Here is a 69,258-nt window from a genome sequence, read left to right on the forward strand (position 1 = left end):
ACAGTGTCCAGGGACAGGGGCGAGTATGCGAATCACTCACTAAAAATCAGAAATATGACTTAAAAAAAAAACCACTTTCTTTTGAAAGAGTGGTATAAGGTGCTTTTTAGCAGTACAATCTTGGCCAAGCAGGATTTGAAGTGCAGAATAAAAAAAATAATCACACATGCAAAGGCCCCTAGAAAGTTCCCCATTTCTTAGGTGACTGATGGGCACTGATGGGTTCAGAAGTGCCCAGAATAAGAGTCCTTTCTGTGTGTCTGTATTGGGGTGGGTGGGGGCTTGGATACTCCCAGGAAGCTTAGTCTGGGCGTGTCTCTCTCAAGGCAGAAGACATAAATAGGTACAACAAGCTTTGGGGTTTGGTTCCCAGGAGGCTATTTGAATCATCCTTATTTCAACTCCAACAAGAAGCTGCATCTCTGTTCATCTTAAAGTGATCAGGATATACAATGTAGGAAGTTGGAATACGTTTAGTAGCTTCCTATCGGATCTTGACTTCAACTGACACAATTCTCAAAAAATATTGTTCAGATTATATTGTATTTTTTATAAAAAGTGTTATTTTTCACACTATTTTTATAACACAATAATATGAACAGTATTTTTAAAGCAACCTTAAATGAGACACAGCCAAAAACATATTGCCCTTTGTGTTCTAACAAAAATAGACCACACTACTGTACTGATTTAGTAACCTTCCTTGTCCATGTAACTAAACTATGGGTGATCTTTTCAGGATATTGAACACCCTTTTTGTTTCATGTTGCTAAAGAATAAATTTTGCACAAATGTGTAACCACTAACATTTATTGGACAATATGCTGGATACTGTTTAAGGTGACTTACATGTATTAATCCACTTAATACTAATAACTGAATGTTGTGGGTCCCATTACTATCCCCATTTTACAGATGAGGAAACCTTAAGCTCAGAAAGCTCAAGGGTGACTTTTTGTTGAACTGGACCCCTATTTATGACCAGCATTGGGTTTACAGTTGGCCCTTGAACAACACAGGTTTGAACTCTGTGGGTCCACTTATACACAGATTTTTTTCACTATTACACCATCTGTGGCATACAGATTACACCATCTGTGGCTTAACTGTGGGTACGGAGGGCCAAATATGGGATTTGAGCATCCATGGACTTTGGTATCCATGGCAGGTCCTGGAACCCATCCCCCACAGACACTGATGAACAACTGTATTTCCAAGTTCTTTATTTATTTGCCATAAAGGGTGATACAATCAATGCCTTTCCCAGTCACCCTGACCCTCCCTGGACAGAACCCCACCCCTTCATCCCACCATTCAGCTTCCAAAGAAATGTGGTGGGGGGACTTCCCTGGTGGTCTAGTGGTTAAGACTCGATGCTCCCAATGCAGGGGGCCCGGGTTTGATCCCTGGGTCAGGGAACTAGATCCCGCATGCTGCAACTGAGAGCCCGCATGCTGCAACTAAAGATCCCATTTGCTGCGACGAAGATCCTGCATGCTGCAGCTAAGACCTGGCACAGCCAAATTAAAAAAAAATCAAAAACAAAAACAAAGGAACGTGGTGGGAAGAAATCACAGGAGAGTCAGGGATACCAGGGAAATCTACTCTCACTGCCAGCACTGATTTTTTTTGTTCTTGTTGTTTTTATAATACTCATGTTAAAATTTCAAAAATTATTTTAAAAACCTCATTCCTATAAGGCTATATATAAGATACTAGATAATACACCCTAATGACAGGGTTGTTATGAGTTAGCTATTAATGCACAGAAAATGTTCATGATACCTGTTACGAGAACATCTGCTGTCATTTCAGGAGGTAGTACAGTACTTTTCAGAAGGCAGTATAACCTGGCCACTGCCACAGGCTCTGACAACTATGTAGTCTTGGGCAGGTCACTTAACCCCTCTGTGACTCAGCCTCCTCATCTGAAAAAAAAAAACTGCCTCATAGAGTTAGTGTGAGGACTAAGTGAGTTAATATTTGTAAAGCTTAGGTAAGCATCTGGAACAGAGAAGATATCCACTAAATGTTGACTACTGTTAGTTGTTTAAAACTTTTCCCAGGACCTTCCCTGGTGGCACAGTGGTTAAGAATCCGCCTGCCAATGCAGGGGACACGGGTTCGATCCCTGGTCCGGGAAGATCCCACATGCCGAGAAGCAACTAAGCCCGTGCACCACAACTACCAAGCCCACGTGCTGCAACTACTGAAGCCCATGCACCTAGAACTCGTGCTCCAAAACACGAAGCCACCACAACGAGAAGTCCGCGCACTGCAACGAAGAGTAGCCCCTGCTCTCCACAACTAGAGAAAGCTCGTGCACAGCAACGAAGACCCAATGCAGCCAAAAATAAATAAGTAAATAAATATATTATTTATTAAAAAACAAAAACAAAAAAAAACAAACTTTTCCCAATAACAGATCCATCTGCCAGAGGTAAATCTGGAGCAGAATAATGTGAATTAGAATGACAACAGCCACCTCTCGCATTTATGTGTTCTGCATTTTTTCAATTTTTGTTGTTAAACATTTACACACGCTTACTGGATTAAAAATGGGTTTTAAACAAGTTGATGACAGCAGGCACTTTCAGTTTGTTGGGAGCCTGGAGAGAAAGGGGTAGAATTTATGTACGTGAATGGCAGGTCAGTGGGTGGGAGAAGAAGGGTCTCAGGCCTGGGATATCAAGTCACCAGAAGCAGCTCCTGGAGGTTGTGAATGACCTTGGTTATAATCATGACATCTAAAAAAGTTCAAGTCCATGGGGGACCACAAGTCCCACTCTAACAGAATCTGGGGCTATTTTACTGTCAGAGTGGTAGCTGAATGAACAAACAAAAACACATTTGGACAAAAAAGACAGGTAAACCAGAGCTGTTTGAAGATAACACCACGTTATAATAGTAACTTAAGTGATGGTAGAAACAGGCAGGGGCCATGTCCTTTTTGGACTCCTTTCTTCATGTGCCTCCTGCCTATATGGCCTCCAGAGTTTACAACTGCAAAGGCGAGCACTGGACCACACTGGCTGTGTCCGCTTTTCATTACTAACCTCAAGTTGGGCCTCATCCTCAGAAACTAAAAGGAGCATGATCTGAGGGAAAGCCTAGGTGGCTTGGGGTGACAAGGGTGTGCTGAAAATCAAGGCCAGAGAGCGAAATGGGAGGACACATGGAGCTGAGATGTGACTGGCATGTAGACCTTGAGTCCTTATTCACTTATCTCATCCCTGAGGTTTCTTCCCAAATTGGACAAGTGGGGGTTGGGACATAAGATCTTAATTTAAATTTGACCATTTCCTGATGGGAAAACATTTGCCTCTGAAGCCAAAGTTCTCACGATCCCCAAAGTCTTAATGGTGACAATGTTGAAGGAATCAGTAGAGGTAGGCAGGACACCGAGGCTTGCAATACAGGAAGCAATGTTTATTGTACCGGTACAGGCCCAGTGGACTCACATCCAAAGACTGAGCCCCCAAACAAAGAAAAGTTTCCCCTTTTATAAACCAGTTCCCGTGCTTTTTTTGGGCGCCTATAGCTATGTTTATCTAGGCAGGGGCAAGGTACAGAGGCCAGAGTGCAGAAGTTAGGTTTTCCCTTATCTCCTTGACTCAGATGTCTGGGCTGTTTATGGCAGGATCTTTGTGAAAGAGGCCATAAGTTACTTATTCCCTGAGGCTTGCATTCTCTTCTGTTTGCCTCTTCCTTCCCTGCTTTTGTTATTAACCTGCCTCAACAACTCTCCATAGCCTGAGTCAGAAACCAGATTCCTACACTTGGGAAAAGCCTCGAAGACCACTTGAGCAGCCTCCAGCAAGCTTCAATAACAAGCCAGCTTTCCAACAAATATTTATCAAGCCCCTACTAGGTGCCAGGCACTGGATAAACAGTAGTAACTCAGACAAATGGTCCCCATTCTCATGGAGCTGTCTTTCTAGCTAGAAAGATAAGTGATAAAATAAGATCATTTTTAGATTGGTGTTTACTATCACTAAAAGAGTAGTTTGGTTAGCACTGCTGAGCAGTGGGGGAAGGAAGGAGGGATGAGAAATAAATTTAAGCTGGTCACAACACTGTAAATCAACTACACTTCAATAAAATTAAAAAAAATAAAAATAAACAAACAAAAATTCAAGCTGGAACCTGAATGAAAAGGAGCCAAATACACAAAGCTCTGAACAATGAATGTGTGGGTAAGGCCAGTGAGGCCAGGCAGTGATTGATTCAGAGGAGAAATCACTTCACAGGACTAGAACTGGAGTCACTCTGCTCTTAAGATCTCAATTCCATTTACTCAGTGAGTGATTCAGCACCAGACTGGGGGCCAAGCAAGACTGGACCCTGGGTTTAGTACCTCGGTCTCATGTGATATAGCTACATGGGCACAGCCCTTGATTTGTCCCATTTTTTCCATTAACACAATGACCTATATCTGGTTGCTTTTCAAATATGAAGCCATTCTTACTTTCTTGGGATGTCTCACCTAGTTTTGGTGACAGCCTGCATTTACCAGGCTCTTACAACATCCATCTTATAGAACTGTCACAACAGCCCTAATGAGGTAGGTGCAACATTTAGCCCCACTTTCAAGATGAGGAAAGTGAACCCTGGAGGGGTTTACTGCCCATGGCCACAGATGTAGAAAATATTAAAACTAGCATTTGGATCCAGGCAGGATGTAGAACTGGACTAAGTTTCTTATCTTGGATACCAGAAACCACCACCCCTCCCCCGGTAACCAGCCAGCAATGTTAACAACAGTACCCCATCCCTCTCTCACCTCTTTGTATGTCCCCCACCCCCATCCCCGCATCAAGTCCCAAATCAATTTCCACTCCTGTCTCTCTTACAACCTTCTGCACTGGTAGATCCGCCTTGAAATCTACAACAGCTTTCAGCTACTGTGAGAAGCTGACCTCTTATGCCTCCTCTCCAACTTCATCCCGTTCTCTTACTCTATCTGATTATGTTCCAGTTACACTGGCTTTCTTGCACATCCTTTTAAAATTGCACAGATTGTTCCTGAGACCTGGAACATTCTCTTCTGTGCATGCACTTACTGAGAGCAAGTACTTTGTGCCAGACACTGTTTGAAATATTTTACATAGAAAACCTTCTTTAACACTCACAACAACTCTATGAAGTTGATGCTATTATCCCATGTCACAGATCAGGAAATGGAGGCAAAAAGATGAAGTAACCTGCCCAAGACCGCACAGCCAGTAAGCGATGGAGTTGGATTTACATCCAGGCCACCTGGCTCCAGAATCCTTGCTCTGAACCACTACACTATTTAACACCGATTCCCAACTTATTTTGTGTAAGGTCCTCCAGTGTGAATTCATAATTTCTTTCTCTCATCTCACCCCCTTTGTTTGATCTGTCAGCAAATCCTGTCAGTTCTACCTTCAGAACGTATCCAGAATCCAACCTCTCCTCTCCACATCTACTGCTGCACCACCATTGCTGGCTTGGACTACTGTGGTGGCCTCTTCACTGCTTCCACCCTTGCCCCCTCCCCAAGTCTGTCCTCACAGTAGCCAGAGGGTCCTGTTACAACACAAGTCATCCCATGGCCCTCCTGTGCTCAGACCCCTGCTCCCTCTCTCTCAGAGAAAATGCCAAAGTCCTCACCATAGCCAGAGAGGCCCTACAGAACCAGGCCCTGTCACCTTTCCGGCCTCACCTCCTGCCATTAAGTCCCCTCACTCACTCTGCTCTGGCTGCACTGACCTTCTTGCTGTTCCTCACACACACCAAGCAAGCTCCCACCTCAGATCCTTTGCACTTGCTTTTTTCTTCTGCCTCTAATTCTCCTCTTCCAGATGTTAAGGAAAGGCAAGGCTGAGATATTTGGCTGGTAAAGAAATGTGCTCTCATTCAATTCAGATGTTTGCTATTTGCACAGACAGCAGAAGAAAGGAGAGCCACAGATGCCAGCTCATGTCCCTTGTGCAGGGTAATGCAGAAACAAGGGGCCAGATGACTGCAGCACGGGTGGTAGGATACTGTGTTGCCGAGGCACTAGTACATGCTAAGCAGTTCTATAACCTTAAATCGGGGGAGAGAAGGAACAGAAAGCCTCATACCTCACCAGAACCTCGGGAGAGGAGAAACCATCTCATGGCAGCCTCCTTGGTAGACAGGGAGATTAATGAGAAATGGTCTTGTAGCCTCTTGTGCTCTGTGTTCTGAGGATCACAGGGCGTTCTGCCAATACTTAGATCAGCTTGCCTACGTGGCCTATGCAGAGATGTGCTAGGAAGCCAGAGCACCATAGCGGAACCATTCCCCTACCATTCTCCCTCTGATTTCAAGTCTCTGTTGTAAGGTCACCTCCTCCAAGTTGCCTTCCCTAAACCACCTTGTGTGAGCCCCTTCACTCTTCATTTCCTCTACTTTATTCTCCTTAACACTTGCCACTTTCTAAACATTACATCACATATCAATTTATTACTTTATCATCCATAGACCCCAATATGTGATTCCTGAGCAAAGAAATTTGTCATATCTGTTGGTGTGTTCCTACTATTATTATCTGGCACACCTAACAAATGCTTGCTAACGCTCATTGACTACACCTAACGACCAGACACTGTTCTACATGTTTCCCATGTCTTGACTCATTCAACGGGCATGATCCCCATTTTACCCCTGAGGAGACAGGTTTCTAAGAGGTCCTGGGTTTTGAAGAAAGGAAGGCAGGACCTCTGGTGCTGGGCAAAGGAATGGTCCATTTGCCTGGAGAAGCCAGAGGGGTCCTGAGGGCTGTGATTGGGGAGGGGAAGCGGGAAAGTGTTCTAGGACCAATATGTTTGTTTGTTTTGTTTTTTGGCTGCACCGCATGGCATGCAGGATCTTAATTCCCCAACCAGGGATCGAACCCATGTCCCCTGCAGTGGAAGCATGGAGTCCTAACCACTGGACCGCCAGGGAATTCCCTAGGACCAGTATTTGGAAAATATTAATGTCAGATGTCAAGAAACAGAAACTAGCATTTCAGGGTTTCTTGAGGCCCTTGGAATAGAAATGCCTGTAACAATGGAGAAGGCTTTGGGGTACAGGGCAGGCCAGCAGAAAAGAGCTGACAGCCACCCATTTTCCACTCCAACGCAAAGGTCTAACAAACCACACCTAACAGTTTTCTTTTGGATCCTATTATGGAAAATCTCAAACTTAAAATAGTATTGATTTAATGTACTTCTATATACCTATCACCCAGGTTCAACAAATATAAACACGCTGCATTTTCTAAACTGCAGGCTCCATAAGCATCTGAGTGATTTGGAACCAACTGTTTTTGTTAAAATACAACAAACTTGGAAACATCAGGGCATTTTGTACATTTAATTCATTAAACCTTTCTTCCACCTTCCACTTAAACAGGCAAATGGGTAGACTGTATCCCAACGTATTTCTTGAAAATGTACTTACTAATGATTGCAAAGTTAAAATGGAGACCACAAGTTCCGTGCTTGAATGACTATTAAGTAGAAAGAGTAAAGAAAACTTTTGAGTTTTACTTGAAGGAAGCTTAAGACTGAATTTAGCACAGCATATTAATGTTTATGCAGCAACAATGCCAGATTGTTTTCAACCATTTAGAAGCCTTAACTTTCTGTGTCTTCACTGGTATGTTAAAACCCATGTCCCATAGACTAGGGCAGGTCTCCATAACCTAACACTAATATTTCTGCAGTATATTGTATGCATATTCATATGGAAAGCTTCAGGTCTTGTCACCAAATTGGAAACAAAACTGGTTTTTCAGATCTCTGTGCACTTTTAATTATAAGGCATCATGTTAGCCTGGATGGGGGTGGGAGGTGAAAGAGGAATGCAGCTGGGCAGAGACTGTGGCATGTCTTGTCTCCAAAAGCAGGAGTGGAAGGAACACTGCCCACTGTTACTCAGTATGCTTTCTTATATACCTGAAGTATTTACAGGAACTTACTTTAAAAAGCTTTTAAAAAACCAGAATGGAGGGCAAGGTGTGGGAATAGCATCACAGACCTAGCCTGTTCTAAACATGTCACCTCCAGCACCGCTGTGAGGTGGACACTATTATTCCATTTTGCACATGTTGAACCTGAGGCCAGATAAAATACTAAGCTGGGAAGCAGGGTCTGTGATTTCCGCCACATGAGCGGCAGGGCTTGGATTTTGGACCTCAAAATGGGCAGAGGTTGGGGGTGTCTATGAGATGTTTGTATCAAGTTTGGGGTGGGGTAGGCAAGATCCAGGAATTGAAAATACAAATACTTGTAGGCCAGGGGTCTGGCTTTGGGACACAGGTTCTCAAAAAATCTTTGAATGTGAGTTTCTGGTCTCAGTGGGTTCTTGGAAAACATGCACACTAGTGAGAGTCTGGTCAAACTGAAGAGAATAAACTTTTAATAAGGGTTTTGAGTCTCAAGTCTAGAAATTGTATTGATGAGATGCAGGTGCCAAAGAAAACTGTGTCTTGTAGGCCTCTTTCCTCAGAGCAAGGAGACTGGGCCTCCCAAGGCTAGATTACTACACAGCACTTTCTGAAAACCTATTTATGGTTTTTGTTGATGTCACTTAGGGGATCATTTTATTGCAGGAACTTTGTGATTGACTATGGGACCCTGTCTCAGGCCATATTGGAAGATGGACATTTTACTTTCTAAAAGGTAGGATGCAGAGGTGCGCCCCACCCTAGGCAATAACAGTGGTCCTCTTGCCAGATCCCACTGTCTTAACTCCCTGGAGGCCCAGCACAGAATGCCTCAGACTGAGTACTCAACTGGTAAAGAGTAGCCACAATGCCTCTTTGTCTGGGCCTGGATCAGTGGGCCAGGCAGGTCTCAGAAGTTCCCAAGTCTCCACCCACCTGGCAAGGCAAGCTCATGACTGGATGGGAAGAATGGTCCTGAGGCTTGTCCCAACTAGCTGGGAGGCACAAGAAACAGGCCACCAACACTAGAACTCTCACAATGCAGGGACCTATGTAGCCTGCCAGCTCTGGTTGCTGTTTAACGGCACCATATACCGGGTGGCTTATGAACAGAAATTTCCCACACTTATGGTGGCTGGAGACCAAGATCAGGGTGCCAGCATGGCCAAGCTCTCCTGGGGGAGAGCTTTCCAAACTGCAGACTGCCAACTTGCCGTATCTACACATGGTGGAGAGCAGGGGGCTGAAACTAGCTTTCTTACTCTTATAAGAGCACTAATCCCATAAGTGCTCTACCCTCATGACCTCATCACCCCACAAAGGCCTCACCTCCCAATACCATCACATTGGGGAGGGGACACACTCAGTTCATTAACACCTGCCCCACGAATGAGTGAATATGTCAGTTTAGGATGTCCTGAAACTTACAATCTGGTGATACTTGGCTCATTATCAGCCAAGTAGAAACAATGGACATAGTTGACTAGAAACTCCAATGGGAGTCCATGGGACTCCAATGCAAGCACCAGAACCATGACTAAAGAGAGTAGAACTGAGGATCTACCACTTTACCACTGAAGACCCTCACACCACCATGTAAGACTGAATGCCTGTGGCTGATGGCTTGCTGTTTTTAACAGCTATAAATATGCTTATTAGATGCACTTGACCCCCAATAGAAAATGTAAAATGTCCATGAAGCTGAAGGACACGAGGTTAAATGACTCACTGAAGGTCAAATAAGTGGAAAGCAGCAGAGCCTGGATTTGAATCCTAGAATCAGAATCCAGAGGCTATGCTCCTAGAACCCTGTTTTCAAACCGGATTCTCCTGTGTCCCTCACACCAAGGTGAGTTTACTATACCTTCCCCCACCCCCATTATCTCAGGAGAAGGAGCTGGCATCACTGTTTATGGCAGAATTTAGCCTACATTCTCACAACAATCTCGTGAGAGCATCTACTTGATGCTCAAAGAAGAGGGAGATTCAAACCCAAGCAGTCATTCCAAAGCTGACACTGAGATGATCACAATGGGACCGAGAGACCATCTCAGGAAACCCAATTCCAACCTCGAGGAGAATTTCACAAGAACCCTCCACCCTTCCCACAGGCCTTATGTATACCAAAACCAATCCCAAACTCAATCAAACTTTGAAACTCAAGGTCTCTTATCCTTTTGGCAGTCCCTGCCCACCCCCTAACTAAATCCTTTTCTCAAAGTCTCCCTCTGTACCTTCCTCTATTTTTAATTTGAAGTAAGCATCTATATCTTAACTTGAGTAAGGAAAAAGCACTATCAATATCGATTTGTTTTCCGGTTTCAGCTTTTTAATCAACTCAGTGAAAGACATCCTAAACACTTCATGAAACACAACAGAATATTTTTTTCTTCCAGTATTAAAAAAAATGACATACACAAATATCTTTAAGAAACTTCTATATAATCAAGGCAGAGATCTGGAGTAAAAAACACCTCTAAGTAATCATGTCCTTGAGTTCTTATAGTTACAGTCGGAAATTGCTTCTAATCATGATGAAACATTGTGTACAGGTTTTTAAAATGTCCCTAGATGCACATTATTAAAAAAAAAATTAGTCCGGCCAAACATTTTTTGCCAGAACCAATAATCCTGAGAGCCTGAACTAAAAAACTGGTAAAAAAGGAAAAAATATTCAGATTCTACAAATGTCTCAGAATTTGCCTTTAAATGGAAGAAAAATTTAAAAAAAACACACGGAACTTTCTGAAAGGTCTTTAATAAGCTACCTTGGGAGCTCAATTCAAAAAGAGGTTGATATAACTAGAACAGATGTTTCAGTGCAGCTCCAAAAATCTTTATAAATACAGCCATTTGGAGGGATGGTCCTGGATCAGAAGAAGTTTTATTCCTTGTGTATCTGAGAACAGCAAGAAGGGGGAGAATTGTGATGTTGGGAACAGGCTAACATGCTCACTTCCCCGGGTTGATGAGGATGTTGAAAGGCTGGACAACAGGGACACCCCTCCATCTCTTCCATGCTCAACAGGAGTAAATGATTACAGACAAGACAGATTTGACAGCTCCTCCCCCCCACCAGCCCCAAAAGCAGACTAGCCTTAACAGGCACCTGAAAACAAGGGAAGCCTAGGAATGGTGTCAGGTGGGCCTGCTGAGGTATGCACAGGCAGGAGGAAAGGTGAGAGGAACAGGACAGGACTGATGGACAGAGATCTGCTCAGTGACAACACAGAAGTCTCACCTACATTAGGTGTGCATGCCTCATCTCAGTTGTCATAATTGTCCCTGTAATTTCCTCCTGAGTAGCGCTCATAACCACCCTGGCTTCTGGGAAAAAACATACACAGTAGTATCACATGAATGCATTATATTCTCCCTGATAATACTAAAAAACACGTATACTTACACATTCTGTCACATTCTTTATGTACTAAAATATAAACTTTAATGTGTAAAAATGAGATATGTTGAACACCAAGTAAACAGTCACATGGTGTATAACTTAAGTATAGCATATTAAATCATATTAAATATTAATACAATGCACACAATTAACCAAGACAGCACAATAAGCATATACCTATAACTGTCTACTGCACATTGCAATTACATAACCTAAGAATTACCTGTTAACCCAAAATATAGTTTCATACTTACTTTACAGTTTCATTACAATTTGTAAAAGCGAACACTAGTAGCACCACCACAAGATATGTATGAATACTCAGGTAGTGCAGTCAAGCTAAGCTCTTAGGGAAAGGGAAGCAGAACCACCAGAGTACCCCAACTCCTTGGCTACCCACCTGCCGCCATAATCTCTGGACCTTCCATATCCATATCCATATCCTCCAGGTCGACTGTCATACCGGCCACTTCCATAGCCCTGGTCCCCACCACCTAAGGCAAGTAAGAAATAGTCAAATGACAATTGTCCAGACAAAAGCCACTAACAGGCAACTCTCCTCCATACCCCATGATCAAACTTAGCAGTGCACTTACCTCTAGAGTAGCTGCGACCACGCCCATAGGACCCGAAGGCACCCCCTCTTGTTCCCCGGGCCGACTTGCCCGCGTGGTCTACACGGATCTGACGACCATCCAGAGACTAGGTGTGGGGAGACACAAGGAGGATGGACGGGTTGGTAGTCAAACAGGGCAGGGGTGAGGTAAGAGTGGGCTGGGCAGGAGGGCAAAAGAGCCCAGAAATTCCTGCTGGGCACCAGGTTCTGGGTGCCACATTCCAGAACAAGCTCCTTTGACCAGAATGGCTTTATCAGGAGCTAAAGAATCCCACAAAATGACCTGAATCCACCGTGTTCCCCCTGCTACTACTTACATCTTGACCGAACTCAGGTTGAGTTCTCCTCCCCACTCCTCTAAGCTGCCCGACTATTAGGGCTAGATAAACACCTCTCTTGGTTTGAGGCTTCAGAGTCCATCCCAGAAGACTCACGAGGTCCTCTCCGGGCCAGGCCCACAGGTCTGCAGACTCTACTACCTAAGCCCAGAGCAGGTCAACCATCCACAGGTGGCTTCTCGGCCTCATGCAGGACCAGTCGTCGCCTCCCAGGCAGCCCGGCTGTCTGCCGCTGCCCTCCACCCCCTAGAACAGAAGGCAGTCACGCTCCTGTGAGTGGGCACTGCGGGGCTCAGTGGCCGCGCTGCCCCTAGCAGACACAGAGGGAAAAACAGAAAGAATGGTGGGTTTGAAGTGACAGATGGGAACAGGGCCCCTATGCAGGTAGGAGGCCTCACCTCTCCATTCATGGCTCTCATGGCATCTGAGGCATGCTCTGGATTGGTGAAGGTGATGAAGCCAAAACCCCGGGATCGCTGAGTCTCCCGGTCCTTGACGACGACCACTGGAAAAGAGAGATGGGAGAGAGATAAGAGGACAAGTAGCAAAGGGTGTTAGGCAAAGAATGGACCCTCCTCCCACAAACTCCCAATGGAAAGTTACTGAGTTCTCAGTCTTAGACCTAGAAACAAAGGCAGGAAAGCGGTAATATACAAGCCTGGGGTCCTGACCCTTCTTTCCTGTTTCTTGAAATGCATGGGCCCCAGACTTTCTTCCACAATCCCCTCATCACGCCTCTGGCCCATGTCTCACCCTCAGAAATAGGTCCGAAGCTGCTGAAGTGGTCTTCCAGAGCCTGTTCATCAGTGTTGAAGTTGAGCCCGCCAACGAAAAGCTTCCCTTCTTCAGAGGACATGGCAGTAAATTCAAGTCCTGTGGGGAGGATATAGATAGGAGAAAGAAAAAAATGGAGAAATGACAAAGGATGAAGAGAGGGGGAAAAAAAGAAGAGACAAAAGGAACAAAATAAGGGTTAACTATGGAATAGCACAGAAAGGCCAAAAAGGCGGGAATCTGTGGGGCCACCTCAGCGAGGTAGCCATTTGGCGGCCGCCTTCGCGCATGCCCACAACATCTCCTACCACCACGCCCGTCATTTTGTGTGGCCGCGCATGCCCAGAACACTCTTGCGCTCCCTCCGCACCCGCAGAACAAGATGGCGGCGGTCACGTGGGGGAAAGTCCCCCCCCCCCCCAACCCCCACCGGTCTCCGCTGTCGCGTGGTCACCGCTGCCACCCACGCCGCCAGCCAGCCCCTCCTGGCATTCCTCATTCTCGGATATAGCGCGCAAGCCTCGCACCAACCAAAGAGTGTCGCCTCCGAGACCGGGACCCACCCGCCTCGGAGAAGCCCAAGCCTACGTGTCAGAAACCGGTACTCTCCCCATTCGCGCACCTCGCTCTTGCCTAGCGTGGCACACATCAGTGAGGCGAGGAGCGGCCGCTCCGCAAAATATACGCTGCTTACCTGGAAATTAAGAAGTAAAAAGGCCGAAGAGACAGCTACCGCCAAGAAGCCGAGCGACTGGGAAGGCCGGCGCAGGGGAAGACGCCTGATAAAGCTTACGTAGCGGATACGTCACTGATCGTCCGCCACGCGTGCGTGCCGGCGTGCGCGCTCATTGGCTGAGGCCAGTGAGGGTCGGGGTGGGAGGAAGTGACGACAGTGCACCGGGAGCGGTACGCTGAGCACGCTTCCGGGAATGAGGGGGAGATTTGTGTGGTTGGTGAACCCTGACATCAGCATCCTTCCCCTGGTCCCAGCCGTCTTCATCCCTTACGCGCACGAGCCTTTTCGCTCTCACACCCGTTTCCGTCCCTGACATCACCTTCACCATCCTTGACGTCATTTCCCCCATTGGTTCTGTTGTCTTCCTCTAGGTCCCTGAGGGCATAATTACCGTCCTCCGATAACCTCTTTCACCTTCTAGTCCTCTAACCTCATACCCCTCGAGGGCCCGATATTTTATTTCCCCACTGTTCCTGACATCGCCCTTCACAGTCCTTAACATCAGATCCTTCGTTTCTTAGTCCCTGACTCTGACCCCTACGTTTCCTTCTCTGTGCCCAACATCTAGCCACCTGTTTTGGGACCCTTTTCCCTGGCATCGTTCCTTCTCATTCATAACTTAAGACCTCATCGTTATCTGACAGCCTCCTGAAGCCAGTTTCTCGAATTCCCCGCCAGTAGACTGCCTGAGGTTCCTTCTACAGAAGAGGAAGCTTCAGTCTTAAGAAGGAGTAACTCCCAATCCAACAGAACGATTATTTGCTGTCACTCAGAGTTGCTGAACCCTTGATCCGCAGAAAGGACTTTAACAATACTTAATGGACTTATCCAAAGCAAAGAGTGCCTAAGCCCACGACCCACAATTTGTTCTTGTCCAGCATTCTGGACTATCTTTGCAATGAATGGATTTGCCAGACTTTTCATTTCTGAGCTCCCCATTAAGGAAGAATGGGTTAGTTTGCCCTCAGAGACTCTAAATATGTCATCCATAGAATGGACTTGTCCAGCCTGCTAAGGGTCAGCACCCCAAATACAGGCTAGATTTGTTAACTTTTGGAGTACAGTATGCTATGAATCCACAAAATGGACTTGTCTGGCTTTTGTCATATCCAGACTTCTATGCCCAGGATGGACATGAAGCGATTTCACATTGTTCACATAGGTACTAGTCTTAGCCTTCTGAGAATCTGAGCCCCATGCAAAAAAAGAGGTAATTAGTCACCTCTCAAAGTGTCCGAACTCTGATCATATTCCACAATTCGTGACACATCGTCATGGTGGTTCTATGCAAAGCCTCTCTTTTATTTATTCTTTTATTCTTGCACCCACCTATCATTCTCTTCTTCCCACAGTTAACTATTTTATTGAGTTTAATGTGTGTCTCTTGGTATAATTTCATATAAAATCTGCATTTTTGTGTATGCTTTAAAAAAATGTTTGTTTTGGCTGTGCTGGGTCTTAGTTGTGGCATGAGGACTTCTTAATTGCAACATGCGAACTCTTTAGTTGTGGCATGCACGCAGGATCTAGTTCCTTGACCTGGGATCAAACCCAGGCCCCCTGCATTGGGGGTGCAGAGTCTTACCCACTGGACCACCAAGGAAGCCCTTTCTGTATACTTTTAATGAAAGTAAATGGCAGTGTCTTTTTTTTAACTTTTTTTTTCAACCAGCATTATGTTTTTAAGATCCATCTGTGGGAATTCCCTGGCGGTCCAGTGGTTAAGACTCTGTGCTTTCATTCATGGGGCGGCAATTCAGTCCCTGGTGGGAGAACTAAGATCCCACAAGCTGTGTGGCGTGGCAAACAAAAAGAAAAACAAACCCAAAAAACAAACTAAGTTTTGTTGGAATTGCATTGAATTAATAGACTTGGGGCAAAATAATATCTTACTATTACCCGTGGAGGTTTTAAGATATGTTTACAAACTCTTTGATAATGCCCCCTTCAATGGGGATTTCCCTGATGGGGCAGTGGTTAGGCCTCTGCGCTCCCAATGCAGGCGGCCCGGGTTTGATTCCACATACATGCCTCAACTAAGAGTTCACATGCTGCAACTAAAGAGCCCATGTGCTGCAACTAAGACCTGGCACAACCAAAAAGATAAATAATGTATTTTTTTAAAAAAAGATACGCCCCCTTCAAGAGTTGGAGCCTAGTTTCCTTGCCCTTGAGGGTAGGCTGGACTTTTTTTTTTTTTTCATAGGCTGGACTTTTGACTCGTAATGCACACAATGAGCATCTCACTTCTAAGACTAGGTCATAAAAGGCACTTCGGCTTCTTGCTCTTTCTCTTCATGCAGCAGCCCCATGGAGGAACTGAGGCCTCCTGCTAACAGCTGTGTGAGTGGGCCTTCTTGGAAGTGGAGTCAAGCCTTCAGATAACTGCAGTCCCCTTCTACATCCTGACTGCAACCTCATGAAAGACTCGGGGCCAGAAACAAGCCACTCCCAAAATTCTGATCCTCTGAAATTGAGATAAGGTTTATTGTTTTAAGTTTAGGAGTAGTTTGTTACCAATACATAGCTAATACATCACAAAATCTTCCCAGCAAAGAGCATGAAATGTCTCTCCTTTTATTCAGATCACCTACAGTATTTGTTATTAGAGTTAAACTTTTTCCTTATAGAAGTCTTTTGTATTGGTTACATTCCTTCCTAGATAATAGTCTGTCATATCATTTGCAACTGGGTTTTTATCAATTCCTTCCAAAACTTACATCTCATTTCTTTTACTTTCCTTACAGCATTGGCCGGTTGTATATATATACATTTTTTTTATTTAAGCTCTTTATTGGAATATAATTGCTTTACAATGCTGTGCCAATTTTTAAGGTACACCAAAATGAATCAGCTGTATTTATACACATATCCCCACCCTCCTGTGACTCCCTCCCACCCTCCCTATCCTGGCCTTCTAAGCCATCACCCATCATCGAGTTTGTCTCCTTATGTTCTGCAGGAACTTCCCACGAGCTACCTCTTTTACCTTTGGTAGTGTATATATGTCAAAGCTACTCTCTCACTTCATCCCAGCTTCCCCATTGCTCCCCCCAGCCCCCCACAAAGCCTGTGTCCTCAAGTCCATTCTCTACATCTGCATCTTTATTCTTGCCCTGTCACTGGGTGCATCAGTACCTTTTTTTTTTTTTTTTAGATTCCATATATATGAGTTAGCATACGGTATTTGTTTTTCTCTTTCTGACTTACTTCGCTCTGTATGACCGACTCTAGGTCTATCCACCTCATTACAAGTAATTCAATTTCATTCTTTTTATGGCTGAGTAATATCTTGTATATATGTGCCACATCTTCTTTATCATCTGTTGATGGGCATTTAGGTTGCTTCCACGTCCTGGCTATTGTAAACAGTGCTGCAATGAACATTATGGTACGTGTTTCTTTTTGGATTATGGATTGCTTCGGGTATATGCCTAGTATTGGGATTGCTGGGTCATATGGTAGTTCCATTTTTAGTTTTTTAAGGAACTTCCAAACTGTTTTCCATAGTGGCTGTGCCAACTTACATTCCCACCAACAGTGCAGGAGAGTTCCCTTTTCTCCACACCCTCTCCAGCATTTATTGTTTTTAGTTTTTTTGATGATGGCCATTCTGACCAGTGTGAGGTGATACCTCAGTGTGGCTTTGACTTGCATTTCTCTGATGATTAGTGATGTTGAGCATCTTTTCATGTGTCTGTTCGCCATCTGCAGGTCTTCTTTGGAGAAATGTCTATTTAGGTCTTCCACCCATTTGTGGATTGGGTTATTTGCTTTTTTGGTATTAAGCTGCATGAGCTGCTTGTATATTTTGGAGGTTGATCCTTTGTCCGTTGCTTTGTTGGCAAATATTTTCTCCCATCCGGAGGGTTGTCTTTTAGTCTTGTTTATGGTTTCTTTCGCTGGGCGAAAGTTTTTAAGTTCCATTAGGTTCCATTTGTTTATTCTTGATTTTATTTCCATTAATTTAGGAGGCGTGTCAAAAAGGATCCTGCTTTAATTTATGTCATAGAGTGCTCTACCTATGTTTTCCTCTAAGAGTTTTATAGTGTCTGGGGTTGCATTTAGCTCTTTAATCCATTTTGAGTTTATTTTTGTGTATGGTGTTAGGAAGTGTTCTAATTTCATTCTTTTACATGTAACTGTCTAATTTTCCCAGCACCACTTATTAAAGGTGGCCGGTTGTATATTTTTTTTAATAAATTTATTTATTTACATATTGGCTGTGTTGGGTCTTCGTTGCTGCACATAGGCTTTCTCTAGTTGGGGTGAGTGGGGGCTACTCTTCGTTGCGGTACGAGGGCTCCTCATTGCAGTGGCTTCTCTGATTGCAGAGTATGGGCTCTAGGCGCATGGGCTTCAGTAGTTGTGGCACACAGGCTTAGTTGCTCCGTGGCATGTGGGATCTTCCTGGAGCAGGGCTCGAACCCGTGTCCCCTGCATTGGCAGGCGGATTCTTAACCGCTGCGCCACCTAGGAAGTCCCTGGCCAGTTATATGTTAAGTAATGATATTGAGAGTGAATATCCTTGCCTTATTCCTGATCTTAGATGGAAAATGTGTTTAATTTTTCTCTATTAGGCATTTTGTTTGTTGTTTTTGTTTTCTTTATTTGAAATTTTTTTTCTATTAGGCATTTTTGCCATAAATTTTTGCCACATAACCTTTATCAACTTAAAGACATTCTCTTCTACTCTTATTTTGTTTGCTGAGTTCTTTTTTTAATATCATAAACAGGTACTGAACTTTATCAAATATTTTTTTCTGCTTTGTGACTATCGTAGGATTTCTCCTCCTTATTAATGTGGTAGTTCACTCATTAATTTTCTTTTTTTTTTTAAGCTCTTTATTGGAATATAATTGCTTTACACTCTTGTACCAGCTTTTGAGGTATACCAAAGTGAATCAGCTGTATTTATACATATATCCCCATATCCCCTCCCTCCTGTGATTCCCTCCCGCTCTCCCTGTCCTGGCCATTAATTTTCTAATTTGGATTATGTTTGAATTCCTGGGATAAGCCCTACTTGTGAATTTTTTAAACATACGCTGTTAAACTCAGGTAGCTAATATTTTATTAGAATTTTTGTATCTATGTTCATAAGTGCAATGCGTCTATAACTTTATTGTCTTTTGTCTTCCTTATCTGGTTTTAGAATCAAGACTATACTAGCCACAAAAAATGAGCTGGGCAGCTTTTTGCTTTTTTCCTATTTTGTGGAACTATTTGTATATTTGGGAATTAACAGTTCCTTGAAAGTTTGATAAATTACATCTGCAAAACCATCTGGCTCTGGACCTGAAGCTTTTTGTCACAATGACATGGAGTGTCTTTATCAACTTTCCTTAAAACTTATGTTTAAGTTTTCAATTTCTTTTTGCATCAACTTCAGCACATTTTAATTTTTCCAGAAACCTAAGCCTTTCATCTAGGTTTTCAAATGTATTAGCTTACAATATTTAGCCTTTTTGTGTCTGGAATTCTCCTTTGTTCTGTATTTTGCATTCTTTTAAAGCAGTCTTGGCAGCGGCCTAGCAGTAATATTTTCAAAGAAGCAGCTTTTCATTTTGCTATTCTTTATCATTACTTTAAAAATTCTCTTTGGCACTTATTTCCTTCCTTACAATATTTCCTCCATGACTCATGGAGTCATGGGTTTGTTCCTCTGCTGTTTTTCCAACTTCTTGATTTGAATGCTTAGGTCATTTGTTTTTCAACCTTTTTTCTCTCCTGATAAATATACTTAAAGCTATATATTCTCTTTTAATAACTGATTTTGCTGTGTCCCAGCAATTTTGCATGTAGTGTTTTTATTATTTAGTTCTAAACATTTCTAAAGTTCCTTTATGATTTCTTCTTTCACCCAAGGGTTATTTAGTAATGCTAGTTTCCAAAAATTGGGACTTTTTTTTTTTGTGTGGCTGTGCTGCACAGGATCTTAGTTCCCCAACAAGGGATTGATCCTGGGCCACGATAGTAAAAGCCCAGAATCCTAACCGCTAGGCCACCAGGGAACTCCTGGGGCCTTTTTTTTTTTAAGCTTTTCAGTATTGCTAATTTTATTGCATTGTGGTCAGAGAACATGGTTAATATTGATACTTTTGTATTCATGGAGGCTTTCTTTGTACCCTAACAGGGTCTATTTTTGTAATTAAATGTAAGCATAAAAGGAGTCTTCTCCATTTGTTAAGTGGAGGGTTATACAGGAACGTGAGTCATATATATGAAATTATATATCAAACTTAAAAATGTATTGTTCAGGTCTCCTTAGATGTGTTTACCATAGACATATATTCTTTGTCAATGAGGATATGTCCTTCTTTGTCTTTTGTGATCTGAAATTTTATTTTGTTAGCTATTAGGATGTCTATCCCAGCTTTCTTTGGGCTTTATTATTAGTCTGCTATACTTTTTCTTCATCCTTTCATTTTCAACATCCCTAAATCTTTGTGTATGTGTATACTATTGGGGCTTTTTTTTTTCAATCCATTGAGGGTGGTGTCCTAAATATTTTTTTGTACTTGCTATTATATTAAAACTTCTGACATCTCATTTCATCTTCTCCGTTTACAGTATTTTTCTTTTTTCTACCATCACACACATACCTAATATTTTCTGAGTCCTTTTTATATTTCTTGTTCCTGTTTTATATTTTCTCTCTTATTATACTTATTTAAAATTCTTCATTTGTCTGTCCCACTACTTCTGCTTCAGATACTGTATGTCACCCAGTGTGGTAGCCAGTCTCTGATATAACCCCCAATGGTCCCTGCCTCCTGGTATTCACATCCTGTATGGTTCCCCTCTATATTGTACTAGGGCTGGCCTATGTGATCAAGAAAATACAACAGAAGTGATGGTATGTCATTTCTGAGGTTAAGTTATAATAGACATTGCAGTTCTGTCTTCATCGTGGTCTCTTGTCTGCCTGCTAGGACCACATGTTGTGAGGAAGCCTCATGGAGAGGCTCATGTGGTGAAAAACTGAAGCCTCCTACCAACAGCCCTGTGAGTGGGCCATGTTAGAAGTGGGTCTGTCAGCCAAGTCATGCCTTCAGCTGACTGCAGTCCTGGCTTACAACTTGACAGAAAGCTCAGAAGAGACCCTGAGCCAAAACCACACGACTAAGTTGCTCCCAGATTCCTGACACTCAGAAACTGAGAAAATAAATGTTTTAAGCTCAGTTTGGGGGTGATTTGTTATATATCAACAGATAACTAACACATTCAGTTTATTTTTCACTGAAGGTTAGTTATGCTACCCTGGTATCTAGTTCTTTTGGCAGTGAGCTCATATTCCCCTGACATGAGCAGCTGTTCTGGCTGGTAACTGTATTGAGGGAAGGTTGAAGGCCAGACTTGACTCTGGTTAATCACCTGGAGTCCAAGAGGTAAAAGGATGTGCGGGGAGATGAGCCATAGGGTGGAGAGTCCCAGGCACCACACAAGCAGAGCTCTGACTCCCATCTATGATCACACCATCCAACAATTCCACTGGTAGCGTTTTGTCTTTAAATCCTAAGGAAGGGAGGTCATCTCCCAGATGTTACCACCTAGCGCTGGTATCTGGAGGGGGGCAGTAGGGGAGTAATTGCTCCTCTGGCTGCTCATTTCCTCCCCTCAGCAGGGTTCTTGATACTCTGATACTAGCCCCCCCCCCAGACACCTGTACCAGTGGTTTGGATGATTTCTGCAGTGAGGGGGCAGAAGGCAATATGGGGGAGCGGTAACAGCCAGAACTTAAATCTCTGACCTATCCTGTGTTTGCTGCCTCCAGCTATCCACCACTCAAAACACAGGCCAGTTAAAGATAGCCTTCCATCTCCCCACAGGTCTTCATAGCGGTGCTGCAGTTTCTGGAACTCATGTTTCCCTCTGTAGTTTCTCCAGAGTAGTTTTGGGGCAAGGAAATCAGTGGTTTGTGCTGTCTGCCATCCTGGCAGGAACCAGAAGTCCCAAGTAACTTCAGAAACTAATAGAGATTTCTGTCCTTCAGGGTATCTGAGCCTCCTGTTTACAGAAAGGACTCCTCTGACCTTCAGAGGTCCCAAGTTGCCATACACATAATTGACTTGTCTGACCTCTCAAATATCTACGCTCATTAATCGCAGAATGCACCCAGAGGGTGTCAGCTGGTTACAGACAAAGGGGACATTTCAGGTCCTCAGAGGGCCAGATTCCCCCAGATCTTGGATGGCCCCTGGGGCCAGGGTGTCTGAGCCCCTTATCCACACTTGTTAGACCCCCAGTCTTGGTGACAGAATGGTTTTGTCCTGCCTCACCTGAGCAGTGGTCAGATTCCCCTCCAATACTGGGGGGTGATGGGAGCCTTTTAAGAGTTATCTCCAGCTTTATATGGCATTGTTGGGAGAGACAGATGAGAGGATGGCTGCCCGGATGCCCCTCACCTGTAAGCATTGCCTCGTGCAGCAACTTTTGGCCAGAACCTGGCACAGTGAGGCCACAACTTGAAGGACCCCAGTTACTTCAGCCATCATCTTCCATGTCCTCTGTGGAGGGACAACACCCAGCCCATGAGAGAATCTGCCTTCTGAGAAGGTAAGTGGGAGAAGGGACCTTTTTTGGATCATCCTCCTCCACGTAGGCAGGCCCGAGCTTTATCAGGGCTTGACTTGTTTGTCCACAGTAGTGGGATGGAGCAGGCAAATAAATGGTTTCTGTTGCTGAAATGGTTAAGACAGGTATCCATGAACTGGAAACCCAGTTCAGTGCCGGGAGCCCTAGGCGTGGCAAGGCCGCAGTCCCTTAAGCTGTCCCCAAAGCAAGTGACAAGAATAGGAACCTTAGATCCCTGCCCCGGACCACTAGCATTAGTGCATAAGACTCACAGGGAAGGGTCTGCCTAGAAATGGTGATGTGTGGAATGCTAGAGGTAGTTGGCCCAAGGTTTCTAAGTAGCCCATACTTCCCAATCTTTGTAATGAATCTCGCCCTTTCTGAGTCAGGAACTCTCTCTCCCATCCCTCGTTCAGGGGCCTGTCCTAAAAACATACATTCACAGCCATCAACCAGACCCTTACAGGCAGAGAGATGTACCACAAAACAGTCTCAGGCCTCCTCAAGCAGGCCATGACCTGGGCTCAACTTCTACAACTGATTCCTCGGCATCCATTCTCCTGCCACTGGGGAAGCAGGAGTTGCTCTGCACTTGAAATGGGAAGTATTTCAGCTCCAGCAGGTAAAGAGGCCCTGGGGACTCCATCTATAACAAAAACCAGGGAGAAGGCAGAGAAATAAACAGACGACAGTGACCTTCATGTGTGCAAAGTACAGTTGTTAAAACAACAAAAACAGAAAAAGAGGCCATGGCCTCCATGGGGCAGTGTCCCATACTCTCAGACCTGGGGAGAGAGGGCACTATGCTCCCACAGGTCTAGGGCTGGCAGGCAGGGAGCTGGGGTCTCATGTGTAGGCCCTCTTGGCAAAGAACGGAGGTCTGGTGGGGCTGACGGTGGGCTGGAGGGAGCCTGATCAAGATGGGGCTGTGGCCTCGGCCCCCTCCTCTGAGTCCCACACCTCTGACTGCAGATAATCAGCGAAGAGAGCCTTGGCCCGGCGTAGGACGCGCCCCAGGTGGTGTTTTCGCACAAGGCGGTCAAAGTGCATGGCCAGCTCATTGTAATCCAGCCCGTTGCGCATGATGTGGTCACGGTGCTCCAGCAGGATGGCGAGGCACAGGAAGAGCATGAATGGGTTCCCTCGGCCAAACTCCTGGGGCGGGGGCAGGCCCAATGGGGGTGGGGGTGACAGGGACTTCCCAGGGTCCTGTGGGGAGCCCACCTCTGGCATCAAGGGGGATCCTGCAGCCACATCACCAGCGGGAGAGGCATCCTGGGTGGATGGCGGAGATGAGGAGGATGGGGAATCAGGGTGTGAAGATGGGGAAAGCAGTGGGTCTGAGGAGTTCAGCAAAGGCTCAGAGAGAGACTTGGAGCTGATGAGGGCAGCTGGGTGGGGCAGCTGGACCAGGGGGTCCCTCCTGTGGCCCGTGTTATCCCTGAGTTGCTGGAGGTCATCCAGACTGGCTTGTCTCAGGAGACGCCCCCCGCCACCAGGCCCCTGGCTGGTGGTGGCCAAGTGGTCAACAGCATCTTCGAAGGCACCAGCTCCTCCCCCGGCAGGCCTCAGCATGTGCCTCTGCCGCACGGGCCGTCCCCTGTGGCCCCCGAAGCCGGTGTCTGCCACCAGGCTGGGGGGGCCCACCAGCTCTACCTCGTGGTCGGGAGGGTCGGGGGGCAGCGAGCTCCAGGTGACCTCCAGCATGCGGAGAGCATCATCAAAGGCGAACTCGCGCTTGAGCTCGAGCAGCAGCCAGCGGTAACAGAAGAAGAGGTCGTCAGCGCCGGCTTCCTGCAAGTACTGGTAGAAGTCAGGGTCGGCATGTCGCAGCAGCAACTTGAGGTGAGCGAACTTGGTGGCCATGGCGCGGCCGTCAGGGTGGAAGTTTGCGGCCAGGCGCTTCATGATACCACAAAAGCAGACGAAGGCATGGCCCTCATGGTCCATGACGGCAAGGATGGGCGAGGCCAGGTCGCTCATGCCCTGGCAGTAGGACACCTGCGGGTGGGTAACGGCGTAGGTGGTGAGCAGGTCGTGCAGGGCCCGCAAGTGCGGGCCGTCCTCAGGCCCCGCGTAGTAGGGGTGGGCCCGGTCGGTACGCAGCACGTCCTTGAGGACCGTGCTGCGGATGAACTCCAGGTCCTCGGGGCTCGCTCGCTGGGCCCACTCGCTCTTGAGCTGCTCATACTCACGGCTCTTGCGTTTCATGTAGTCCATCCGCTCGCGGCCTGTCAGCCCGTCTGGGTACACATTCAGCAGGTACCGCCACACCACCTGGCCAGGGATGAAAGGGATGAGGCTGAGGGTCTACAGATGAGCCGCCGCACACTTGTGTGGATCCGTCACCACCCAGCCACCCTGCGCCTCTGCCCGCCTCTGGAAAAGGCTGCCTTTCCACCTCTGACTCGTAGCCCCTCCTGAAGGCGAGCCTGCTGCACTGGAATACTTCCACGCCATCTCCCGAGACTGTGGCCCACTGCGTGTGTCTCTTGAGCTCTTCATGACTGCGGGAGTGATGGATCCAATGAGAGACCAAGAAGGCTCACCTTTCGCAGGGAGGGCTCAACACCACCATGATAGATCCGCAGGCGCAACTCCTCGGGGCGGGAGAGCTGGCCCTCGTGGTTCAGGTATGTGTGAAACTCCGCATCGCTCAGGGGCGGCTTGAAGGGCTTGATGTCTTCCCCATATGACCAGCTCAGCACCTGTTGGACCTTGGACAAGGTGCGGCCCACCTATGAAGGAAGGAGGGAGGGAGGCCACCTTTCAGCTGGGCAGGCTAGGGGCAGGTGCCAACTGGCATGCTTAGAATCAGGGGTGCCAGGGAGGCCCTGCCCTCCAATCACAGCTGGGCCCCGGGGCTCCCCGAAAGCACCTGAGAGAGGATGGACTGTGTGAAGGGCAGGGCAGCTGTCGTCAGCGATGACCGTTTCTCAGCCAGCAGCACATCAGAGCCAATGACATCCTTAGGGCTGATTATGTCCCAGTCCTCCAGCAGCGGGCCTGGGCACACAGAATGATGCCATATGAGAATGGGGATGAGAACCCCAGACCTCAGGGCCGGGTTCCTCTCCCTCCGAAGCCAGCCCACCCACAGGGCAATGCCACTCCACTCTCCCTTCCCATGTCATCCCAATCACATGAAAAATAAAACCATGAATAATCCGCTTGTGGAAACTGTCTCACATAATGGCTAGGCAGACTCTAACAGTAATATTTTAGCGATAGAAAGTAATATTTATCAAGCACTTACTATGTGCCAGGCACTGTGACAGGGCTTAACGTCAATATAAACAATAAGAACACTAGACAACACTTCCGTACGGCTAAGTGCCAGGAGGCGTTGTGAGCCCTTTGCAAATATTAACTCATTTAATATTCACATCCATCCTCTAAGTTAGGCACAATTATTATCACCTCTCTATGTGGAAACACGCACAGTCAGGACTAGAAGTTGCCCAAGGCCCCACAGCGAGTGGGTGAAAGAACCTAAATTTGAAGGCCAGGCCCAAAGCTCAAGAGCCCAAATTCTTTTTTTTTTTTTTTCCCAGTGTTTTTGCTCCTTGTCTAATGCTTTTTTTTTTTTAATTTATTTATTATTTTCTGGGGGGTACACCAAGTTCAATCATCTGTTTTTATACACAACCAAATTCTTAATCTTATATTCCTGCTAGTCCTCCTTCCACAACTGGCATAGACTACCATTATCATTCTCATTTTACAGACCATGACAAAAAAGGTTGCAACAATTAGTAAGTGGCCAAGGAAACAGTACGGCTGGATGTGAATCGCATTTACCTTACTCCAGGGCCCAGATAAATTTTAGCAGAAGTATTTGTGGAACAGGTATGCCATGCATGTTAGACAGAAGAAACAATGCTATGCTTGATTTTACCTAATTCTGGCCCTTGGAATATCAGCAGAAGTCTGTCCCATTTCTCTCTTCTTTACTCCCCCTTGCAGCCTCTCTTCCCACCTCAAATGTCATGTGGCTGAAGCAGCAGTGGCCACCTAAGTTCAAGAGACTTAAGAGATGCTGGCCCTGGCGCCACAGAGCTGCTGAGCTGACAACAGCAAAGACCAGTGGCTTTTCTCTATTATATAAAACAAATCAACTGGGATTTGTTCAAGCCATTGTCATTTGCAGGCAGATGCTGTTCCTAAGCAAAATTTCCATGAAGTCCACTGTACTTTCTCCCACAGAGCTGAGGGGGAAGCAAACCCTGAGCCACAAGTGGATGTCACTGCCTCTCCTTAGATGTCCCACAGGGCACTGCAAACCTACGGGGTCCGAAAGGGGAGCCCGGGATCCACTCTAGACATAACCTCCTCCTCTGCTCCTTATGTGAGTGAACAGCATCTCTGTTCAGTTGCTTAAGCCCAAATCCCGACAGACATCCTTGCCGCCTCCTACTCTCTCAACTCCCAGGGCCAAACCGTTGTCAAGCCCCGTGACTTCTGCATGCAGAACACACTTTAGTTCCACCTCTTCTCTCGGCTCACACCATGCCTCTCACCTGAAACTGCCACCCAATCAGTTCCTGCTTCCCCTTTGCCCCTCTCCACCCTCTCCCAACAGCTGTCAGAGTGGTCTTTCTAAAACATGAAAACACTTAAAATGAAGAGGGTTGCACTACTCAACAGGTAAGATGAAGAAGGTCCCACCAATGGTCTGAAAGACCAAAGAGAGGAACCCCTTTCAAGGCACAGAGCTAAAGCTTGATGATTTAGGAGAAAAGCCGAGAGACTTGGAGGACAAGTCCAGGAGACCTGAGATGCAAACACTAGGAAATGGAGGAGGAGAAAAGGGGTCAGGTGGAGACAGAATTACCCAGATATGAAGGAAAGTGTCATTCGTCCCTGAGACGAAGAAGTGGCTTGGCAGGTCTCAGGATGAATCAACAAATAGCACAGACCATGGGCCTCCCTCAACTCTACTCACCTGCTGGTGAAATGCCCACATTCTAAGAATGAAGACAAACTCTTGCCAACTTCCAAAGACCAAGAACAGGCTGCTTACAAGTGAAAGAAGGTCAGGTTGCCGACGGCCTTCTGTTCCACAACTCTGGAAGCAAGACAGTGGCTTGCAGCGCCCACGGAGCATTGACAAGAGAAGCCTGAGATCCAAGGGCCCCACATCCAGCCAAGCCAGTATGTGTCCACCACGACTGAAGAAAGAAGTTTCTGATCGTTAGCATACATCTAACCCGTGCACCTTATCGGAGGAGAACAAAGAAGTTCTCTAAGAAATGACTACTGAATGATCACAAGAGCTCAGGGTGGGTGGGAAAAGGCAAAAGGGAGGGTAAATGTTGACAGGCCACAAGTTTTTAATATATACAGTTAAACATAAAAAGACAAAGAGACTGTGATTGGGAGTTTGTAATATTGTTACATTTGGATTCCTGAAACATAAGCAACTGACTCTAAAGAATAGATAATGATAGCTTGGAATTGAAAAAGAAAAAAAAAATTACTCTCTAAGCAAAGCCCAGAAGTTAAGGGTTAGGGACCAGAAGAAGAATGAGAAGTGTTCCAAAGCTTCCATTTCAAGGGCTAGGGAGGGCAGGGGAGACTGGCAGGGAAAAGTGGTCAAAAGATTTCTCTGTCAATTGTGTAAAAAAGCATAAATCCAGCTATGGAGTTTTTGTGAGAGACATACTAAAACTAGGTGACAAAGAAAGGTTAAGAATTGAAGAAACTTGAAGGAATACCTGGCAAACACAAACAAACAGAAAGCAAGAACATCCATGTGAATGTCAGAAAAAGCACTGCTCAAGACCAAAAACATGACCGGAAAAGAGAGACATTCTCTATTGATTTTTAAAAGAAAGAAAGAACCTATTAATAAAATGGGCAAAGGATTTCTACAAGCACCAACTCATCTAGTGGCAAAACCGGATCTGAACTGACATGAGACTATATCTAGTGTTTATGTAACTCACTAAGTGTGAATATGCACACGCTTCCTTGAAGAAACATCCAAGTTTCGTTATGGGGTTCTGCCCCAGGGCCTGCCTGCAGTATTACACAATATGTGCTATCTATACCACACCTCCTCATCATAAAATTGTCAAACCTCCCAAATTATATATTCTGCGCAATGCCAATCAAAAATGTAATGGGTTTTTTCCTGGAACTGGATACAATTATTTTAAGGTTTATATGGAAGAATTCACATTTAAGAATAGTTAAAAAAAAGAGCCAAAAAAAAAAAAAAAAAAAAAGGATAGTGGGAGGAAGGCAATGCTTGCCTTATTAAAATTTATCACAAAACCACTGTGATAAAAATATGGTGTTAGCATAGCATGAGGCAAATAGAGCCAATTGGTGGAATTCAATATAGAAAGCCCAGAAATAAATCCAAGTACATATGGGAACTCAGCACATGACAAAAGTGGCATTTCAAATCAGTGTAGAAAAGGTGGTTATTTAATAAATGATGCTGGCATACCTATTTGTCTGGAATTTTTTTTAAAAGATGTCAACATCACAATGTTGACAGAGATTTATATGTAAAAAAAGAAAATAATAAGCTTATTAGAAGAAAATATAGGAAATATTTGTATAAGCTTGTGGATGGGGAGGATGTTCCAAAGTAAGAGGAGAAATTCAGAAGTCATCAAGAAAAAGATATATGTATAAGACTACATACAAATTTTAGTTTTTGATAAGACCAAAAAAGCACCATAAACATAGCCATAAAACAAACAGATAAGCTTGGAAAAACATCTGCAATATATATGACAGAAAGAGGATTCATATCACAAATGCATAGATTGGTTGACAGTCTAGGCTTGGTAATCTTCCAACTGTTGAGGTGACAGAAACTGACTTCTTCCCAGAAAGAGGGACTGGGCCACCTAAGTGGTCACAACATGCCTGCTGATTTCAGTCATGAATGTGAGCCCAAGAATTCCATTAATAATATTTATAACAGCTCCACCGATTGGACACTTACCTATTAATGTATAGTATGATACCATTTATGTTAAACACATAGTTTGTGTATATATACAAATATGAATATACTTATGTATCACTATACGTGGATTAATTTGTGTGTGTATGTGTGTGTGAATAAATAAAGGACCTGTAATATTACACATCAAACCGATCAAAGTAGTTCCTGCAGGCCAAAAGGGTAGGGAATCAGGATTAGGCACAGTGGTTCCAGGAGACTTCAGCATTATTTATAATAAGGAGAATGTATTTATTGGATAATTAAAAATTAGTTTCATTAGGGGATTCCCTGGCAGTCTGGTGGTTAGGACTCTGCACTTTCACTGTGGAGGGCCTGGGTTTAATCCCTGGTCAAGGAACTAAGATCCCACAAGCTGCACAGCGTGGCCAAAAAAAAAAAATTAGTTTCATTAAAAAATGCAACTCTGGGGAATTCCCTGGCGGTCTAATGGTTAGGACTTGGCGCTTTCACTGCCGTGGGCCTGGGCTCAATCCCTGGTCAGGGAACTAAGGTCCTGCAAGCTGCGTGGCACAGCCAAAAAAAAAAAAAAAAAAAAGGCAATTCCAATCAAATTCCCAATACGCTAATTCTATTAAATGAAAAGAACAGCAAGTGCACAAGAATATTCAAGAAAAATTTTTTAAAGGAAAACATTAAAACATATAAAGCTATGTGATTAAAACAACATGGAACAGGCTTAGGATTTAACAAAGAAATCAATGTAAGGGGATCAGAAATTCAGAAACAAATTCATATATTTGCAGGAGTTTGGGAAATAAGACAACGGTAGGAATAGAACCAACTCATCGGTAACTGGAAAGCTGATTCTCTTTAAAAAGGTAACTTTTAAATGTCCTTTTGCTAAACTGATGGGTGTCTGTTTCTCTGTGACGTTTGCTTTCCTTTCAGTTCTTGTGCAGTTGGGCTTTTCTTCACATGTTTATTAGCAGAGCAGATTTTCTTTCTTTACTGAAATAGTGCTACTGTGTCTATTTTACAGGCGAGGAAATGGAGGCTTGGGGAATTAGCTAAGTGACTGACAGACCATAGCACACAGGGCTGCTCAGTGCAGAGGTTCCTGTGTCTCTGGCTACCTGTCTTTTTCCATTTGTCTCTCTGCCTGTCTCTGTCATTATCTTTCTCTCTGACTCTTGTTTCTCTCTCTCTCTCTCTGCCTGTCTCTCTTTTTCTCTAGTCTCTTTTTCTTAACAAGCCCCACATTTTGTAGCGTTAAATGGTTAAGAGCAAGGACTCTGAAGACAGTTCAGCCACCACCTGGGTTCAAATCCCGCTCCTCCACTTACTGTCTGTGTGACACGGGCAAGTCCTGTCCCCTCCCTGAGCCTCAGTTTCCTCATCTATAACTTGGGGATAATGATCGTCCTAACCCTGTAGGATTGTTTTGACAATCCGATGAATACATATTATGTGTGCAAAATGGCCCCAAGTGTTCGACACACGTTAGCTATTTATATGTTACCGTGACATCAATAAAATGCCTCAGTCATCCCAAATAGGCACTGTGAATTCCCCGAGGCTGGGAGCCGTGTCTCCACAACACAACTTTTTATTTTAAAAAATTTCAAATCTACAACAAAGTTAAAAAGATGAATACATTGACCATCCATATGTCTTTCATCTAGCTCCCCTAACTGTTCACATTTCTGCCATATTTGCTTTACCTCGCTCTCTCCATATATATATATATATATATATTTATGTTTTTGCTCAATTATTTGCAAATATCATGATGCTTTACCCCTTAATATTTCACTGTGTTTTTCATAAGAACAAGGACATTTTCCTTCAATAACCATGATACTGTTACCATACCCAGGAAATTAACACTGACACACTATTATTATCTAATGTATGCTCCATAGTCAAATTTTGGGGACTGTGTCTTAATTTATCTGTGGGCTCCCAGGGACCAGTACAGGCAAGACTAGGGGAACAAATATGAGAAGACCGGAAGTGGCTGAGAGATCAAAGGAACAAACAAATGAATATGAGTGAATGAATAAATACAGTTACCATGACTATAATCAGCACTGTTATATTTACAGTATTGTTATAACTGAAACATATACTACTATAGCTCTATTGTTATACTGCATTATATAATTATATATTACTAGATGCTATGCTACAATAAATATAATTATTGTTATTAAAGCTATTACTTTTTGAGCATGTACTATGCAGCCATGCACCTTTACAGGCATTTTACATGAATTTCCCTGTTGAATCCTCACGAGGGCCCTAAGATACCATTATCTCTACTTTACAGAGAAAGAAATTGAGGGCCAGTGGCCAAGCCAGGATTTGGACCTAGGATTTCTTGCTCCCTAGCCCACTGTGAGGGAGTGTATTGTGAGGAGTGGAGTCATCCTTTGGGGAAAGGGGTGCATCCCTGGGGCACCGGGTACTCACTATCCTCAGTGGGCCGAATATCTACACGCAACTGCAGGTAAGGTTTGGAGGCGGTGGCAAAGGCCGTGCTGAGGTCCCAGTCAGACAGGAGTGAGAGGTAAGCTTCCTGCCCCAGCCGATCCCGGCCCAGGTAGCTGATACCAAAGTTCTTCTTCCTGGACAGAGGAGACATGGCAGCTTTCAGTGCCCCAGTGCCCTGGAGGCCTCAGGGACAGTTTCCAAAAGAAACCAGGGAAGATAGATGGTTTTGAAAACAACTTCCTACTATGTGCTGGGTACTGTGCCAAGGATCTCAGGCAGCCTGAGGTCAGATCGTTTATTTCTACTTTGTTTCACAAACACAGAAGCAGATACACACCTGCTTGTATCTGGAGAGCACACTGGAAACCGGTAATATGCTCCCCTCTAGGGAGGGTAACAGAGTAGTTGAGGGATAGAAGTGGGAAGAAAGCAGCCTTGTGCATAAAAAAAAAGCAATCCGTATGTTTGTTATTCTTCACAACAAAAAAGTGTTTATGTAAAAGAAGTCAAATAACAACTAAGAATTTGTTCTTCAGATACACCTGTGCAACTATGCAAAGAAGTATGTTGTGTGACAACTCTTGTAACCATGGAAACATCCTAAATACCCATCACTTTTGTTACCACGTGCCTTCCTCCAAAATAACAATGACAACAAAATAACCATCACACCAGCCTCCAAGAGACACTACTTTCCAATGTTTTCTAGTAACCAGTGTTTTTGAGGGTGTGAGGGAAACAGGAATTTTAGGTGCTGCTGGTGAGACTGTAAATTGGTAATACATACCTAGATAACATTTTGGAAACATCTGTTGAAATTTTAAAAAGTATACACCCTTTAACTCAGCAATATTACTCCTATGACTAGATTTCCCCAAATATTCCAAGATACGTATGTGGCTGTTTGTTCACTGTGGGATTATTCTAATAATAATAATAATAATAATAAACACCCCCCCCCACCTTTACCAAACAACAACAACAAAAATGCCGAACAACCACTGTTGAGGTGGGTGGCCCAACAGTTTTCCCCAGAATCCCATTACTCACCCATTCAAGTCAAAGGCTCGGATGAGGATGTGCTGTAACACATCGAGCGAGGTGATCTGGGGGTCCACAGCAAAAGAGCGAAACTCAGGTGGCAAGAAGCTCTCACATTTCTGGGGAGAGAAGACACAGGGTAGGTCATCAGGGGTCACATCACCACGCTGACATGGAGTGAGTGGCAGGGGCCAGGTCAAGGTGGGAGTTCTGGGCCATGGGGAGAACTGTGATTTTTGCTCCGAGTAAAGGGCAGGCTTGGGAGGGTTCTGAGCAGAGAAGGGATGTGGTCTGACTCAGGATTTAACAGGATCCTTCTGGCTACTCTATGAGCAGTCTGTGAGGGACAAAGGAGAAAGCAGCACCCCACTGAGGAGGAGGCTACTGCAATTGTCCAGGCACTCAATCCTTCTACATCCCCTCAATGACGGTTGCCAAGATCCCCATGTCCAGTCTGGCCCTTATTAAACTAGTCCTCCACGCTGCAACCAATCTAGCACATCTATCTACAACACTCCCTTGCTTAAATCTCTTCAAAGGGAACCCCAGGACCCCCAACAGGTGGGCCTATAGGACCCCAGCCAGACTCTCTCCAGTCAGCTTTTTTGAACTTTACACTCTGGTACTACCAAACTCCTGGAAGTTACTCTAAATAAGTTCTGGCTCCAAGCCTCTGCTTATGCAGATCCCCCAGTCTGGTACATCCTTCCAACTTTCTTCAACTGGCAAACTCACAGCTCAGGCATCTTCTCTTTTCTGAACTCCCAAGCCTCTACCTTTGAGCTTCCTCTATTACACTGAAGTGATGTGTTCACTTCTCACCAGAATCTACCCTCTTCTCATCACCACCAGTGCCACTACCCTAGTCTGAGCCACCATCACTGACTGCTGGAACTACTACAACAGCTTTCTTACTCAAGAGTACACACCAAAGGCCCTTCACAATCTGCCCCTCTCTTATCTCTCCGATTCACCTCCTAGGACTCTTCCCCTCACTCTCTGGGCTCCAGCAATATGGTAACCTAAGGGAACATGCTAAGCTCATCCCCACCTCCCAGCCTTTGCCCTTGCTGTTCCCTCTGTCTAAAACACTCTTCACCCCTGATATGCACATGCCTGACTCCTTTTTATTTGGGTCTCTGCTCCTTCAATACCTCTCTGGGGATTTCCCTGTACGACCTTGGCTAAAGTAACTCCCTAGTTTGGAACATTTGTCGTTATTTCCCCATGACATTCACCAGTGTCTGAAGCATCTCATTTATTTAGCTGTTTGTCTCCCCAACGAGTATGTCCGCTCATCCAGGGTGCGGACGTGCACAAAAATGCACTCCCAACACATATGTTAACTGATGTCAGTGCCTCCTTTTCAGATAGCAACAGCCTCCCTCATTTCTCAGGGCCCCACTCAACTGTTAAGGCCCCTCCTCCAGCCCTATAGTCCCTCCTCTCTACCCACAATCTCCACCCATCCATTCCAGAGGCCCCTACCCTTCCATTTGCAGTCCCCACGCCCCATGCCCTGCCCCCGCAATCCCAGGTCCAGCCTTCCCCACCCCCCACCCACGCCACCATCACTCTGCTCTCAAGCCTCGCCCCTCACGTAACACCCCAGTTCTCAGGTCCCGCCCTCCATCCTAGGACAGCCACCGCCTTCCCTTTCCCCGGGAGCCCCGGGTGGGCTGGACGACGGACCGCCAGCCTCACCTTGACTCGGACCCGCACCACCTCTCGCTCCTCCTCCTCAGCTGCCGCCTGGGCTCCCCCACCAGGCGGTGGCGCTCCGGAGCCGGCCAAGTCCGAGGACCCAGAGGCCGTCGCCATCCCGCCACCACCCGTCTCCGGGTGACAGCTGACCGTTGCCCCCTACCCTTGCGCGCACTCTAGAATGCGGGCGCCCGCGGCCCCACCTTGCGCCCGAGCGCAGGCGCAGAGGGCGCCACGCGACCCTACCCACCCCCCACCTGGCACAGGGTGGAGGTCGCCTCTGCGCGTGCGCACAGTGTGCTGGTGCCAGGAGCCCCGCCCCCCCCAAAGCCGGATTTTTTGCCTCACTTCAGCCAAGTGTGCAGGCGCCTACTGAGGGTCCGCCCCTCCCCCCTTCCTTGGTTTGGTTGTTCGGGCAGTCTGCTTCCGGATTCACCTAGGTGCGTGTTAAAGTGACGACCTATTCGGTGGAGAAAAGTGGGCGGGGAAAGGAAGCTGCTGCGCGACGACGTCAAGGCGCCACATCCCGCCCCAAGTTGCCTCGCCTGTTTAGAGATGATGTCATCTATTTCAAATGCCTCACTTCAAATGAATCCGCTGAAGGGAAGAATCCTTTTTTTCCAGAATCTTTGAAAAAATAGTTTACACGTTGTGAAAATTCATGGAGCTGTACATTTGTGATTTTTGCAGTTTCTGCCCACGTAATACTTTAATAAATAATTTACCCAAAAAAGCCTTTTGTATGCTCTCCGGAGGTCCTAGCTTTTTAAAGTTTGCCTTTGTTTTTATTGACTCCTTACAACACTTTGAGGACGGTCCTGTTATTAAACTGTGTGTCCGCCAAATATCAGCTGAATACTGGACAGAGCTTAGACTCCTTTGAGAAACTTTATGGACCACAAAATGCAAAAAGGCATTCTCCTCAGTTTATTGTACAACATCTATATGGTTTGGACAAAATACAGGCTGCCCTTACAAATGTAATTTCTCACAAAGGAGTCCTGTAAGGTACCTGGACTTCAGCTTTGTTGCAGTGTTGTGTGGATGCTACCCTTAACGTTACCTTTTTAGAGAAGTCTGCAATTCTAAAACACTTCTTGTGGCACTGCTGGATTTTCTGATGGAAACAAGGAGTTTGAAAGTCTGTTTCTCATTAAAATTACCATAGGGTGGAATGAGCACAACATTAGCCCAGAGCTTGGAGTTTTATCCTGAGGGCCCTGGAGCACAGGCTTTAGATGGGGCTATGATGTGATCAGATGTTCCTGTCTTGGTTGCGGAGAGAGCCCTCGAAGGACAGATACTGGAAGCAAGGAGATCAAAAAGGAGGTCCTTGCCATAGTGCTGGGGAGTACTTTCTCTCATTTGTTCATTCTTCCATTCGACGAAGTGTAGGCCAGATAGTCTAAATATATTAATTCATTTCATCTGCATAAAAACCCCATGAGATAGGTACCATTATCAGCATTTTACAGGTGAAAGCACTGAATGAAGGTCAGGGGGAAACACGCTCAAGACCAAAGGGATAGTAAGTGGCACAGAGAGCAGACAGTGCAATGGATGGAAGGCAGGGCTGTGCCTGGTATTTGAGGAAGAGCAGGGAGGCCAACATGCCTTAAGTAAGTGATGGATCTGAGGTGAGAAAGTAATGCACAGCTTTGGCCTTAACAGTGAAGCATTTCTCAAAAGCTACATTGTAGCCTCAAGTGGAACCAGGATTTAAACTGAAGTCCTGCTCTGCACAGGTCACCTGGAGCCAGTCTACGGGTATCTGCAGTTTTATTACCCATTCTTTGTCATCTCCTCAAAATTCCTCAAGTACCCATTTGCTTTAATGACTGAAGGTCTATGAGGTTAATGACAGAGACTGCGGGATGAGTGATGGGGGTCTGTAGGGTGAAGGGTATCTGTGGGTACGTGATAGGTGGTCTGTGGGATGAGTGACAGGATATGGGGTAAGTGATGGAAGATCTGCACAGTAATTGGGGAGCTATAGGGTGAGTGATGCAGTGTAAAAGGCAAGTGATGGATTCTGCAAGGTGAGTTATGGGGAGTTTATACGGTGAGTGATGGGGGATCTGTATGGTGAGTGAAAAGAGGCCTATGGGGTAAATGATAGGGGGTTTGTGGGGAGGGTGATAGGATCTGTGTGACACATGATAGAGAGTCTGTGAGGTGAGTCATGGAGTCGTACGTGATGGAAGGTCTGTTGGGGCGAGTGATGGGGTGTGTGGTGAGTGATGGTGGTCTGTGAGGTGAATAGGCTGTCTATGGAGCAAATTAAAGGCTCTTTGTGGGGAGAGTGATGGATATCTTAGGAGTTGATGATGGAGTATGTGGGGTGAGTGATGAGAGGGTGGTGAAGTTTTGTGGGGTCTCTGGTGTGTGATGGGGATCTTTAGGGTAGTGATGGGGGTCTTTGGAGTTAGTGATGGGGTATTTGTGGGGTACCTGATCAGGAGACACTAGGCTGAATAAACTGAAGAACTTGGATTTGGAAAATTCTCAGCCTGTCTATACTGCAAAAAATGAGGTGTGTTTTGGACAGAACGCCAAGGGTGTGGGTGGACGATCACGCCTTAAAAAAAGTTTACAGGTGTGATGCATGGATCTAATCAGCCATCAGAGGAATCTGTGGGGTCAGTGATGGGGATTTGTGAGGTCACAGATTCAAGGTCTTCGTGATGACAACGATGGTGGTCTGGCTGAGAGGTCTGTGGAAAGACTGCTGGAGGGGTCTATGGGGTGAGTCATGGGGCATCTCTGGGGTTAGTAATTAAAGATATCTCCATATAGGGTCAAGATCTTTATTTCCTGATTTAAAAAACTGTCACCATCACATCACAGACTTCCTAGTTTCTCTTGTACCTTTGTCCCAACGGCTCCTGACAGTAGCTCCACACAGCTCCTTTCTTCCCCCGCCCATCCATCAGCCCGAATTTGACAGATCAATTTGATTTGTCCTTCCAACCTGTGGGAGCAAGGATTGGAATCTTCTGGCAGGTGAAGAGTTCCTCAACAGCCAGTGTTCAAGCCCAATTCATCACTCTTTAGTTCTGCTTGTTCTTGGTTTTTGTGGCTTTGGCGTCCAGCGTACTCTGGGCACGAGCAAGTTGCTTTATAGAATCAAAAGCGAGGATTCCAGGCAGCACCAGCCACAGGCCATTCAAGAAGACAAAGTAAAACCAGAAGTAGAGCGGGTGGCCCAGCTCCCCGTGCTGGTATCCATCATGGTGCTCTGTCAGGAAATAGAGCACATCCCCGTATATCTGACCTGTGGGAGGTAGAAGGGGAAGAAGGAAACCCTGTAAGGAGGAGAAACAATTCTTAGCCATTTTCTAAGTCATCAGAGCTCAGGACTCCCAAATTCAGAGACATAAGAGTTCTGAAATCATATGGCTGAAGATTTGAGAAAACAAAAAAGTGAGATTTCCAGAAATCAGAAGCTGAGCTTTTCTGAACTCAGGAGAGTTCATATCTCCAGAATTTAAGGAAGCTAAAAATCCTTTCATTCAAGACAGCTCAGGATTCCAGGACTAAAGCGAACTCACATTTCCAGAAAGCTAACAAAGTAAGAACATAAGAGGACTGAATCTCAGATGAAGAAAGCTCAGAATCTTGATCCTGGAAGATCTGGGGGTATCCACCATCATGGGCCACCCCATGTAACTGTAACCTTCATGGGAGACTTTGTGATGGAGTGGGAGAAGAAACGAACGCTCCTCGCTTGAGAATGCAGGCCAAGAGGGGCATGGCTGTTCCAGAACCTCAGGGCGTTTGTCAATCAGTCTGACTCAGCCCTGGATGGGCACAATTGACAGGTCCCACTGCAGGGATGCCCCCATGTCTGTGGATCCCCCACCAAGCCTTCAAGCACCCAGTATGGGCCCTCTCCTCACCCACAGAGACCACAAGCTGTAAGACAAAGCGGAGGGGCTGCTGGCGGAGAAAGGCAATCACCACCCATAGGCTGAGTGGTCCCCACAGGAGAGCCGTGATGGTCTCCATGCACACCGTGAAGGTATCATTCCTGCAAGAGAAAGGATGGGGGTCACTGGCATCACTATGCTCTACCCACAAGGCACCCCATTAATGTTCCCTGACTCACCACGCCCCCCAAAACAATGCAGGTCTCCCTTGACAGAGGCAAACACTTACAGGATGTATCGGCTGTCTCCCTTGGCATACTCTTTCCCTGAAGAAGACAAGAGACGTACATGAGGAATGTCATCAGGAAAAGGGACTCAGACTTGTGAGAGCCAAGGGCCCATGTAAGAAGGCAGGCTTTATAACCTCCCCATGCCTCAGTCTCCTCATCTGTGAAATGGGGTAGCTGTTTGGACTCTAGAGTTAATATACATATACAAGATAATATGTGCAAACCTGATGGAACAATAAGTGTTGCTGTGATTGTCTGGTATTCAATAAATGTTTGTGGAATAAAATGAGGCAGGTGTAAATGATGGCGTGAGGGAAGTAGCCAATGAGTGAGTGAGAGGAGAGACGGGGTAGGGGGGAGGAGAAGGAGAAGGTAAACAGATGAGTAAATGAAAGAGTGAGCAGATCACCCAATATAAAAAGACAGGGGACTGGAATAGGCTTTTCACAAAGGAGGATTTCCAAATGGTCAATAAACACAAGAAAGGTACTCAAACTTTCATTAGTCATTAAGGGAAAGCAAATGAAAACCTTAATGAGATATCACTCACATCCACTGGAAGGACTAAAATTTAAGAAATACCTGACCACACCAAGTATCAGTGAGGATGTGGAGAAACTAGAACTCTCATATACTGCTGGTGAGAATATAAAATGGGACACATTAAAAAAAAAAAATGGGACACATTTTTTTTTTGGGTGCAGCCATTCTTGAAAAGTTTGGCAGTCTTTCCTGAAGCTAAACACACATTACCATGTGACCCAGCCATTCCACTCCTCCATATTTACCCAAAAGAAATGAAAGCAGATCTCCACACAAAGACTTACAGTTATACGGCATCTACTGTCTGCCAAACATTCTTCTAAGTGTCTTACATATATTTGGATATGACTATTATCCCTCTTTTACAACTGAGCCAACTGAGGCTTATGTGTGTAATTTATGTGTAAAACCCTGAAAAGAAACATAAGCAATTATTTGGGGAAACTTGGAGGAGAGAAGGTAGATTTTCACTGCATACCTTTTTAAATGGTTTAGTTTTGGACCCATGTGAATATATATGCAACAAAAAAATTAAATAAATTAAAAAATTTAAAATGAATGGAAAAAGAGTTGGTGGGTGGGTAAACGTCTAAGCCAATCCCTGCCCAGGAAATTCCCTTCCACAGCCCATTGAAGAACTCAGGACTCACACAGTTGAGACAAGATGGTTTGGTCTCCGAGAAGGTGCTCGTGGTAGAGGCTGAACCAGCCCTCAATCACCAAGTGAATGAACCCACACACTGCAAACCAGCACAGGGACAGTCTCCGCCAAGTCCCCAGTGGGATGACCGCAGCACGACCTGACAATATCCATGTGGTCACAACTAAGACCCCAGAGATGGAGAAGAGGCCAGCCAGGAGATGCCAGGTGGGGCTGTCATTAGGCACAAAGTTGTCCAGCCTCAAGTGCCGAGGCCAGTATGGGTGCACGGGGCTAGCGTTGGTGGTCATGTCTTTGTAGGCTGATATGTAAAAAGGAAAATAAAAGGAAAAGAGAAAGCACAGAATGAAATCATAAAATCAAAGCCAAATAGTTTATTATGACAAGAAATGTGAATGGACTCAACCAATTAATACAGACTCGATTAAAATAATCTAATTATATACTGTTTTAAAAACACGACTATAAGGCCACAGAAAGACTGAAAGCTTGTTCCAGCCCTCCGGGAACCATATGGCGTGGTAGACACAGGAACTAGAACAGGTCCCAGCCCTCATTGGTCAGTCTGCTGGGGAAGCTAGGAACCAGGCCTAGTCTCTGCCCTCATTGGTCACAGACTGGTGGGCAGACACAAGAATCAGATTAGGTCCCAGCCCTCATTGGTCACACTCTAGTGGGAGCCACCTGATCCCCGCCCTCAGGGGTCACAGTCGGCTGGGGGAGACGCAGGAGCCAGGCTCGGTTCCAGCCCTTACGGGTCACTCTCCGCTAGGGGAGACACAACGACCAGGTTAGGTCCCATTTGCAAGGGTCACCGTCTCGCATCATGCAACGGAAAGCTATTACCCTCCCCGAAGTCCTGGCAACTGCAGCGCAGAAAAGAGAAGACTAATCAGAACTACGACCGTCAGGTTCAGCGCGTAAGACTGCCCGATCCCTCCGGAAATTGCAAACCCTGCAGCCAACCTGCAAGAAGGAGGAAGATGGAGCGCTGAGGTCTTGCGCTAAAGAGGGAAAGGAGGGTCAAATACAGAGACCACCAATCAGAACTAGAACGCTCTAGTCCAGCTGCCCAATGAGAAGGCGGATCTTCTGTCGTCCGGACGACCGCGCGGTAGCCAGGGGTCCTGCGCAGGCGCGTGGGGGTGGTGGGGCAGCGGGGGGAGGGGGGAGGGTCTCGTGCAGGCGCGCCGAGGGCTGGCGGTTTAGCAATTGAGAGCTAAGGGATGGAGTGGCGGACCCGGCGGTGGGCACTCACCCAGCAGCGCGCTTGCAGCGGCCTCTCCCACGGGCTCCCGGGTCCCTCACTGGCTCCGAAAGATCCCTAGTTCAAACCCAACCCCTCACAGGTTCCGCCTTACGGAACTGGCCAATGGAGGGGCTGGGGAGGAGGCCCGTGCCGCTCCCAACCAATAGTAATCCTCTGCGTGCCGCCGACCCCGCCCTCACGCGTGGTACCATTTTCGCTGTTGGTTGAGACCAGATCAGGCGTGGAGAGGCTGGGAGCGCCCAGGTTGGTGGGCGTTTTCGGCGGAAGCCAATCTGCAGCGAGTCTAGGCTTCAATTTCCCTAATCCCCTTAGCAATCACATCGGGTGTTTATCTGCTGTTGAATCAGCATTGCGTTGTGCCTCTCACCTTTGCCCTCGTTTTCAAAGGCGGAGCAACCAAATCTTTTCCCAGACCAACCTTCAATCCTGATCCCCGAATGAGCAAGGAAACTGTTAAATACAACAGGCAGATCAAATCCTAAACACTGCACCTCGGTCTCTCCCTCATGCCATCTCCACCTCTCCCGACTTCAGGTCAGAAGAACCAATCAAAACCCACGCCCCTCAGCCTTGTTGGCCAATTGGCATGGAGGCCCTCAGTCCCCCTGTGCCAACTCTAAAGAGCCAATCAGAACTCCATAACTCTAACCCAGTGGGCACCCAGACTGCTCAGTTAGTATCCAGACCCAATCCAGGCTTCCTGTCCAATTAGAACACATACCTCAGTCCTAAGGACCAATAAGCATCAACTCTTCATCAGTCTTATTTTCCCTCCTTTGTCTCAGTCTGAGCAACCAATCAGAATTGGGATCCCTCAGTTTATCCAGCCAATTAGTATCAGGCCTCCCCCACATCCAAGTATCTAATCTGTCCTGGCCCCACTCAAATCAAGCCGTGCTATCCTCAGGCTCATCATCAAATCATGAATGATAATAAATTAACCACGAACCAATCACAACCTCCCTCTTCATGGTTTCTAGCTTCCAAACCTTTATCCATGCTGTGCCCCCTTCCTCGCTCACTTCTATTCCCCACTGAGCAGTGAAGAAAGAGCCTTTTGTATATTTCCTACTTTTATTTGATAATAACAAACTGTATATAAAAAGGGACAAGGAAGGCGGGGAGGCCCTGGATCTCCCCCTCTCTGCTTCCCCAAGCATCTCCCACCCCCTAGGCCCCAGCAGGGACCACTCCCTTCCCGCCTTGTGGTGGGGTGGGGATTTGACAGGCATGGAAATGGTGTGTGTGTGTATGTATGTGTGTGTGTTTATGTATAGGTGTTGAGGGGGTCAAGAATGGAGAGAGGGTCAAGAATTAGAGAGAGGGCCTTCCCTCATCCCCCATCAGAGCTGGCACCCTGAGGAGGGGTCTTGAGGGAGCTGTGAGGGTCCAGAGATGTGCCTCAGCCTATGAGACGGTAGAAGATCCAGCATCCAAAAGTGACCCAGTGACTGGCCCAGCTGAGCTCTGACCATTTGTGGACAGTGTATGCCATGCCGTAGCCCTGTGGGAGAGAAAGAGATGACGGTCGGTCCCACTCAGCAAGAACAAACAAGGCCTCAGGAAAACCTATCCTTTGCTCAAGGACGTTTCTGTGACTCCACAGCAACCCTGAATGAGACCCCAGAGAAAAGATTGGGTACATATGAAAGGTAAGTAGATTTAGTTTTTTTATTTTGTATTTTCTTCTCTTTTAAAAATTTAAAAAACAAGACAAGGCAATCCCACTCTCTGATCTGTACTCTCCCTTATATATAAAGAGTGCCTAGAAATTGATTTTTTTAAAGACAAAAATTAGCAAAGGAGGCAAGTAAGCCATTTCAGTAAAGGAAAAAAAAAAAACACCCAGTGGCTCTTAAACATATGAAAAGATACTACTCAGCCTCACTCATCATCTTCCTCCACTCAAACTGGCAAACATATCCATGAAGTCTGAGAGGCACTGTTGGGGTGACAAGCACGATCTCACGCTGCTGGTGGGATGGCAAAAAGGTAATTTCTCCATTGCTATCAAGACTAGATCCTACAGTTCTGTCTGCACCTATGTGAATCCACGTGGGTGTGAGGGTATTACTTGCTGCAGCATCACTTACAATAGGAAGAGAGTGGAAATCACCTGGGTGTCCACCAACAAGGGACAAACTACATTGTATCACAATGGGGAAAAACGAGTGAGGACACTCTATGTCTTAATGTGGAAGGTTTTCAGGAATTATGTGAAAAAAGCAACATGCAGCACAGTGTCATTCATATGTTACCTTTAGGGTAAAAACTGGGGGGAGGGAATTAAAAACTACTTTTATATCTGCTATTATGCTTAAATTTTAGAAGGATAGTTTAATAAAATGAATAAAAGTGGTTACCTGTAAGAGAGTGGGGGTAAGATGATAGGAATAAGACTTTCCCCTGAATATCTTGAATACTGTTTGGGTTTTGAAACATGTGATATTCATTAACTATTTGTGTGGGTTTTTTTTCTGTTTTTGTTTTTTTTTTTTGGCCATGCCTCGCAGCTTGCAGGATCTTAGTTCCCCAACCACGGATTGAACCCAGGCCCCCCTGCAGTGAAAGCGATGAGTCCTAACCACTGGACCGTCAGAGAATTCCCTTAGTTCAATTTTTAATTGAAAATAAAACTTTATATTATGTTATATTTTGTCATTAAAGACAATTTTAAATTTTTTATTCAGGTTGAACGTGCAAAATCTGGGTTTTGCTTCTTTTTAAATAAATTTTTTGTTTTATTTTTATTAAAACTTTAAAAATAGTTAATGCAGGGAATTCCCTGGTGGTCCAGTGGTTAGGACTTGGCACTTTCACTGTGGTGGCCCTAGTTCAATCCCTGGTTGGGGAAATAAGATCCCTCAAGCTGCCTGGCATGTCAAAAACAAACAAACAAAGAAAAAAACTAAAAGAGAAGCAAAACCTGGATCCTGCTAGTGCCATATGAATAAACACTATTTTAAAATTGTTTTTCATTTAAAAAGGAGTTAAATCTGGAATGTGTGCACTCCACCTGAATAAAAATAGTATATAGATTTTAACATACACTTTTTAAGTAGAATCCAGGATTTGCACAATGTAAGTAAAAATATTTTTCAACAAATTAAATAAAGAAATCTTGCAAATACTACCTAAATAAAAATATGATGAAATAATTAACTTTAAAAAAAATAAAACCTGGATTTTGCACTCCATCTCTAGAAAATAAATTTTATAAGTAAAATGAACATATTTTACACACTTCACCCAAGTAAAAGACCCAACAGTATGAATCAGTCAGAGGGACAATGAGAAAGAAGGACGGAGGAGCAGTGGCTACACAAGCTGGAGACACATGACACAAGGGTCCCATGCCTTGGCCTCCCCACTGTTGTCCTCAGGGTTCCCAAGAGCAGGTAGCACATCCCTGGGTAACTCCCAGCCCAGGGCCCCACTTCACCTGCTCCTCTGTGGTGTCGTCCACATCAACGTCAAACAGGGAGCCCAGGTAGGCCAGGTGGAAGATGGCCAGGGCCCCAAAGAGCAGGTTTAAGGCTCGCACCCCCAGGCCCTGTGGGGGACAGATGGATGGATATGATTGGCAGCTGGACCTAGTCACTGTCCTCCAGCCCCACCTGGGCAGGGGTGCCCAGGGAAACACACAAGGCGCAGGAATACGGATGTCCAGGGCACCCCCCAGGGTAGGAAAAACATGGTTCTGATCCTCCTATGGGAGCTCAAGGGGTATCCAAGGATGAGGGTACTGTTAGCATGAGAGCGTCCAGGTTGGGGGTGAGGTGAGTATTCAGGTAGAGAAGGAAGAATGGTGGGTGGGGCTTTGAGTTAGGGGTTTATGGTGATAAATATTGGTTGTCAGGTGGGAGGCAAATCTGAAACTCTCCATACTTCTTGTTGCAAAAAGAATGAGAAAAAAAAAAAAGACTCAAACCAAAGCAAATCCCCACTATGACCTACAGGGTCCACCTCTCCCCCTCTCACTCACCCTGCTCAAGCCATACCAGCCTCCTTGCTATTCCTGAAATTTTCCAGGCCCTCTCCCATCTCAGGGCCTTTATACTGGTTGTTCCCTTTGCCTGGAATGCTTCCCTCCCTCACCTCCTTCAGTTAAAGAACTCAAAAGTCACCTCCCCATTTAAACTTGAAACCACTCACCCCCTGGTACTTCCCTTTCCCTTTCCCTTATGTATTTTCTCCTTGGCACTAATCACAATCTAACAAACTATTATACTTTACTGACTTATTTTTTATTTACTGTCTCCCCTGTTAAAATGTTTGTCCCAGAGGGCGGGGACTTTGGTCTGTTTTGTTCACCACTGTGTCTGTGTCTCCAGCACCTAGAATAGTGCCTGGTTACCAGCAGGTGCTCAACAAATGTTCATTGGGGAAAATAAACACTAGGTGGGTATACAGCAGTTGCTTGATAAATTCATTAGAGAAATGGATGCCAGTGAATAGAGGTGAGGTTACGGGGATGGTTCAGACACTGGAAGAGGAAGCTGGGCACCCTGAAACAGATATAAGGTGGAGACAGAAGTAATTTTTGAGGGGGAGAGTTGGACACAAGGCTGCCTAGGCTGAATCCTCACCAAGCGATGCTGGTGTGAACAGTCTGGTGGGCACCGTTTCGACAAGACACAGGCACTGAGGATCCGAGCCAGGCGCTTTCGGAGGACTAGGGCAGATGGCGGGGAGGGGAGGTAAAGGTGTCAGGTTAGCCTCAGGGGATGGTGGTTCCAGCCCGCTGGCAACCTTCCATCCCATCTGCTGGGCTGGGTTCTGTACTCACCGTGCTCCACGTAAGTGATAAATGCCAGGGACAGCAGCACCGCAGCCAGGTGGAAGCTGAAGCCCTGGGGCGGGGCGGGGGGGGGGTAGCAATGAGGAGTGAGGAGGAGGCCCTGCCACCCCCACCCAGCTACCACCCGGATCCCGCTCCGCCCTGCTCACGTGCAGGAGGGCGCTGGCTGCATAGGTGACCAACACAGCTGAGAAGGTCCCCAGGCGGAGAGCATTCTTGAAAACATCTGCAGGGGGGAGATGTAGGGTAAGAGTCTCCTGAGATTCCCCCCTGACCTTCCTGGGGGCCAAGAGGGCAAGGTGAGGATACCCACAACCTCTTGGGGCCCCCAGGACGTCTCTTGAAAATGGCCTCCAACTTCTCATTGTCTAAAACAGCTCCTAATCTTCCCTCCCAACCTGCTCATCCGACAGTCTTTCCAAGTGCAGCCAATGTCAACTACACCCTTCCAGTTCCTCAGGACAAGAGCCTCACTATCACCCTTGACCTGCCCTCCCCCAACTCCCCCAACCAAACTCTCAGCAAATCCTGTCAATTCTATCTTTAGAGTTTATCCAGAATCTGACCTCTCCTCTCCGTTGCCCTCCCCCACTCCAGAGGGTCCTGTTACAACCCAAGTCAGCCCATGGCCCTCCTGTGCTCAGACCCCTGCTCCCTCTCTCTCAGAGAAAAAGCCAAAGTCCTCCCCGTGGCCAGAAAGGCCCTACAGGACCAGGCCCCCGTCACCTCTCTGACCTCACCTCCTGCCACTCGCCCCCTTGCTCACTCTGATCCCACCACATGGTCTCCTCACTCTACCTCAGATGTGCCAGGTATGCTCCTGCCTCAGGGCCTTTGCACTTGCTGATCCTTCCATGTGTTAAATTCCTCCTCCCCCACATGTTTGCATTGATTGCTTTCTCACCTTCTTTAGGTCTTTGCTCCAACGAGCTCCTCAGTGAGACATGCTCTGGCTGATTTATTTTATAATTGTACCCACCCCTACCCACACACTCCTAACACTCCCAGATCATCTTTACCTGCTTTATTTATTTATTTTTTACCATAGCATTCATCACCACCTGAAATATTGTGTATTTTTTTTATTATACTGCTCCCCCCACAAAAATGTCAACCTCACAAAGGCAGGGACTTAGGAGGTTTTTTGGTCCCTACTATCTTCAGCTTGTTGTATGAATGTGTGAAAGGGGTGTGGGTTGAGGACTGCCAACTCTCTTGGAGTGGTGACTTGGTGACTCACAGTTATTTAGCCAATAAGACATGGGCAGGTTCCAGCTTGTGACCACTTCCACCATGGACCGGGGCAGCTCCACGTTCAGTGGCTTAGAGACCGTCAGGTCCCTATGGGCAAAAGCGACACGCAGACTCATTTGGGATTTCAACCCACCTGACGGCCACACTTTTGTTCTTGGCTGTTCCCTCCCCTGGGAGCACCCCCCTCCTCCCTGCAGCTCCTCTAGGCAGCACCCTGTGGGAGATGGGGCCCCCCCAGCCCTCCCCACCATTCCAGGTGATCCTTCTCCTCGGTGAAGCCGGCCCCCGCCAACGTGGCCGTGGCCTCGGACAGAAAGCCCACAAAATAGTTGCTGAAGTGGAAGGAGACAGCACTCTCGTAGGCTCGCAGCCACCTGGGGGGGAAGGAGCCAGGGAGAGAGAGGCATTACACCCAGGCCCGGCATGACACCCCACCATGAGCCAGCATCCCTGGCCCCACTCTGCAGACTCACCTTACCATGGTGCCCCTAGGGGTCAGGAAGGCAGCAAAGAAGAAAGGAAAGAGAGTCAGAGGGGCCCTGGAGGCTGGCCTGAGTTGTTCATTGACAAGACAGACAGAAACGTGGCAGCAAAAGAGGTGTGCTGTGATAGTCCCATCCATCCATCCACCCGTACCCCTGTCAGTTAGTTGCAGGTGGCTCAAACGGATGTGCGAGCTGCCCTATAATATGACACGGTCCCGTGGCCTCACGTGGCCAGACATCCAGACCCGGGCACTGTTAGAGGCCGACCTCACAGCCACATGGCCAGACACACATACCATCAGGCTCCCAGCTCTCTGACCTGATTCAGTGACCATAAGACACACGGAAGTCCTTGTTAGGCACCGTGACCATGAAGCACCCTGTTGTGCACACATACACGATTCTACACTCAAGATCGTCATCCTGTCAGTTGTACAATCAGACACGGTCAAAGACAAGCAGCGTCTTACACTGGAAAAAGCGTACGTTCTGGATTCAGGCCTGGGATGAGTGCCTGGCTGCTTCGTTGGGTGACACTGGGCAAGTCATTCCACCTTTCAGAGCCTCATTCAGCACCAGACACAATCAGCAGCCAGTGAGTATGGGAGAAGGTTGTACAGTCAAACAGCTGGATGACATCCTAGTCACACCAGGGCTGGATGGTCGGTTCTGCCCCTCGGCTGGACGATACCAAGGAGCCAGACAAGGCAGACCCATAGGCAGAATCCATCACAGACATGCACACGACACGCGACAGTCAGACCCATTCCCAGCCAGGGTTACAGACAAGCCAGATTTATCATATCCAGTGACAGCCACGTACTCCCATCGTGGACAACCACACATCCCGACAGCCAGAATTCCAGTCCCCATGCAAGGGGTTCCTGGCTGATGGGCAAACAGCCGTTACACACCCCTAGCCAGAGTCACAGACAGGTCAGCGTCAGCAACCAACACATACTTGTCACTCCCCATCGCAGCCACATAACTTGCTTCTAATGATGAAATAGCAGAACAGGACAGCCAGGCACAGTATGTGACGGTATTCATTGTACATGGAGTCATAGGATTGATCTTGGTCAAACCACAGCCACAGACAGACACTCAGTCTCTGTCTAGTCACCGGGTAAATGGTCAGACAGTCTCAGACTCACGGAACCAATCAGTCACAGACTGTGCCCCCACCCCCCAGTCAGCCCCACTCGCCCTCAGCACCTGCCCTTATTTACCTGGCTTTGCGTTTCTTGCTGTAGTAACAGAAGACAGACAGAAGAATTAAGAGACAAGCTCAGAGCTGGGGAGACCCCAGGTCCCTCCCTAACCCCCTCACTGCTGGGCAGAGGCCTCGAAGGCTGTGCTCACTTGCGAAGGAGGCGGTCACCATCAAGGGGGATGAAGTACGGGAAGAGGTAGGGGCCCACACAGGTGGACAGCACAAGGCACAGCAGGGCCAGCGCCAGGCTCCGGGCCACCTTCTGCAGCCATCGGCGGCTCTGTGGGGATCAAGGCTCCATGAACACTGCTCCGTGGTGGCTCCCATGGTCCCTGCCCACCTGTCCACCCAGGACCTCACCAGCGGGCGGCCTTGGACGGCCTGTAGGTAGCTGTGGAAGGATATCCAGGGCCCAAAGACGATGGTGCCCACGAAGTAGAGGTAGCCCATGAACTCCACGGGCGAGGGCACTGCACCCACCTCGCCCCGGTCCAGGTCGAAGCCCAGAGACACCGCCTTCATGGCCACGATCATCTGGGCCCCTAGGTGTGGTGCCCATGGTCAAGTGGATGAGCAGGGAGCAGGCCAGCATGGGGGGATGGGGAACACCATTTGAGAGGCGGTCAGAAAGAAGAGCAAGTGTGGAGAGGTGGGCACGGGGTCAGACAGGTAGTTGAGCAGGTGGGCCCAGGACCCGAAGATATCCTGACTCAAGAGAGTCAGGCATGGACATGAGATGGGACAGACAGATGGGGGTGGGGGTGGGGAAGAGGCATGGTAGAGAGAAACACAGATGTAAGGGGAATCTGAGGGCTGCGTGTCCAGTGGGCTAGGCAGATGAGGGAGAAACGTGGGGAAGGAAAGACAGGGTAGGGGGAGTTAGGAGATGTGGAGTGGGGCTGGAGGGCTGGGGCAGGGGAGAGAGCTAGGGCTGCCTACCTCTCATCTTGTGCCATGTCACAGTGTCCACCATGTGCATCTCACTGAGGAAAAATGTGGTGGTCTTGGCCCTATGACTCCCCTGGCCTCAGACACCACAAAGCGGGGAAACCAAGGTGCAGAGAGGGTATACCTTTCCCTGCCCTGCACAACCTCATGGAGGAATAGTTCTCCAGGGCTCCCTCCTCCAGGGGGAGCTCAAGTCCAGCCTGTCCTGTGTAGCCTTTGGAAAGAACAAGTCTCCCAGATTTCCACCCCCTCCAGAAACACCCCATGCCCTCCCTGTCCTGGACAGCCTCAGGAGGGGTGGCCTGAGCACCCACCCGCCCTTCTGCCGATAGCGTGGAGATGAGGACATACACCCATACCCCATCAGTAGGTAGATGAGGATGGTGACGGAGAGGAAGACGCCGCGATGGGAGGAATGTCGGCAGAGGAACAGCACGAGGTAGCACAGGAGGCTGAGCAGCACGACCCAAACCATGTGCAGCTGGAAGAAGTGGTAGAGGCTGAAGAACCCGCCTGCCACGGTGCTTGCATGCTTCAGGTAGGATGGCAACCCTTTGGGTGAGAGAAAGAGGGAGAGGACAAGAAAGGGAATTAGAGCAGGGCTGGTAGAAGGGCAACCCGGGCAGAGGACACAGCTCAGGCAAAGGCTTAGAGGTTGGAAAGTGGCTGGATTGCAGGGGGCCCAAAGCAGGTGTTGGGGAGCTGGGGACGTGGCAGGGATTTGGGTTTAAAGAAAAGAGACATCTATAAAGGTCATTTTGGGAACCCTGGAGGAAATTTGAATAACTTATATTGAATAATATTATGGCATTGAGGTTAACTTTCCTGAGGGGTGATGGTTGAGGCTACGGTTGTGGGGGCAAAGATGCCCTTGTTCTTGGGGGACACACGCAAGAGGATTTGGGATGAAGTGTCAGCAGGTTATTCAAGTGATTCAGGAAGATAGACAGATAGATGGAAGGATGGATGGATGGATAGATAGATGGAGCTAATGTGGCAAGATGTTGACAGTTGGAGAATCGGGTGATGCATGTATGGGTGTTCATTGTACTATTCTTTCAACTTAGCTTTTCAGTAACTTTGAAATTTTTCAAAAGGATAAACCTGGGGAAAAGATAAAACATCCATTTAAAATAAAAGAACAAGAAAAAAGAACACGTAGAACTTTCGAATCTCAGATTTCCAAAATTCTCAGCATCCCATAGGAAGCTTGGGTACTTGGAATCTTGTCGTTTGGATATAGGCTTGCCATGATTTGTGGAAACATTCCAGAATCCTAGAATCCAGAAATGTTATCATGACTTGATTCTAGAAATCCAGGATGCCAGTATTTCGGAAGCCTAGAATGTGAGAATTTCAACTTGTCAGAATCCCCAAACCCGGTAACACGGTACTTTGGGATACATAGTATTTTCTATAACCCTGTGACATCAGCATTTTGGAATCTTATAACCTTGGGATGTAGACATTTCAGGATCCCAAGATTCAAGAACCTCAGCTTTCAAGAGTCCCAGAACCCAGGGATACTGAAAGACATGGCTTGGCATGGCAGGATGTGGCTTGGTGTGTTATAGCATGGGGTGGCTGGGTTAGTAGGATGTGGTGTGGTAGAATGGTGCTTAGCCTGGTGGGATGTGGTAGGCTGGATGTGGTGGAGCCTGGCTTGGCTTGGCAAGATGTGGCAGGATAAAGGGGCTTGGTATGGATGAACGTGGCAGGTGTGATTTGGCCTGGCGTGGTGGCCCATGGTGTAGCAGGCACTTACCAAGCCTCCAGAGGAGGCGGCAGGCGAGGCAGATGGCAAGGAGCAGCCAGATCTGGTCAAGGCCCTGCTGGGCAGTAGGCAGGAGACAGCCATGCAGCAGCTGCTGGAAAAATTCCTGGCGGCTGAAGGTGGCCATTGCGGATCCCCACGTATGGATGGACAGATGGGTAGACCTGCCAAAGGGAGGACACAGAGGGAGCTAGCTGGGATGTCCATGGGGCAGACGATGCTCAAGGGATGCACTTGAGCACTCAGATTTCAGTTTGGGGCTGTCCAACCCTTGTAGAGACAGGGTACTGGGGGGCTGGGGGAGGGTGTGAGTGTCAGGTACATCAGACTGAGCCACCAACTGTGTGTGTGTGGGGGGGTGTTCTGGGTGCACACACACAGCCGGTGACCTGCGGTGAATGAAAGAACTGTGTTTCGTGTATGCTGGGAACAGTCCGGGTCCGATGGTGATTGAATGGTGTACATTCTAGGCCCGTATATCAAACTGGGGGGCTCCCTGGTTTCCAAGGTAGAGTCACTCTGTGTGGAGGGCAGAGAGGGAGATCCTGTGACACTTGGGGGCCGTGTGCATCTCTCCTTGAACGGATGTGGGGGTGTCCTGTATCCCCCGCGCGCCCCATCCAACCCCCACCCGACCTCTCCCGGCCGCCAACAAAGCCCTGCCCAGGCCCGGGGGCTGCAGGGGGGTGGAGGTGGTGGCAAGGGACACAACAGAAGGGGGAGTTGGAAAGGTGATGGAGAGGGGGCCCTAGCACACAAGCTGCAGACCCGCAAGGGGGGGCCGGCTCAGGATGCGAGCGGGAGAGCCGCGCGTGCACTACTGGCGACCTACCTGGCAGTAAGAAAGCTGGTCCAGGGGGCCGGGGACGTACCGCCGCCGCCACCGTCGCCGCCTCCTCCGGGCAGCCTCCCCCGCAGGCCGCAGGGCCGGGACCAGCTGCGGCTCCCAGGGCGGCGCGGAGAGCTGGCCCTTTAAATCCCGGGGAGGCCCGGCCGGCCCGCTCGGCCAATAAGAGGACAGGCGCGGGGCGGGGACGGAGGAGGAGGGGAGCGGGAGGATTGAGGGAAGGAAGAGCGGGAGGTTGAGAGGAGCCGGGCGCGGGAGGATGTCGGCCCCCGGAACGATGGCTCCCGCACCTTTCCGACCTCTTGGTGCACCAGTCCCTGAAGGGTCGTGTCGGGAGGTCTTCTGGCCGTCCAAGAACAAACTGTCCAATCGCCAAATTCCTAATCCTTGGAAACTGAGATGGGAAAGATGGGGGGGGGGGGGCGAGGGGAGAAAGCTCGCTCCGCCACCCATCCGCCTCGCCCCCAAAACTGCCCACCCGCTCACGTCTGACACTGTTGTGCCCCCATTTCACAGATGGGAAAATAAACCGAGGTATCTTCTTTCCCATCCTTTGAAGGAACTAACCACTTCACTAACCAACCCTCCCCACCACCGGGGACCGTCCAGAAACACAAGCACTGACTGTGTCACCTAGGAGCAAGAATTAGGCACCTGTGCTTTCCCCTAAGGACTCCTTCCTGGTGAGAACTTAGCTTGCCGTTGAGAACTGATTTGCCTGCTAATTTCCCGACCGGACTCACCCCTGCACTGAGGGTGACCCCAGCAACCACTGAGTGTCCCGTATGAACCAGAAGGCTAGTACCAAGCACCGACTGGGAACATTTATAAAGCACTTACAGCATCCCCAACAATGGTTTACATTGGGCTCTATCTGCACCAGCTCTGAGGATTTATGCAGCACTTGCTGTCTGTCTGCCCTACCCTGCAGTGTCTGGACACCCCACTTTGTCCCTAGGCTGATGAAGGGCCTTTTTCCAAAGGTGCATTTATTGGGCATGGACTGCATACTTAGCTAGCAGGTGGACGGGAGAAAGTAGCCAAGGTCAAGCTGGACCCCACCCTGACCTGAGGAGCTAAGGGAAACAGGTTCTAATCAGTTTAATGCCTGCCTGTATGGAGCTGGGCAAGCCATGCCCACTCCCCGGGCTTCAGTGTCCCTTGCTGTTAAACAAAAGAGTGGGATTAGCAGTTCTTTGCTTGGAAATACAATGCAATGGCAATGGAAGAGAAATGTATGTCTCCTCTCTTTAAAGAAATGTTAACATGAAGTTAAAATGGAGTTTTAACTCATAAGTGAATATGTGTATATTACAAATGAAAAATATTTAACAATGCAGGTTTGAACTGCACAATCCACTGATGTGGATATTTTTCAATAGTAAATACTACAGTGCTACACAGTCCTTGGTTGGTTGACTCGTGGGATACAAAGGAGCCTTGGGTATGGAAGGCCGACTATGAATTATACGTGGATTAACTACCCTCCCAGTTGTTCAGTGGTCAACTGTAGTGAATAATTACACAGGCCAGATACACAGATATTAATTCCTTTCGGTAGCAGCAGAATGCAGGCCATAAGTGTTATGAATTAGACGGCATTCTAATGTTTTTCCTCAGTTTTCAAACATGCTCAAGTCAACAGTGACCCACAGCACAAGCAAGAAATATTTTCTTTGGTGGCAAGACCCGGCATTTAAAACTGGAAGGTCCTCACTATGTGTATTTTGAGCTTCACAGACTTGATTGTTTCCATCTAGTTTTTTGACTTGTGTGACAAAGAACTAGTCTCTAGATTCTAGGACATATAAACGGCATCTACAAGTCAGTAAGAAGAGGACAAACAAATAAGATAGAAAGTGGACAGTGGACATGAATTAGGTGATTCACAGCCGAAGACACCTGAAATGGCCAATATGTATAATATATGAAAGAATAATTCAATCTCTTAGTTATCAGGGAAATGCAAAGTTAAAACAACAAATATGATTTCATATCTGCTAGGTGTGATGTTTCATATTTTTACTGCTGGAGCTTAGTAGAGAGTGGGCACTCAGTAAATATCTGTCAGACTTTATATAGCCTTGGTAGTCATTCTGGGTTATGGTTTCTAGGACATTTTAAATGGTCTCCCTGTAACTAAAGGTGAAAATTGAGACAAAGAGATCCCATTCTTCTCTTATTAGATTGGAAAAAAAAAATATTGCCAAGCCTCAGAATAATAATAACATTCTCTCTCTCTCTCTCTCTCTCGTTCTGTCTCTCTTTTTCTCTTGGTGTATCCCTATCTATCTATCACCTATCTATCATCTATCTATCATCTATATTTTTTTCTAAAGTATTGGATCCTAGTTGCAGGTGTGTTGCCCTTTAAGTTAAATACTTCAGTGTGAAGTTTCTAAGAACAAGGACATTTTCTTACATTTCTACCAGCAGAGTATGAGGGTTCCAATTTCTCCACATCTTCACGCTTTGTGATCTTTTTGATTCTAGCCATCCTGGTGGGTGTGCCAATACTGTCCTTTTATAGGAAAAGGAAATCCTAGGTCACAAGCTGCATTCTTTATCAGGTCTTTTTGGTCTCTTTCAATCGGGAACAATGTCTCGATCTTCCATTAACTTTCGCGATCTTGATGTTTTTGAAGAGCACAGGTCAGTGCTTTGGAAGAATGTCCTTAAGTTTGAGTTTATCTGATGTTTCCTCAAGATTAGATTTGGATTATGCATTTTTAGCAGGAATTCCACAGAAGTGACGCTGTGTTCTCCTCAGTGTATCCGGAAGCACAAAGTATTGGTTAATTCCAAAATTGTTGGTATTAGCTTTGATCATTTGATTAAGGTGGTGTCTTCCAGGTTTCTCCACCGAAATGCACTCTTTCCCCTTTGTAATTAATAAGTATCCTGTAGGGACATACTTTGAGGTTATGTGTCTCTCCTATTTTTCCTCAAACTTCCACGCACCAGTTTAGCATCCATTGGTGATTCTTGCCCGAAGCAATTACTACTAGGATGGTGGCCATATGATGATTTTCTTTTACATGTATAGCTGGGATTTTACTGTGAGAAAGAGCTTTCTCTTCTTCCCCATGTATTTATTTATTCATTTGTTTATTTGTATCAGTATGGGACTCATAATTTACAGGTTAAAAGCAGTAACTATCTTTATGTAGTTATAAAAGTAGCTTAATTGAAATATAATTTACACGCCATAAAATTCACCCGAGTTAGTTGTACAATGCAATGGTAGTTAGTGTATTTATAGTCTTGTGCAAAAATCACCACAGTCTAATTTTAGGGCATTTCAATCACCCAAAAAGAAACCTTGTGACTATTAGCATTCAATCCCTATCTGTCTCTGACAGCCCTAGGCAACCACTAATCCCTTTCTGGATTTGTTTATTCTGGACATTTCATATAAATGAAATCATACAGTCACAAATCTTTTGTGTCTTGTTTCTTTCACTGAGCATAATTCTTTAAACTGTGATGGAATACACATAACAGAAAGTTTAGCATCTTAAGCATTTTTAAGTGTATAGTTCAGTGGCATTAAATATATTCACATTGTTGTGCAATCAACACCACCATCCATCTCCAGAATTTTTTTCACCTTTTCAAACTTAAACTCCATACCTATTAAACATCAACTCCCCTTCCCTCCTCCCCCAACCCCTGGCAACCACCATTCTACTTTCTGTTTCTATGAATCTGGCTACTCGAAGTACCTCATGTGAATAGAATCATACAGTATTTGCCCTGTTGTGACTGGCTTATTTCACTTAGCATAATGTCCTCAAGGTTCATCCGTATTGTAGCATGTGTTAGAATCTCCTTTTTTAAGACTGAATAATATTCCATTATATGTATATGCCACATTTTGTTTATCCATTCATCAATCGGTGAACACTTGGGTTGCTTCCACCTTTTGGCTATTATGAATAATGCTATTATGGGCACAGGTGTATAAATACCTCTCTGAGACCCTGCTTTCAATTCTTTTGGTTACATGTCCAGAAATGGAATTGCTGTATCATATGGTAATTCTATTTTTAGTTTTCTGAGGAACCGCCATATTGTTTTCCACAATGACTGCACCATTTTACATACCCACCAACAGTGCACAAGAGTACCAGCAAGGTTATCCTCACCAACCTTTGTTATTTTTTGTTTGTTTATTGATTTATTTTTATAGTAGTCACCCTAATGGGTATGAGGTGGCATCTCACTGTGGTTTTGACTTGAATTTCCCTAATTATTAGTGATGTTTGTAACCTTTTTATGTGGTTATTGGCCCCACTATATATATGTATATATATATTCTTGGGAGAAATATCTATTCGAGTCCTTTGTTCGTTTTTAAAATGGCTGTTGTTGTTGAGTTGTAGGGGTTCTTTGTATGTTCTGGATATTAGCCCCTTATCAGATATATGATTTGTAAATATTCTTTCCTATTCCATGGGTTGCCTTTTCACTGTTGATTGTGTTCTTTGATGCACAGAAGTTCTTAAATTTGACATAGCTGACTTACCTATTTTTTTCTTTGTTGCCTATGCTTTTGGTGTCATATCCAAGAAATCATTATCAAATCCAATGTCATGAAGCTTTCCGCTCTGTTTTCTTCCAAGAGGTTTATAGTTTTAGGCCTTACATTTATACGTTTGATCCATTGTGAGTTAATTTTTGTATAAGACATGACCCAACTTCATTCTTTTGCATGTGGATACCCAGTTTTCCCAGCACCATTTGTTTAAAAGAACTATCATTATTTACTTTAATGCTCAAATCGTTCTAGTTTTGGCCAGTGGGAGTCCCTTTGAGCTAGCTCCTGTGTCCTTTTGACATATTGCCATCTTTTTTGAGCACATCTTTCCTTTAGATCACATCAAGATGTTTCAGGGTCATCTCCTACTTTCCCAGTCCTGGCCCTGGAATCAGCCATTTCTCCTAAGAAGCTTTGTTTCCTTTTAGTGGATAATGGCACTTAGGACACCAAGATCTGGGCACTAGAAGTGCTTATTACTTCTGTAGTGTTGCTGATTCTAGGCCCTTTCAGTGGACAGAGTTAGGATATACATATGGATGCATATATGTCACGAATCCATATATACATATGTATGTAAATCCATACACTCATCTATCTATCTACTTACATATTAAAATCCATGAGTTCCCACTGACATCTACATTACCAATCCAACACCAGAGTGTTCATCGGAAACTTTCCCTTTTCTGTTTGTAACTCCCTTCTCCAGTAGTGAGGAACCTGATTCTCTTTAGCCACAAGAATTTTACTTATTTTCTCAATCCTAAAATACACATTCAGTAGTTTCAGGTTCACTAAGCTGATTCACTGGGGAAGAGAAGTCTACCAACTAGAGGTCAGTATTTGATACAGTTCTTTTTGTCTGTAGACTGATGGATACCTTGTTCAAAAGTTACTTGGGTTTGGGAATTCCCTAGTGGTCCAGTGGATAGGACCATGTGTTTCCACTGCAGGGGGCATGGGTTCCATCCCTGATAGAGGAACTAAGATATTAAAAAAAAAAAAGTTACTTCAGGTAGTTCTTCCTGGTCCCCTTCAGTAATGCTGTATTTGAAATATGATTAAGATTCATTTGTTTCTGTCTGTATTCCGTTTTAGGATTTTACACCATCCTTGTTAACTTCATTTATTTTTTTATGTATGTGAAACATTAACATGGTTTCAAAAGTCAGAACTATATCAACAAGTATGTTGTTGTGACAACAAGAAGTGTCACTTCTCTGTTCCATTCCTTCTAGCTGGCTCCCATCCAGCCCTCTAGGCAACCAATCCCAGTACATGCTGGTTTAGCCTTCATATGTTTCTTTTTTGTAAAGGTAAGCAAATATATATATTTTTTCTTATATCATCTTTTTTATATAAATTTATATATTTATCTTAATTTATTGGCTGCATTGGGTCTTTGTTGTTGTGCGCAGGCTTTCTCTAGTTGTGGCGAGCAGGGACCACTCTTCGTTGCGGTGGTGCACGGGCTTCTCAGTGTGGTGGCTTCTCTTGTTGCAGAGCATGGGCTTTAGGCACACGGGCTTCTGTGGTTGTGGCATGTGGGCTCATTAGTTGTGGCTCATGGGCTCTAGAGCACAGGCTCAGTAGTTGTGGCACACGTGCTTAGTTGCTCCGCGGCATGTGGGATCTTCCCATACCAGGGCTCAAACCCGTGTCCCCTGCATCGGCAGGCAGATTCTTAACCACTGTGCTACTAGGGAAGCCCCATTATATCACCTTGTTTATTACACAAAGGGTTGCATACCCTTTTGTGCATTTCACTTTTTTCCACTTAACAGTATGTCCTAGAAATCACTCCTCATCCATCCATAGTTTTCTTCCTTGATCTTTTTACAGCTGCATAGGACTCTGTTGTGTGACTGTACCACAGTTTATTTAACCACTGTCCATGTATAGGAACTGACATTGTTGCCAATATTTTGCAATTATCAATCATGCTGCAGTGAATAACCTTGTGCATATGCATTTTCACATTGTTGGAGGTGTATCTTTGGGGCCAATTGCTAGAAGTGGGATTGCTGGGGCAAAAGAGAAACACGTATGCGTTTTTGTTAGATGTCATATTCCCCTACATTGGAGTCATAAAAAGGACATTTTAAAAAGTGCAAAGAAGAAAAGCTGCCATTCACAAGAGAAACCAAACAGTCTTTCTTGCTGCCATTGAATAGTCCATGTTGGTTTTAAGACTGAGGGATTTAATTTCACAGAGACTGGTTTTAACAAAGTGATTTAATTTCACCAACGTTGTCGGAGCCTTTGCGGGTGGCTGTACCCTCCTCCATGCAACCTGATGCTGCTCTAGAAGCCGCACATTTCCCAGAGGCAGCAACTGAGGTCACATGTGATAAGCCACGTGCGGGGCCATCTTGGACAGGCGATTCAAAGCCTGTCTGGGCTCTAGGCGATCTTAGAGATTAAGCATTTGTTTCTTTGTGAGATCCCAGATCTCCCAGAAAATTTGACTAAAGACCTCTCCTTAGGAACACACTGAGAAAGAGAAAAGCCGCCCCCACATCCAGGAGCTGGCCTCGAACTCACAACCAGAACTTGGTGTCCTCCCGTTGAATGTGAACAGTTTTGTAGCACATCAGCCTCAGACAAGGCCACTCTGCAGCCGCCATAGATCAAGACAAAAACAAGACCATTCCATAATCACGTCTGAACACAGAGCGTTGTCCAAGCCACAAGAATGACTAAGTGATCCCCTAACCTGGCTAATAGGCTGCTTCTTTACCAATTACAACTTTAGCCTCACTTTAATCTTCCCACTTTCTAGGTAGGATTTATCGATACCCAATCGGAGAATCACTTCACTTCTAATCTAGAGCAAAGCCTAGCTTCCTTAAACTCTTGCCCAAATCACCTAACACCAGCCGAAAGCCTAGAAGAAATTGTCTCTGGCGCCCTCTTACTAAGACACCCCCGTGGTTCCCCACAGTGTGAGCTGTCTCTAGTTGCAATGAGCAATCAACCCAACTTGTTCAAGCTCAGGTGTGTTCCTCGGGGTCTTTGGCTGGAGGGCTTTGACAGCACTTACAGAGTTTGCTGTGAATTCAAGGGCTCTTTGGAACCTCTGGTCCACAGGCTCTTAATTAAATGGCCTTGTGCCTAGAGCATCCGTAATGTCATTAAACAGAAAGAGAAAGTGAGGTTTAGACAGATTAAGTGACTTCCTCAGAGTCCCCCACTTAGCTGGTAGCTGGATGGGAACTGGAAACCATGGGGGCTGACCCCAAGGTGAGGTATGTCCAGCAGACACAGGACCTGTCCCCAAGCCTGTTCCGGCCCAGCCAGGCCCCAACAGGAGGGTAAGAGCACCCCCCACCCCCAGCACAGGCCAGCACAGAACTTCCAGCAACACACACGTGCTCGTGTTTGAAGGACGGCTTTCTTTCCCTCCCTGCCCCAGCTTTCTCGCTGTAGACTGGAGCAGTAAGATCCCAAATTGAGGTGAGGGATAAAGGAACCCCCACGCCTGGGTTTCCCTGAAGGAACTTCAGGCAGTGAGGTCTCAGCCCAAAGGGTTTCATCTTCCCTGGTCCAGCTGCTCTGGGTCGCAAGAGCTTGGTCCCTCACAGACCCTGTCACCAGGAGCATGCCTTATTCCCATCTCTCTGTTTCCCTTCTCATACCTCCCTGCCTTTGCCCATGCCATGCCCTCTGCCTGGAACACCCTTCCTCTGCCTCTCATCCTTGAGCTCTTCTGATTTCCCTTCAGGATCCGGCTTGGGGACTTCCTAGGTGGCGCAGTGGGTAAGAATCCGCCTGCCAATGCAGGGGACACGGGTTCGATCCCTGCCCCAGGAAGATACCACATGCCGTGGAGCAACTAAGCCTGTGTGCCGCAACTGTTGAGCCCATGTACCACAACTACTGAAGCCCACGCACCTAGAGCCCGTGCTCTGCAACAAGAGAGGCCACCACAATGAGAAGCCCGTGCACCACAACGAAGAGGAGCCCCCGCTTGCCACAACTAGAGAAAGCCTGTGTGCAGCAACGGAGACCCAACACAGCCAATAAAATAATTAATTAATTAATTAAAAAATCCAGCTTGGTGTCACCTGCAAGGTGGGGGAAACCTTTCCTGCCTCCTCTCTCTGGCATTCCCACACCCTGGGCAGACCCTCCCTTCATAAGCCTTATCGCACAGAAGTGCCTGTCTCCCCACTAGGCAGGGCCTGCACATCTGTTCTGTCTGGGGCCCCCAGTGCCTGTGTCGGGCTGAGCTGGGTGGGGCTTCCAGGGTATGTCCAGCAAGGGCTGACTACAGGACTCCATCAAGCAGCTGACTAGTGTGGGTGAAGGAGGGGAGGTGCTGCTGGCCTCTGTCTGCCCGCAACGTGCTTGGGATGGGACCGCCAAGAGATCTCTCTGGATTTGGGTAGGCACTGAAACTCACCCTGCAGTCCTATTGCCCTCAGCTTCCTGCCCCACCCCACCTGCAGGTTCCTTCCAGAGCCCGCTTGGGCCTCTCCATAGCTCCTGGCACCCCAAGGCCTCCTAGTACACTGTCCCCTACCCGAGGTCCCTCTGGTGCCCCAAGATCTGACTGCACTGACCTCATGTTGAGCGGTTAAGCCATGGGCTCTTCCTAACTGGGCCTGACACCTGCAAGGCTGCAGCACTGGGGTCTCTTCAGCCCCCAAGCCCTATCCCCTGCCAACGATGTCATCCTTATACCATATCCTCGACTATCCTCCTGGCTCTTGGTCCCTGTGAAAGACAGTGCCATCCCGCAGAGCCAATAGAGCCCAGGGCTCCTGATAAGGGGCCTAGGATGGTTTCTTAGATAAAAATTCAGCTACACTCAGGAAATTTCAGAAGTCGAGGAAATTCTTAGAGCCCCAGCTAGGAGTGGCCTCCACCTCCTGGTTACAGATGCTCACCAGCACAGCTGCCCAGCGCTGCCCTCCCTCCTCTTCCCTTGGCCATGTGGCCGTGCATCCTGCGAGCCCCTCAGCCCTGCAGAGCTTGGCACATTGGGATGCACATGCCTAATGCCCCCAACCATGCTGCGTCCCTCACACGTGTCCCCAGAGCATGTGGCATGAACCAGAGTTCACGATTCCATCTACACACCAACCAGTCGTCTATGCATCCATCCGTCGTCCATCTGTCCATCTGTCTCAGAGACCGTTCCCACAAAGGCATCCTTTCTGAGACTTGGAGTCTTTTTGTTTCTTTGACTTGCAGGCTGGATTTGACACACATGTCTCCTTGGGGCCTGGAGCAAGAGCGGGCTGGCCACCCAAAGGTCTCTAGCCACAGTCTCTGGGTGCCGGCTCTTTTGCTCAAATGTCACCCCTGGCTTCCCTGCTCCCCTTTCCAGTGTCAACTTCTGCCTCGGCCCTTTATCCACCTGATTCTTCACCACACTCATCTCTCACACCTCCCAGAATTCACCCATGCTGTTCCCACCTCCAGGAATGCCCTTCCTTCTCTTCTCTCTTGGGATTTGCACAGAACTGATCACAGAAACATGCAGTGAGATATGCCCATGGATGTCTCTCCAGCTAGACTGGGGGTGGCTTAAAAGCAGGGGGTGGACGTGATTCATCTCTGTGCCCCCAATGTATGTACAGCTGGATCCGTAACAGTTTCCGGTTATGTGGGTGGGTGGGTGGCTGGCTGGCTGGGCAGGTGTGTGAGTGGCTGGATGGATGAGTGGATGAATGAATAGGTGGGTAGGTGGGTCACTGATGGGTGGGTGAATGGGTGCAAGGCTAGGTCAGCGGTTGGATGGAAGAGCGGCTGATGACTGTGCTAATGCTTTGACCTGCCCTATCTGCTTCCTGGAGCCTCTCATCTGACCCTCCCACACAGAACTTATCTGTAATCGTCCAGAAGAACATACCTCCCTCTTTAGAAAGCTCCTTCCTTGGTGTTAGAAACTGATGCTTGATGAATACACATCTACCCAACAGCTTTGGAGCAGAACTGAAGTGACAGGTTGACAGCTGGACAGACAGAGCTCTTGGGGCCTCTAGATCCACTATGTACTTGGAAGTCTCCCCAGAGATCTCCCCTTCCTATTGCCACACTGCCCTAAGTTCCACCATTAGATCCAATCATTGCCAGCAAGGCTTTGCCTTCTTCAGACAGCCTCTGCCACAAACATGTTCACCGCTTCTGGAAGACATTGACATTTTAGTATAAAATACCTTTTAATCTGTCACGAGAGGCAGAATTTCTGGTGGCTGAGAGAGGTGAGGTTTACTGTGTAAACCTGAGGCCCTCCAAATGGCAGGCAGGGAGGGACTAAGGCTGCCAGAGATTTTATTTAAGAATTCAGTCGTGGCCAGCTGTAGTAGGCAGGTATTCCTTTTGTCAACTCAGCGCCCTTTCCCTCTTCTATTAAACACCACCCTCCATTTTCTTTTTTATTTTTAAGCTCTTTATTGGAATATAATTGCTTTACACTGTTATGCCAGTTTTTGCTGTACAATAAAGTGAATCAGCTGTATTTATACACATATCCCCATATCCCCTCCCTCCTGCGACTCCCTCCCACCCTCCCCATCCCGGCCCTCCAAGGCATCACCCATCATCCTCCATTTTCTTTTGACGACACACCTCACTCCACCCCGTGTGTTTGGTTCTAATGGGGCTAACAATCCCCAGCCCCGCCCAAAGCTCCAGGAGTGGACCTGTGACTAGCCTGGCCGATCAGAGCAATCTGTCATCCTGACCACAGCATCAGGAATGGGCATGTGGCCCAAGCCAGGGCACGTGACCTAAACCTGGGACTACAGGGAAAGAGGCTTCTCTCTCCCCCTTGGGGCTCTTAGCTGTTCAGCTGGAGGTGAGGTGGCCACCCCAGGAGGGGAGCCTTCTGAGAGCAAAGCTGTCAAAGAAAAAGCAGAGCCCACTCCTGGTGAGAGGAAGAGTCCTCAGATGTGGGGTACAGGCCCCATGCTCGTTCTGCCCAGGCCAGGTCTCTTCAGTAACCTAAGTCCCTTTTCCTTCAGCTCTTTTGACTTGTGTTTCTGTCACTTACGACCCGCAGATCCCTGAAGAATACATCCACCTTCCTGCCCTCTCCTGCCCCAGTGAGGTTTTCTGCTCATGTTCAAGATTGGCCCTTTGAGGTCAGAGCATGGCAACGCCACGGCCAGGATTCGGGTCCAAGGGCTGGTCAGTGAAGCCATCCCTCAGCCCCTACAAGTTCCCCAGACAGGCCTCAGGAGTGAGGCCTGGACCAAAATCTCCTCTACATTAGCCTTACACATCTGGGCACTTGGGCTCTTGGCCAACTCTGCCTCAGCCTGCTGGGCAACTTCCTTGTTGTGGAGGGGGTGTGCCTTTCCCCTTCTGGTCTGCAGTGCCTTATCTCTGAAAGCAGGGCCTGGGGTGGGGGTGGGGGGAGCTTCAGCTCCCAGCTGTTATGCTGTTGGGGACCATCTGTTCTTCCCTAAAAGGTGGCTGCAAAGGTCCCAACTCCAACGTGCCCGTTGCACAGATGGAGAAAACAAGGCCCTAAGAGGAGACCATCCCCCAGGGCACCCCACAGTCACCTGACGGGAATTCATCTTTCCTTGTGCTCCTCCTCCCTTTGTCCTCTGGGCCCCAGGATCCCCTGGGTGGGAGCCACGTGGGTGCCAAAGAGAGTGAGCCAGACATACTCGCCAGGGAGCACTTGCTCGGGGTCTTAGCCCAGGATGGAGCAGCTGGGCCCTGCTAGGCCAGTGTCTGGAAGGGGTCCCAAGCATCCTTCCTAAGATGTCTGCCATTGGAAGTTCTGCAAAGCAAACAGACCTAATGACTGGCAGCTGACATTTATTGAGTCCTTGCTCTGTGCTGGACTATTTAAACAGCTTCTCATCCATTATCTCGGTTAATCTGCTCTACACCACTCTAAGGCAGGAACCATAATTACCTGCATTTCATTGATAAGGCAGCTGAGGCTCAGCAGTTGAAACAACCCGTCTGAGAATATAAAGCCCTTCCCACTGGTGTCACCAGCCCGGCAGCCCAGGATGGCAATGGGGCATTTCAGCACCTGTGTGTCCTGAATAAATCCAACTGCCACTGTCTGGGACGGGGATGGGGAGCTGGCTGTGTCTTAGACCTGAATCAGGGCACAGCACTGAAGGTGGGAACCAACAGGGGGCCTGCTCACCCCAGAGGGTCATTCCACACCCTCAGAGTTGGGGGCTGTCACAGTCCCCCTTTCCACACCCTGTGCAAAGCATAGCCCCTCCCTTCAGGAGCAGGGTAGACCCCAGAATGGCCTGGATTTGGCTGTGTCCCCACCCCAGCCCCTGAGGCTCACTTCACGAAAGTCCCTTCCCCTCCCACCTCGGTGACCTTATCGGTACTATGACCTGGTAGATGCGATTAAAGAAAAATTTCCAAAATGGTAACATCATGACTCATACACATATAAAGTGAAAACATGTCAAAGATTTTACTTAGGGCTTTTATTAACGAGAGAACAAAGACGTTACAATCAGCTCAAAGGAGAATCTGCAGAACAAACATATATAGATGATTTGCCCATTGATGCACTGGGTTATTTGGAATCATCCTTTCTACAGGGCAAAAATCACTGGTATCTCAACAGGACAGAATTCACTTGCTACAGAGTTTCAAAGTGGCCCAGCCAGAGACAAGGGTGCTGCCCCTATGGGTCTGATAAGCCCTAAAGGTCCCCTAGACACACCAGGGTTCCATTGAAACGACACCTGGGAATAGTTCTGCCCATTAAAAAGCCCTTCCACAGTTTTTCCCAACAATGTATAGGGCTGAACTAGACATTGGCTGAGACTTTTTCTAGCTCAGAGGCCATCCTGGGTTGAGGCATACCCAGCCCCCGGTGTTATATCCTCTCACTGACTCACCTCTCTCCTCACTTCTTTGCTTTCAAGACCTGGACGCTGAGGGGCGCCACTAGATCACATAGAATGTTTGTGAACTTCAGGAGAGGACACCCCTGCCTCCTGATGGACATGGCCCCAGGCCACGGCCCAGGGATGCAAGAGGAGCCCAGGCTGCATTTCTGTCCCCATTTTCCTCCTTGGCCGGGTGTCCCTGGTTGGGGCACAGCCTGTCCAGCTGTGTACAGTGGTCTGCTGCCGCCTGATGCTACACAGTCAGTAGTTGTGACCTCCTTCTAGAAGGATCTAGAAGAAAGCGATTGGCTTGGGGTTGAGGTGGGGGCACAGGAAAGCCCTGACACTACACCTGAGGGGGTTTTTTGGAGTGAAGCTGTGCAGGGCTAGGGTGCTGAGACTGGAAGGGAGACCTCTCTGCTCTCTGCAAACCTGCTGTACATCTGGGTCAGACTTGGAATTCAGGAGCAGCAGTATCTCTTGTCTAACCAGAGCCTGGAGGAGGGTCGTGGGTCCCTGTGCCTCCCCTCTCTTTGCCTGGGCAAGTTGGCGAGGGATTAGGGCTGGTGGTGGAGCTGCCCCTCCTAGGCCATGGTGGCTTCCCACCAGGCCTGACCTCCCTGCTGTTGACAGGCCAGTGGGCACGGCTCCCTCAGCCCATTTCCGAGCCTTGCCCTGGGGGGAAGGGCGTGGAGACTCAAAGGCAGCAGAGGAACAGGACAGTGGCCCAATGCTGGGGGGCAGCTCTTCTGCCTGCTCACTGTCTGTGGGCTACTCTTTCAGGCTAAATGCTTCCCTGGGCCTGGGCTGCAAGCAGACGAGCCATTTGACAGCAAAGAATACTGAAGCCCGGGAAGGGCGGGTGGCTTACCCGGACCCCAGTGGCCTATGGAACCCTAAACAGCTTCCTAAGTGTAAGCTGCCCATTCCAGGGACAGATCAACAACTCCCCCACCCACCAACCTCGTTCATCTCTAGGCCCCTCCTAGGCCTGGCCTCTTGGTCTCCTACAAGCCATGAGAGAGCCAGACGCGGCTTCCTGACTGAACGGACACTGCTGTCCCACTCTTAGGCCTTGGACTTCTGAGTCGAGCCCTTTGCCTTGACTTCTGTCTCCTTTTTCCTGTCCCTGCACGTCCAGGCCCTCCCTTGCCCTGGGCTCTCTGCCCTGTACCTTCCTACCCCACCCTCTGGGAAGCCTTACCTGAGTCTCTTCTCCCTGCTCTGAGCAGCTTGCTGGCACTTCTGCTTCGTATCATGGAGGCTTATAAGCATTGCTCATCTCTCCTGGAGTCTGGAGTCTGGTCACATCGTCTGCAGGTTGCCAGAGCCCAGCACTGAGCTCACCTTGGCTGAATGAAGGCAGGCATGGTTTCCCGGCTCTAGCTTTGTCCCAAGTAACAGGTTTGGAGAAAAGCCAAACGGTCCTGAATTCCACTCCCCTGGCTCTGCCGAAAACTGGATTCCTAGAGAAAGCACCTTTCTTGGTTTCTCTTATAATCCCCAGCCGAGTGTAGATGGAACGGAAGCAGCACACCCATCCCCCACACAGATGCCATACGTGCGTCCCCAAGGAGCCGTGCAGAGACACCAAGATCCAAGCTCATGGGCACATCTGAACACCTGAGCACATGCCATGAATAGGCCCCTAGGGATACACATACACACATGCCCTGACCCAGGCCCACATCCACACATGAAACACACATGAGCACGAGCCCCCAGAGGTGTACATGCAAAGATACTGAGGCCCAGGACCGTGGGCACACCCACACCCATCCACACACACACACACAGACACACACACGCACATTTATACAGGGCCCACGGACCAATATGCACCTGTGCACACACTTTTTTTTTTAAGAACTTTTATTGAGATACAGTTAACATACAATAAACTGCATATATTTAGAGTGTACAATTTGGTATTTTTTTTCTTATTAGTAATGTATATATGGCAATCCCAATCTCCCAATTCATTCCCCTCCAACCCTCCCCGCTTTCCCCCCTTGGTGTCCATATGTTTGTTCTCTACATCTGGGTCTCTATTTCTGCCTTGCAAACTGGTTGATTTGTACCAGTTTTCTATATTCCACATATATGTGTTACTATACGATATTTGTTTTTCTCTTTCTGACACACTTCACTCCGTATGACAGTCTCTAGGTCCATCCATGTCTCTACAAATGTCCCAGTTTCATTCCTTTTTACAGCTGAGTAATATTCCATTGTATATATGTGCCACATCTTCTTTATCCATTCCTCTTGATGGACTGTGCACACACGTATTTACAGGTGCCACAGACACCACAGTCCAGGCTCCTGGGCACTTCTGCGTCCCTACAAACACACGTGTGTATTCGTGAGGCCCCCAGGGGGACATGAGCACAGACAGTCAGGCCCAGGCCAATGGAAATAACTGCAGCCATGCCTGCACACATGCCCAGGCCCAGGCTCTCAGGGGCGTGTGCTTACTGACACCCAGGCCCAGCCCCACGTGTGCACCTGGTCAATCACACTGGCAAATGCACGGGCACCTGGGTTGCACAAGCACGGACACTAGACACACAAGCCTGGGCCCATGGGCTCCTCTGCATCTGTGCACTTACGCACAGCCACGCATGTGCACCCTGGGGTACATACATACACACACAGACACAAACACTCAGGCCTGCACCCGTGGTGATAGGGGTTTGAATGTGGAATCTCACGTGTAAGCACATCCTGGTGCGTGTACACTATTGCTTTTCACAAACACCCCGGTCAGGGTACAGGCCCCTGTGGCCCTGCTGGGCTCATCTGCACCCTAGCATCTCCGCAAGAATGCACACCTGCACCTGTGTAATGCACGTACACACCCGCACCCAAATCAGCAAAGCCTGAATGCACATACGTGTACCACACAGACATAAGCACACCATGCAAATAATTTCACCCATGCTGGAATGCACACGTGTGCATACTCGTCCACATGGCCGTGCACACCCAATTACCCTTGGAAGCTTTCATTCACCAACCTTGCCTGGCTGGTAATTACTTTCATCTCTCGCATCTGCCAGAACTTTCTTGTGAGATGCGGTCTGTGATCTATGATCCACCCTGGCTTTCCCCAGCCCCTGCCACCTAGAGGGATTCAGACATTTGTCCTTAACCTCGGGCTGCCACCAAGCCTGAGACGACACCATTACGGCTACTCTCCCAAACCACAGCACCAATGGCTCTAAACTGCATACGTGTTCTGTGGGAGAACAGCCTGGCAGGAACCAGGTTTGGGTGGGGCTTTTAAAGGAGACTTAGAGCATTTCTGGAAGCTCCCCAAACAATTCTTTAAAAAAAATTTTTTTTTATTGCCCCAAACAATTCTTACTCATCTTGCAGTGTGGCTG

General features: G+C 47.2%; 5 protein-coding genes across 13 annotated transcripts in view; all 5 read right to left on the reverse strand.

The window, feature by feature from the left end:
- WDR13 (WD repeat domain 13) overlaps positions 1-4,780 on the reverse strand; it is an 11,445-nt gene extending 6,665 nt beyond the window's left edge. Inside the window, exon 1 of one of the 3 annotated variants that reach the window (XM_057718042.1) lies at positions 1,786-4,780. In XM_057718042.1, the coding sequence (XP_057574025.1) occupies positions 1,786-1,810 (25 nt within the window). In that variant the 5' untranslated portion in view covers positions 1,811-4,780. The remainder of the gene's footprint in view (positions 1-1,785) is intronic. The other 2 variants (XM_057718047.1, XM_057718046.1) reach the window with 2 other exon arrangements.
- Positions 4,781-10,345: 5,565 nt separating this feature from the next.
- On the reverse strand, positions 10,346-13,864 carry LOC130841718 (RNA-binding protein 3). Of its 4 annotated transcripts, none has more exons than XM_057718053.1 (7): positions 13,750-13,864; positions 13,035-13,154; positions 12,680-12,786; positions 11,924-12,029; positions 11,728-11,821; positions 11,170-11,248; positions 10,346-10,823 (listed from the first exon to the last, which is right to left on the reverse strand). In XM_057718053.1, the coding sequence occupies exons 2-6, from the start codon at positions 13,135-13,137 to the stop codon at positions 11,191-11,193; spliced, it is 468 nt and encodes a 155-aa protein (XP_057574036.1). In that variant the 5' UTR covers positions 13,138-13,154; positions 13,750-13,864; the 3' UTR covers positions 10,346-10,823; positions 11,170-11,190. The 4 variants fall into 4 exon arrangements, with proteins under 4 accessions (XP_057574036.1, XP_057574035.1, XP_057574034.1 ...); XM_057718052.1 differs by having other exon boundaries at positions 11,166-11,248; XM_057718051.1 differs by having other exon boundaries at positions 11,170-11,251.
- A 9,205-nt stretch (positions 13,865-23,069) lies between these two features.
- On the reverse strand, positions 23,070-34,869 carry TBC1D25 (TBC1 domain family member 25). The gene is made up of 6 exons (XM_057719110.1): positions 34,535-34,869; positions 32,840-32,949; positions 31,769-31,923; positions 25,247-25,374; positions 24,918-25,106; positions 23,070-24,645 (listed from the first exon to the last, which is right to left on the reverse strand). The coding sequence occupies exons 1-6, from the start codon at positions 34,649-34,651 to the stop codon at positions 23,284-23,286; spliced, it is 2,061 nt and encodes a 686-aa protein (XP_057575093.1). The 5' UTR covers positions 34,652-34,869; the 3' UTR covers positions 23,070-23,283.
- Positions 34,870-37,325: 2,456 nt separating this feature from the next.
- On the reverse strand, positions 37,326-41,269 carry EBP (EBP cholestenol delta-isomerase). 2 transcript variants are annotated; one of them, XM_057718762.1, is made up of 6 exons: positions 41,156-41,269; positions 40,744-40,863; positions 39,887-40,198; positions 38,693-38,729; positions 38,434-38,564; positions 37,326-37,808 (listed from the first exon to the last, which is right to left on the reverse strand). In XM_057718762.1, the coding sequence occupies exons 3-6, from the start codon at positions 40,185-40,187 to the stop codon at positions 37,585-37,587; spliced, it is 693 nt and encodes a 230-aa protein (XP_057574745.1). In that variant the 5' UTR covers positions 40,188-40,198; positions 40,744-40,863; positions 41,156-41,269; the 3' UTR covers positions 37,326-37,584. The 2 variants fall into 2 exon arrangements, with proteins under 2 accessions (XP_057574745.1, XP_057574746.1); XM_057718763.1 differs by lacking the exon at positions 40,744-40,863 and having other exon boundaries at positions 41,156-41,200.
- A 958-nt stretch (positions 41,270-42,227) lies between these two features.
- Positions 42,228-52,601, reverse strand: PORCN (porcupine O-acyltransferase). Of its 3 annotated transcripts, none has more exons than XM_057718760.1 (13): positions 52,475-52,601; positions 51,634-51,806; positions 50,228-50,420; positions 49,860-49,903; positions 49,281-49,462; positions 49,070-49,200; positions 47,471-47,596; positions 47,209-47,309; positions 46,118-46,194; positions 45,957-46,020; positions 45,757-45,842; positions 44,610-44,720; positions 42,228-42,671 (listed from the first exon to the last, which is right to left on the reverse strand). In XM_057718760.1, the coding sequence occupies exons 2-13, from the start codon at positions 51,767-51,769 to the stop codon at positions 42,570-42,572; spliced, it is 1,353 nt and encodes a 450-aa protein (XP_057574743.1). In that variant the 5' UTR covers positions 51,770-51,806; positions 52,475-52,601; the 3' UTR covers positions 42,228-42,569. The 3 variants fall into 3 exon arrangements, with proteins under 3 accessions (XP_057574743.1, XP_057574742.1, XP_057574744.1); XM_057718759.1 differs by having other exon boundaries at positions 50,183-50,420; XM_057718761.1 differs by lacking the exons at positions 49,860-49,903; positions 50,228-50,420.
- Between the last annotated feature and the right edge of the window lie 16,657 nt (positions 52,602-69,258).

Source organism: Hippopotamus amphibius, chromosome X (genome assembly GCF_030028045.1).
Source record: "Hippopotamus amphibius kiboko isolate mHipAmp2 chromosome X, mHipAmp2.hap2, whole genome shotgun sequence".
NCBI lineage: Eukaryota > Metazoa > Chordata > Mammalia > Artiodactyla > Hippopotamidae > Hippopotamus > Hippopotamus amphibius.

Excerpts from the sequence above, each read along its gene's own strand:
- TBC1D25 (XM_057719110.1), bottom strand. The coding sequence starts at position 34,651 with ATGGCGACGGCCTCTGGGTCCTCGGACTTGGCCGGCTCCGGAGCGCCA. Across the intron at positions 31,924-32,839 it reads CGAGCCTTTGACTTGAATGG|GAAGAAGAACTTTGGTATCA; the intron begins GTGAGTAATGGG and ends TCCTCTGTCCAG. Across the intron at positions 25,375-31,768 it reads TATTCGGCCCACTGAGGATA|GCCCGCTGCTGGAGGACTGG; the intron begins GTGAGTACCCGG and ends CTGTGTGCCCAG.
- LOC130841718 (XM_057718051.1), bottom strand. The coding sequence starts at position 13,137 with ATGTCCTCTGAAGAAGGGAAGCTTTTCGTTGGCGGGCTCAACTTCAAC. Across the intron at positions 12,030-12,679 it reads TGAGAGCCATGAATGGAGAG|TCTCTGGATGGTCGTCAGAT; the intron begins GTGAGGCCTCCT and ends CCCCACACCTAG. Across the intron at positions 11,252-11,727 it reads TCCAGAGATTATGGCGGCAG|AAGCCAGGGTGGTTATGAGC; the intron begins GTGGGTAGCCAA and ends GTTTTTTCCCAG.
- PORCN (XM_057718759.1), bottom strand. The coding sequence starts at position 51,769 with ATGGCCACCTTCAGCCGCCAGGAATTTTTCCAGCAGCTGCTGCATGGC. Across the intron at positions 49,904-50,182 it reads CGCTATCGGCAGAAGGGCGG|TGAGATGCACATGGTGGACA; the intron begins GTGGGTGCTCAG and ends ATTTTTCCTCAG. Across the intron at positions 46,195-47,208 it reads GTCTTATTGGCTAAATAACT|ATGTTTTCAAGAATGCTCTC; the intron begins GTGAGTCACCAA and ends TCCCCCCTGCAG.
- EBP (XM_057718762.1), bottom strand. The coding sequence starts at position 40,187 with ATGACCACCAACGCTAGCCCCGTGCACCCATACTGGCCTCGGCACTTG. Across the intron at positions 38,730-39,886 it reads AACCATCTTGTCTCAACTGT|GGAAAGAGTATGCCAAGGGA; the intron begins GTGAGTCCTGAG and ends TGTCTTCTTCAG. Across the intron at positions 38,565-38,692 it reads GGAGACAGCCGATACATCCT|GAATGATACCTTCACGGTGT; the intron begins GTAAGTGTTTGC and ends TTTCTCTTGCAG.